General features: G+C 36.8%; 3 protein-coding genes across 4 annotated transcripts; 2 read left to right on the plus strand and 1 right to left on the minus strand.

The window, feature by feature from the left end:
• Nucleotides 1-4,202: 4,202 nt before the first annotated feature.
• On the plus strand, nucleotides 4,203-12,195 carry psmg2 (proteasome (prosome, macropain) assembly chaperone 2). Its single transcript, XM_007254674.4, has 7 exons — nucleotides 4,203-4,394; nucleotides 4,517-4,697; nucleotides 7,259-7,317; nucleotides 7,641-7,759; nucleotides 8,472-8,642; nucleotides 9,232-9,352; nucleotides 11,245-12,195. The coding sequence occupies exons 1-7, from the start codon at nucleotides 4,338-4,340 to the stop codon at nucleotides 11,323-11,325; spliced, it is 789 nt and encodes a 262-aa protein (XP_007254736.1). The 5' UTR covers nucleotides 4,203-4,337; the 3' UTR covers nucleotides 11,326-12,195.
• Nucleotides 12,196-14,146: 1,951 nt separating this feature from the next.
• ptpn2b (protein tyrosine phosphatase non-receptor type 2b) lies at nucleotides 14,147-43,357 on the minus strand. Its single transcript, XM_007254675.4, has 10 exons — nucleotides 43,116-43,357; nucleotides 38,910-39,000; nucleotides 35,018-35,118; nucleotides 32,994-33,092; nucleotides 29,082-29,216; nucleotides 27,007-27,216; nucleotides 25,713-25,874; nucleotides 23,038-23,234; nucleotides 19,869-19,973; nucleotides 14,147-14,837 (listed from the first exon to the last, which is right to left on the minus strand). The coding sequence occupies exons 1-10, from the start codon at nucleotides 43,170-43,172 to the stop codon at nucleotides 14,813-14,815; spliced, it is 1,182 nt and encodes a 393-aa protein (XP_007254737.1). The 5' UTR covers nucleotides 43,173-43,357; the 3' UTR covers nucleotides 14,147-14,812.
• A 1,341-nt stretch (nucleotides 43,358-44,698) lies between these two features.
• On the plus strand, nucleotides 44,699-56,579 carry seh1l (SEH1-like (S. cerevisiae)). 2 transcript variants are annotated; one of them, XM_015607239.3, is made up of 9 exons: nucleotides 44,699-45,000; nucleotides 46,409-46,459; nucleotides 46,592-46,738; nucleotides 47,685-47,896; nucleotides 48,141-48,239; nucleotides 48,597-48,737; nucleotides 49,332-49,489; nucleotides 51,523-51,676; nucleotides 56,159-56,579. In XM_015607239.3, the coding sequence occupies exons 1-9, from the start codon at nucleotides 44,890-44,892 to the stop codon at nucleotides 56,334-56,336; spliced, it is 1,251 nt and encodes a 416-aa protein (XP_015462725.3). In that variant the 5' UTR covers nucleotides 44,699-44,889; the 3' UTR covers nucleotides 56,337-56,579. The 2 variants fall into 2 exon arrangements, with proteins under 2 accessions (XP_015462725.3, XP_007254738.2); XM_007254676.4 differs by lacking the exon at nucleotides 56,159-56,579 and adding an exon at nucleotides 52,833-54,941 and having other exon boundaries at nucleotides 44,704-45,000.
• Nucleotides 56,580-72,089: the final 15,510 nt, after the last annotated feature.

Here is a 72,089-nt window from a genome sequence, read left to right on the forward strand (position 1 = left end):
GCAAGTACGTATTACTCCGCGAGGCTCCTGACAACGGTAGCCGCAACGCTCCGACAGACCATAATATTATGTTGAAGCACAGCAAGTACGTATTACTCCGCGACGCTCCTGACAACGGTAGCCGCAACGCTCCGACAGACCATAATATTATGTTGAAGCACAGCAAGTACGTATTACTCCGCGAGGCTCCTGACAACGGTAGCCGCAACGCTCCGACAGACCATAATATTATGTTGAAGCACAGCAAGTACGTATTACTCCGCGAGGCTCCTGACAACGGTAGCCGCAACGCTCCGACAGACCATAATACTACTTGAGGCACAGCAAGTACCGCATTACTCCGCGAGGCTTCTGACTATAATAGCGTGTTGTGCCGAATTCGGTGAATAAAACGGTTTTAAAACAGAGATAAAGATTGGATAAGTTTCATTTCTGGATGAAGTGATTTCCAGCGCTGTTTGGATATAACTGTGGATTACAGGAGACTGGATTGATGGATTCTCTTTAGTCTGGACGCGTTTTGAAGGTAGGACCTGTGGCTGAGCGCGGGTGTGTGTTCGGGGGGTGGCGGCAGTGACCGGAGGTTACCCCGGGACAAAAGGAGAGCCTTTTATTACTGGAAACATGCGCTCTGACGCAGCTCTAATTCATGAAACATACATCCTACAGTAAAAGCACAGTTCTGGAATCCGGAGAGCCAGACGGTTCGAATGGTGTATGACATGACCGCATTCGATGAAATATGGACGAACGATAAACGCAAATATGAGAGTTATGAATTATTAAAATCATAACCAAGGCATATTTCGCCCTAAATGTTTATTTTCTGAAAGGATATTCCGCTAAATAGGCTAAATAGCTCAAAAGCAGAGATTCTAAGCTTTAAAATGGTATATTGGATGTCTATATTGAACCTGTAACTGTTCATAACTATTCAGAAACACAGCCAGTTATGAAATATTAAATATTTCTGGCCCGCCGGTGGGCCAGCGCGTGTTAAGAGGTTAACTTTACTTAGAAGTGGGCGCTAAAAAGAAACAGTTTGTGCTATTACCCCAGAACGGGTGGAAAGGAAAGTTTACCGGCACCTTGTTCTGGCCACGGAGCTACAGTGGAAACTAGCTACCTTGAGCCACAGCCGAGAGGCAGTACGGCAGTCAAAGGTAACCGCGCGCTAGCCCAAGAGGGGGATCTTTTTCTGGCGTGGGTGAGGAATTCTGCACAACAGAGCGCCGTGTACCACATAAAAATCGAGGTCAGTAAACACAAGCAAAATCCATACACAAGGCGCACTGCATTATAAGGCGCAATGACGATTTTTGGGAAAAAATAAGTATTTTAAGTGCGCCTTATAGCCCGAAAAATACGGTATATTAAAGAAGCTTAGTTGAGACATTTCACTTGAGTTCTCTTGAGTCTCTGCCAACGATCATCCTTATATTAGCCTACATATGTCTGCTTTGTTCTTGCTGGAGTGTGACATAATGTGCAGGTGTGATGGACCCTGTATAAACCAATAGTGTGCCACAATGTTATATGTTTATACTTCTCATTCAACCACAATCAAATTCACTCTATTCGGATGGAGAGATTTATCTGGACATGCACATGAGACAGGACAACTGCACTGTATTAAGGAGAGGATGAGTGGGGCCATTTATTGTGAGATTTTGGGTCTTCCAACATGACAATGACCCAAAGCACACAGCCAGAATAACCAAGGAGTGGCTCCATAAGAAGCATATCAAGGTTCTGGACTGGCCTAGCCACTCTCCAGACCTAAACCCTATAGAAAATCTTTGGAGGGAGCTCAAACTCTGTTTCTCGGTGACAGCCCAGAAACCTGGCTGATCTGGAGAAAATCTAAATGCTGCAGTGTGTGCAAACCTGTGACAAACTACAGGAAATGTTTGACCTCTGTAATTGCAAACAAAGGCTACTGTACCAAATATTAACATTGATTTTCACAGGTGTTCAAATACTTATTTGCAGCAGTAACACACAAATATTTTATTAAAAAATCATACATTGCGATTTCCGGATTCTTTTTTCATTATGTCTCTCACAGTGGGCATGGACCTAAGATGAAAATTTTACACCCCTGCATGATCCACGATTTCTACGTGGGAGAACTTGGTAAGTCGCAGGGTGTTCAAATACTTATTTTCCTCACTGTAGCTCTGTCATACACACTTGTTTTTAGTTTTATGTGTAATATAGTTTAAATTCTATTGATTTTTACATACAATAGAATAATACAGTATAATTGGCTTGTATTGTAAATATAAAGTGTGTGTGTGTGTTTATATATAAAGTATAATATATAACAGAGTTGTACGCATTTTGTATAATATTAATAGGTGTGCAATTGTCCCCATGACTCAAAGAAAACATCCCTGTTGTTTTGATGTGTATAAATCCTGAGGATATGGAGCTATTGGTGTTTTTTTTTTCTTCTATTCTTATCTGGGAACATTAATAGGCATTTTTATGCACTGAAGTGATTTGGAGGTAAATAAATGAGTGTGTACAGATGTAGAGGTGGTCTAGAAGTACATGCATTTTATTCTGACTGGAAAAGGGCTCTCAGTTTTTCGGTATTAACGCTAAAAGGCCGTTGCGCAAATTTTACCCAAACAGTAAAAGGAAGGTTGTGCGTCACTCTCTGTGGTCGTACTGTCCTGATTATGTAAATATCTGTTGGCTACCATCCTTCTCCTTTCAAAATGTATTAGTGCTGAAAAGTCAAATATCAAAAATAAACTAACTTTACTGCGGTTGAAGCTTCATTAATTAAACACCATAAATGTTCATCTAAACGACAAAACAAAAAAAACCAACTATATACTCTTTACTTAAATCATTCCTCACAGTTGGCAAAACAATGGGTATTGGCTTTTTAACTTAACCTATCTAGCGTAATGCTAGTTACCGCAGACTCAGTCGAGCAGTAGAACCAATCCTAATTTAAAATTTAAATTCTGATAAAAATTGATTGAAAAGACAAAAAACAGTTAACATTTTAACAAACACAAATTGTAAAGCATTTCTAGTTGACTAAAAATCTCATTACTTACCGATTGAAGACGAGCTATAACTCATGGAAATTAGTTCACTGGAGGTAGTCGCCATCTTGGAAAGCTTTAATGTTATATTATAGTAGTTATAAAAAAATTAGTTTAGGTCACACTTTTGACACAGGCCATATGATCCAATGATCTGGTCAACTAAGGATCACGAGGAGATGAATTAGGCAAAAAAAAAAAAAAAAAAATTTTGCAAAAGTACCAAAAAATACTTAGGCCGATTATTTTAGAATTGTTTATTTATACTTTTTTATATTGATATAACCAGTAATTGTTTTAAAACACTTTTAACTTGTTTAAAAACATGTTTTAATCATTTTAAATGTAATTTATTATTAGTTTACTTTATATCATTAATAAAATCAAAACACTGACCAGAGACATAGACCCATTGACCTTCCTGTAGTAATGACTGGCTTTGAGCGACCTCTAGCGCATTTAGCGGGTTTGTGTATAATGGAAGACGCTGAAAAAGCCGTTTCTGGCCAGACTCATTTTAAATTGAAGCTTTTACAGAAATATTTCCCTTTTTCTAAAAATAGTGCCTTATATGATAAGCCATATTGTAGAGCTGTTTGAAATCTCAACAGTACATTTTATAACGTATATATTTCAGCCACACTGCATCATAAACTGTAGTGCACAGAGGATGTACGATAGAATTTCAAGTGTGCACCATAGTGCAATTCGGAGGTGTTGTGTCAGATGTCCTCAGAGCAGCAAAAACACTGAAAGTTTGTTGTTTGGTCTTTCCATATTTCCTTGTTCACTATCGAAAAAAAAGCGTGAATAGTGTGAATAGTAAATGAATTAATAATGAGTAAATCACCCCGAACACACTTTACTCTTAAAATCATGAACTTTTATTTTGCCAAAAGTGTCAATGTTAATCGCCTGTTCTGAACTCTTACAGAAATATAAGTGTAGAGCTACATATATTTTGTAGTAACGTGTCTTTGATAATATATACGCCGATGAAATAGATATGAAGTGTACGAGCATGTTCTAAAATTATATAATTTATTTATTAGAATGATTTGTGATCAGGCATACGCGTCACCAACACCATATCAGATCTACAAAGTATTGACGTTCACCGATTTCCGTAGTGCGCAGTGTGTGGATCAGCGATTCTGCGCCGTGAATGTGAAACTAACAGTGCTGCACGTTCATTCAGATTTCCTGTGCAGATTTCCCCTCAGTTTATCAGTAAACAGTAACTACTCAATAGTTTATGAGATAAAGCTAACTATGTTTGTGTCTAGTGAAGACTCGACTCCCTCTTTTAAGGGATTTACTTTAATCCTGGTAAGTTTAATGATTTTTTTTGTATAACTATTTTGCTTCATCATGACTGATGTTGTTGACTACTCTTAACTATCTTTAAGTCAGGTTTAACTGCTGTTTTACCCGCTGTTTAAACTCTCCAGCCCGCTGTTTCTGTGGGAAATGTGGGTCAGCTGGCGGCAGACCTGATCATCTCCACGCTGAACATGCCGAGGGTGGGACACTTTCACACCGACTGCCTGGTCCCCATGGCGGGCAACAACCCGTACAGCGGCGGCGGCGGCTCGGGGGGAGGAGCGGAGCAGCTCAGCACTAATGCAGAAGGTCAGTCAGCATCTTTAAACCAGGATTATGGCTATCACCTAAAACTGTCAGCTACATTCTCGTAACTTTATTAACTTAATGACCAAAAGTGTTGGACAGCCCCATCCTCATAAATCATCAGACAGACAGTCTCTTACACTCATGTGCTCGGCAAGTCTGAATTAGGGCTGAAACTAATGCCTATTGTATTAGTCGACTAATCTACTTTCTACTGTTTTACTGCACATTGACTGCTAACCACATTTTTATCCCTCTAGACCGATTTTGCAGTACATTTTTATATTTTGACGTACCTGTATTAATCTTAACATTACAAACATTGCCTGATGTTTTTCTTAAGATTCTAGGGTATTAATATGTCTTCAGTTGAAATGTAAATGTTAACAGAATTTATATATACGTTATATAAAAATGTAATATATTGCATCTATTTTGATGTAATGTCTTAAGGAAAAATCTTATACTGGTATACCATATCCCACTCTATAAACAGCCAGCTCTAAAAACGTGATTACATACAACAAGGCTGGTGGCTTAATTATGGCTGGTGGATTTTGGTTATATCCAGCACTATTAGAACCTTTTTAAGGTAACGTTTGGCAACGTCACTCGTGTCAGTGTTTTAATCTTTAGTTTTGTAATGCAAACCATTATTTTGCCATATGTTTCCAGAACATTTCTAGAACATTACAGGGCTAACCTTTCTGAAACCTTTTTGAAAACGTTGGTAAATGTTCTTAAAACATTCTTTGTGAGCTGGGTTGCCATGAAAAACAAACATATTTCCAAAATCTTTACAGGGGAAGGTAACAAAATAAAAGGAAATGTAAGTGTACGTGCAAATGTGATTCCAAGTAATTTGGAAGTATTTCCACACACATAATTTTGCATGATGACAAAGAGGGGCCGTGTTTGTTTAATTTGTGTTGAAATGTCAGGTGCAGCAGCGGACCATTGACACACTATAACCACAGTTAAAATAAACATACAGCAGAATAATATAGTAGCGTAGTGTAGTATAATATACTCAGCTAGTTACAGGAGTCACAGTAATTATAAGAAGAGGAGACGTTTGCTTGAACATTTTGAAACAAAATACAGAAAGGTGTTTTGTGGCCGTCTTAAAGAACTTAGTTTAGTTTCCATCCACCGCCTTCTACAGAGGAGGAGCTGCTTCTGTGATTAAAGGAGCTACAATTTAAGGGCCCAGCAAACATCCATACATTTTCTCTTACCATTTAGTGCAGGGGAAACAAACACCAGACCATCCTGACTTAGAGGCACATTGGGCATGACATGTCAGGTTTACCCGGTACACACACCTATACTTCCACAGTTTTAGATTAGCTCTTAAGCTAGCGTCTTCTACAACATCCTCACTGCACCGCTGTGTCTGTTTCACAGGAGCTTCATAACAGGGTTTCCCTCCACAGAATAGTAGAAGCAGACATATGAATGTTTGGATGGATGTTTTAAATTTAACTCCTTTAACCACAGACACAGCTCCTGTTTGAAAGGCAGTGGATATGTTTGCTAACTAGCTTAGCCTTTTTATGTTCCCTGCTCAAACACACCTGACTCATGTTTGTTTGTGGCCTGAGGTTTTGAAGCAGGTGTGAGATAGATTTGGGGTGTAGTGAAACATAATAATGAGTACAGACATTTGTCGAATAGCCCACCTCAAGTCACCCCCCAGCATTCTGAAATACAAGGCTGATGCTCTCAACAGGCTTATGATGCTAGCAATAGGGGCATATCGTTACCCATGTAAAGAAATCAATATTTTTACACCATTAACAAGCTCAAAGTAGCTCCACACTTCATTAGTAGAATTCCTATGGTCCTGATATTAAAAACGAGGCACTGAGAACTTTAAAAGTGCACACATAGTTTATTAAAAAACACTGTTTAGTGATTTTCTTTGCATGGGCAAAGCAATACCCCATATTGCTAGCATTGTAAGCCTGTTGTGAGAATCTGCTAAAAGTGAATGAATGAAGGTGGGCTATTCAACAAGTGGTTTAACAAGTTTGTACTCGTTATCATGTTATCATGTTTCACTGCATCGAGGGTTTGTACGCTCATGAAAAACCTTTGAAAATAGCAATTTTCAGGCCTGGATAAGTTTTGGGATAATAGAAATACCCAAAAAGTTTTGGAAAGATCAGGGAAGTTTGGCCTAGAAATCTTAGTGTTTCAGTTTATCGATGGAGAAAATCTATTTAGAGGTAACAGATATGTCAGCTCAGAGTAAATTCAGTGATTTAGCCTTACACAATGGAGCTCTCAGGAACTGACACACATTTATTATTAAAGATTGTGTGTCAACATTTCATCTGAATTATTTTAGACCCCCTATAATCAATTTTGATTATAGTTTTAGTTAGTTTTTGGTTTTATTGTCCATGTCTGCACTGATGTTTAAAAATCATATGTTAAAGAAAATTTGCCTTGAAGGCATGGAAAAGTCATGGAAAAAAGAATGGAAATTTACTGAAATTTATTGTAAGGGATTGAAAGTTGCTTTCAACTACTGATCCTGTTGATGTGTTTGTGTGCAGTATACTCACACAGTGATCTGAGGTTAGCTGTACTTCAGATTCGGACCCCAGTCCTACAGGTACGTGTGAAACTGTTCTATTGTATGCAGTGTTATTTTAAATACTTTAAATCTTATATATATCCCTTAAAAAAGCTAAAAAAAAAAAGCTACTGACCTTAATACTTATGTGTTGGATACTTACACATTTATTTTACACCACAAAGTAGAACAGCAAACTCTTTACTTTAGGGGCAAAAAAATAATTTAGTTTTTTTCAATAAAGCAATGTTCAATAAAGCAATTAATTTTGCATTTCTAATAAATAATGTGTTTATTATATAGCACATATGATTATACAGCCATGATGTATTTGTGAATGTGTGTATGTTTTCATTGAAAAGACAAAAGTAAAATCATTCCGGAAGCTGTTGGTGTCCTGGATTAAAAGCAGTGGATTCTCGAGAACTGTGCTGCTATCTAGCAGCCATGCTCACCACAGAGACGATCAGCAGCTCCATGGGTAACTAGCACTTCCTTCATCAACGATGTTAATGTTGTTTACCAACGACTGTTGTTTATTAATGACTCCAGCTTTGACAAGTTGAGGATGTGTGTTATTATTGTTAGTATTCTTGTTATAATTCTTATTATTCAGCATCCACTATGAATTCTACCAAAAGTGTCTACTATTACTTGCTCTGCACCACCTATTATGAATTAATAATAACCCATAGAGGAGTAACAGTTGCTCAATCAATTGCCCATCTCTCATTGCGCTTCTGTCACCAGCACTTTGTGTAGTGTAATACTGTTACAAATTAACGATTAGTCAACATTAATATTTGTAGTCGACACATTTTAATAATCGACATTGTTGATTATATCGACTAATCGTTGTAGCCCTATTGTACAACCCTTACGACCATTATGAATTGAAGAAAAAAAAAACTACTTATTGACTTATTGACTTATTCAGCATCCCCTTTGGATCATTCAGTATGTACTATGAATTATATTTATCATCCGCTACTGATTTTTCAGCAATTATCTATGAATTATTAAGTAATTATCAAACTACATTGTCTGTTCTGAATATGTGAGTGTGAAGAATTGAAACATGGAAAGTTATTGCAGACCATTAGAGAGTTTAAGGGTTTAATAATATATTTTGAGAGCCTTTTTTTTTTTAGTGTTTTGATCGTTTTTGTGCTGTCTGTGGTGTTTTTAATCAGAACCGCCCTGCGGTACCTGCTGAGTCCAGCACTGCAGGATGCAGAGAAGAGTCTAAAGGAACTGGGCTGGACTGAGCTGGAGAGAGTGTGTGCTTTTCCTGGCATAAATGACTCTGAAAAGCGACTGTACATCCCCGGAGGAGGAGTGACCAAAGGCCTATACACTGACTGGTACTGATACTAATACAGAGAATAACTGAGATTGTTCAGTGAGAGCCGCATTAAAGCACCACTGAAACTTTGTTTTGTTTTGCTGGTTATGTGATTTTTTTTTTTTTCACAAATGACCCCAAGCACAGTACACAGTGTAGATTCATACTGGATTAGAATGTCTCTATGAAGTGCAGTTTTCACAGTTTAAAAGTAAAATAACTTAATGAAAACTGTTAAAAATATGTAAAAAATAATTTTTGCCATAGATTTGATTCAGGAAAACTGTGCATATTACTCTGCCTGCTGTGTTGTGCCACTGATGGTAGCGTTGTGAAGAAAATCAATTGAGCAAGCTGCATTAAAATCTAGTTTAATTATCAATCCTCTTCCAGATTTGGCCTAATGAATGTCACCTGTGTTGGGCACTCTCATATCTTTGGTGCCAGAACTCCACAATCACTGCAAGCTATTTCCATCAGTCAGCTCGTTGCTTTATCATTATGATTTCAGAAATCAGTCACCTAGATTCATGTATCTAAATAACAGATATGATAGAGGAGCGTGTGTTTGAGAATATGTGTTTAATCATGTTTCTTATCTTGCTCAGTTGTACAGAGTGTGTCCCACTGGCTGTGGTACTTCTGTTCTGCTCAGAGGGAGATAACGTCCCAGACACTTTCACACTGACTAACCATCTAAACGACTGGCTCCACCTGCTGGAAAAAACTGTGAGTGGGCAAGCATAAGTGTCTGAGCCACTCTGACATGAGCCACATTGTGATGGCTCTGTTATGGCACAAGGGGGACCTACCTCCTCGTTATTAGGCTTTATGGTGTTCATTTTATGGTTAACACAGTAGATATTCAAGAATTTGTGTTTTTCCATGTGCATATACAGCTCTCAAAAAAACAATAAGATGCCTCTTCAGTTTCTGAATCAGATTTTACTATTTATAGGTATATGTTTGAGTAAAATGAACATTGATGTTTTACTCTATAAACTACAGACAACATTTTTCCCAAATTCCAAATAAAATTTTGTCATTTAGAGCATTTATTTGCAGAAAATGAGAAATGGCAGAGCTTTTAGACCTCAAATAATGCAAAGAAAACAAGTTAATATTCATAACGTTTAAAGAGTTCAGAAATCAATGTTTGGTGGAATAACCCTGGTTTTTAATCACAGATTTTTTATGCATCACCCTGTTCATTAATGGTTAGGACCCTTACAGAGCTATTACAGAGGTATTATTTGGGTGGTGGGTCATTCTCAGCACTGCACTGACATGGTGATGGTGAGTTAGTGTTTGTTGTGCTTGTATGAGTGGATTAGACACACCAGTGCTGCTGGAGTTTTTAAACACTGTGTTCACTCATTGTCCTCCACTCTATTAGATACTCCTACCTAGCTTGTCCACCATGTAGATGTAAATTTAAAAACAGATGCTCATCTGTTGATGCACAGTTTGTGTTGGTCGTCCTCTAGTCCTTCATCAGTGCTCACAGGACGCAGTTGAAGGACTATTCTCAATCCAGCAATAAGAATGAGGTGTTTAAAAGCTCCTGTGCACGCCTAACCATTTAAAGAACAGGGTGATCAGTGTATATACACACATATGACATATCAAAAGTCCTGGGACAGGAACTGGTATCTGTTCTACTGTCCTGGTCCTGGTGCCCCCTGCCCTGTAAGTATATAGCTTTCTCTTCTCCCAACACACCTGACTCAAGTAATCTGCTCATTAACAAGCATGTGTGATGCCAGGGAGGGGCTTGGGGGTGCTGTTGCTACCCCTAGGATAGCCATAGTTCCCCACAGCACCCCCAGGAAACTTCTGTGATTTATTTATGGGAGTGACTATTTGCAAACGGGTACAAATAGCATTTAGAACACAGGGAGGCTAATTTCAATTTCATTTAAAACATGCAGTGCACTATGCCCCAGCGATTGGAAACATCTTATTTGTTGGTAGAATATAGATAACTATAGATAACTAACATTAATGTGGTAGCTAAGCAATGTCCAAACTTTTTTATTCTGTGAACTTTAAAATAAAGATTAATCATACTGATAAATACATTTTAAAATGGTCATTGGATTAAAACAAATCTAATATTTAAATGTAAGCGAGTAAAAAGAGATTCTAATTGATAAATTCTTAAAACGAAATGCAGTTTAAAGAACTTTAAAATGCCTTAAAATTTTTTTACATCATTTAAATCTGGCAGTTGTTCTTTAAATGGTGTTAAAATGTTGAGTGGACCAAAAAACATTACGAAACTTGGAACAAATTATTTTTACAAAATTATTTTTAGTAATAGTACACACTGCTACTTAGACCAGGGTGCAATCAGTACTAAAATCACATGGGTGCAAAGCTTGTGCCTTTATATATTTTGTATTTGTTTTGTGTGTGTGTAAACTATAACGTGTAATTTGAAAGATTAAATAAATGCATTTATAAAATAAATATATTTAATAGTATCTTAGGATAAATTATAGAGCACCTTTGCTGAAATGTCAAGCTACCCCATAGCTCCAGCAAAAGAAAATTTGCAGTATTATTTGTGTAAACACTTTGCAAAAATTCTAAATTCATTAATGGGTTCTCTCTCTCAGCCTCAGGGTTCCACACCATGGAGGGTTCCTTCATCCTGGAGGCTGCTGTTTGGAAGCGGCATCCCACCCCTGCTCTTCTGAAGACCATGAAAACAGGAAACTGGACTGTTAGAAATGTCAGCAGCATGTTGGAGTTCAAGATTTTGCCCCCCTACAAAATAAAATTAAGATTATAAACATCCAGTTCTTATAAATGAGGGACCGGGGGCAGGCAGATTGCCACTGCAAGAAATCTGGTTTCTCTTTGTAAGAGAAGCAAACTAAATTTAACAGATTTAAAAGATTTTGGACTATTTTTGTTGGTACATTTATCATGAAATGCTTTCACGCTTTAAAGCATTTTTAGATAAATAAAAATGTAATACAGAAATTAAATACAGAAACAGTTTGAGGTTTTAATATGACGATAACATAAATACATGGAGTGGAATATCTGCCAAATGTTAAATGATGGAGGTATTTGTACTGTATAATGGTTTAATATGATTAAATATTATGTTGGTTTTGACTTTCTGGCAGTGGTTTGAGATCTCAGTTCCGCTGCCAGCACATGCTGTTCCAAAGATATACTGATTTTTTTTTTCTATTTTGCTTTTCTTTCTCTTCCCATTTGGCTCTGTGCCCCTGTTTCCCAGCAGAGGCATGGTTATGGTTGTTGTGTGTCACAGCCTGACCTGCTGCAACAAGAACAAATCCAATTGACGCAAATGCGGTAGGAAACAGAAAACAAAAACTGTAGTTTCTTCCTTCTTAAGGATGAAGCAGTGGTCTTGTTTTCGATGCTAAACCTCAGAATTGTGCGTCAGAGGCCGAAGGAAGCGCTAAAAATATAACCCTAACCCATTTCACATAAAAAATAATAGACACAACATGAAAAACTTTGCATTGTCTACTTCTACATTGTCTAATATGTAGTGCATCTTTTGCTATTAAACCCCATTCAACACAGAACCTCTGTTGATACTCTTTGGGGCTGTGCCGTGACCATCGTAGAGTGTAAGACACATAGTTTAGAAGGTAACACTCATTACTGTCATTGCTAGATTCAAATCAAAGTGGGTCCACCATCCATAAAACATGCAGCCAAGAGTGATGCTTTGGTCAGAAACTGACCATGTCCAGGTTCGGGGGTACCTCCCTGAAATTAATTTTTGCAACTTGGGATGTCTGAAAATCTGAAACCCAATGAGGTTGGGCAAGAGGCTTGCATGGAATCATAATTGAACTCTCTATGAGTGAGTGAGGTAGATAGAATGCTGCACAGTGGTAAAGCAGTGTAAAAGGGGGTGAAATTTGCCCAGAACTGTTAAATACTCTAAACATTGAGTATCTCACTTGCTCTCTCTGGCTGGCACAACTCTTTAGTGTCGCATGAATATTTCAAACAGTTTTTAAGAAAGGGGCTCAGAAAGTGAGCAAATTTCTGAGGAATAACATTACATAGAAAATGTGATATTGCTGTTAGATAACCCAAAAGATATCCAGATATGTCTTCAAAGGTTTCCTGGCACTTGGCCTGGCTGCACTAATTTGTCCCAGAATAAAAAGTAGTTTGGTATGTGTTCATCATGGATATCTGCCTCGCTCTACCTCCAAACTAATTACACTATACTGCCAAAGGTATTCACTCTTCTACATTTGCACATTTTATCACTGTCCAGTGAAAAACATGGATCTCCAAACAGCAACTTTACAGGAGAGATATTAAATCCTCCTAACTTTTAATGGAAGTCAGTGTAAAAAAGTGTGGTTCAGGTCATTTAGGAGAATTACTTTTGGTCCATTAATCAATACATTTTGTAACAGTGCAAGGAACAGTTTGTGTGTTCATATTATGTAGCAAACTAAAAATTGTCAAAAATATAGATAATTGTTTTTTTATTGAAAAGTGACTATATGAACTTGAGTGACATCCCATTTCTAACATGATGTTAGACCTTCTTTAATGAATATTCTTTCAGAAGCTCATTTGTGAGGTCTGACACTGATGAGAAGGTCTGGCTGGCAGTTACTGCTCTATCTAATTCATCCCAAAGGGGTTCTATTGGGTTGATGCGCAGGCAAGTCAAGTTCTTTTACACCAAACTTGCTCATCCATGTCTTTATGGACCTTGATTTATAAACTTGTTCACAATCATGTTGAAACAGGAAGAGGCTGATCCCAAAATGTTCCTGCGAAGTTGATTTGGAGATGGGTGAGTAAATACTAGTGTAGTTCATGTGACCACACCCTGCTGCATGAAGAGCTCCCACAGTTGCTGCACACAGGGAATGCAATGCAACAGTTTTTTTTTATTGCAGTATCAGAATTATTACCTTCTGGAACGAGAATTCACCTTTGTGTTAGAATTTTAGTTGGAGGCACTAAAATTAAAACATCCCCCAAAATATCCATACCAGTTTGTGGATAAGAAACTCTGTTATTAAGCTCCATTAAAGCAGATGTCAGATGCTAGTGAGTGTGTAATGTAAATGCAAGCCCAGATATTAACCTAAAAATTTCAAAAGCACCCAAATGTGAACATTCTTCACGCATGGACATACTCCCTGTAATCTGATCTTTTTTGTGATATTAAAAACACTGTTGTTTAGGTGAATTCTTATCTTTCTCTAATTATTGCAACACCCTCTAACATCAACATATGAGCATGTTATACTAGTTCTTTTGCATGTTTATTATTACTATATGTGTATATAATTACTCTGTCAATGAATCTGCTGTCGCAACGGAAGTTCTAAAACAAATAAACAATGACTGGGTGAATATCCAGTTTTTCAAGCATCGCATTCTAAGCACAAATTATGCAACCCAACCTCTTACTGTAAGTCACTTAACACAGTGTAATGAAGGTCACAGTTCCGCTCAGTGTGTGTGTGAAGCACAAAGCAGTACAGATTGCTGTTACAGAAACTAAACCAACAATGCCAGTTTTGTTTTATTCAAAGAAGGAAATGTAAGACTTGCGTTCTTTTCATAAGCAAATACATTGTCTGTAATCACTATCATACAGTCAAAATACACGTTTGCTTCATTACACAGCTTAAAAATACTATACACACATGATGGAACTGCTCCACAGCATAAGACATGTTCCGCCATCTCTGAAAAGTGAAGTACCTTCAATCTCGGCGTCTGCGCGTACATGATAGGAAATGTTCAAGTAACTTTATATAAAAAATAGAGCATTTTCATTTCACCTCTGAAAAAAGGTTGTCTAAAAATACTATGTGGGGAACAAGGTTATAAATTGGCAATGCATACGCCTACCCATCAGATCCTGCTGCCTTCTTTTACCAGAAACACAAGCAAACATAAAATTTATAATAATAAAAAGGGGCACAAAAAAAAAACCTGTAAAAATAAACGAGACCAATCAAAACCATGGCAATGCACTCTAGTAATGAGTAGTCCACCACTGTTGTGCTGGTGTGTGTGTGGGTGTGTGTGTGTGTGTGAAGATGCATTTGCTCTTCGGCCTCTCAGAGTCCATGCTGTAAACAGTGTTAAGGATGCAGGGTAGAGAAGGAGTATTATGGGCTGGAGGCCCCTGCTAGTCTTGCCATGAAGTTAAGTGTCACTGGTTGTTCTTGGTCTGCAGAAAAAAAACACAACAAAAATACGGGTTAGATAAAGTTCTCAACAGTGACACAATTCAGTCGTACAGTTGTGATGAATCCATGCAGCTCACACTTCAGTGTTCTCCCTGCTCTAATGTACTCGATTTAAAGTGATAATTTCTACTAATATTTACTCAGTTTCACACTCCTAGCCCAAATTCATTTATCAGCCAAGACATGTTTGTTGTCTGAAGTTGCATTTCTTTAGTTTGACACTGAAGTCACAGCACTTTATATTGCTTTCTATTTTTTTTTTATCTGTAAAAAAAAAAATTGCCTATTAAAATAATCATGGTGATTATTTGTGTTCTAAATAAAGGACAAACAATTGAAACCGGTTTTAGAAAGCAATGTTATGAGTAATGCAGTAATGCAGACTCGGATGGGAGTAGATACTCGATTTATGCACAGCCATTGCCCCCAAAAACGTTACGATAATCTTTGTTACACTATTGTATAATCAAACTAAAATGAGCAGCCACACATCTGTAGACTATAGGCTACTCTACACAACGACTTGCCGAAAGCTGCAATAATATCATGTTGTGTGTGCACACAGCAGGCAACAAAAGCTAATGCGAATAAACAAAGCCCTATATATTGCTTATATTGTGTTTTTATTTTTTTCCGGCAACACGTTCGTCTGCGACTTCTCGTTACACGGGAGGCAGAGAGTGATTTTAACACTTGCAGTGTGCACACAGGGCAGGGAGTCCTTTAATTTGTCTTTAAGATTTGCCACAGACATGATACTCCCAAAGTATCTGTGCAGTGCTAGACCAAACTAAACGTCTCTTCAAGTGCCTCAATACTTGATATAAAATGGATGGCAAAGATTATTTACACACATAGGCGTATATTTACACAGGATTAATATAACCTCAGGTTATTTTTATGTTTTTTTTTTCCCCAGAAGGTAAGAGGCAGCAGAAACTGTGCTGAAGCAGTAGAGCACAATCATGGTGCATTTGGACAGAATAAAAGCACTGAGAAACTGATAATAATAATTAACCAACCTGCCAGTGTAAAAGTAATCCCATCCACACAGGGTTTTAGTCAGTTCACCGAGAGTTCAGTGAGAACTACATTTGTGTTTCTGACACTGTATGACCCTGTATCTGTATCTGTAAACACTGACTGTAAGTTAACACAGAGCAGAGCTACACAAAGTATCAGCATCTGGAAGTCTGAATTTTGTCCATATATTTATATATTTTTTATACAGAACAGGGAGTCATACACAGTGTCAGAAACCACATATACAAGTATATTAGAGTAGTGCTGGGTGGTATGACCAAAAATGCATATCATGGTATTTTTGCAAAAGTTTCACTGTATATTACAGTGGTATTTATACCATATTTATACATAGGCGTGTGACTTAATCTACTGTTAGGAGTATACATAATATAAAACACTAAAATCTTTAAACTAACGCTTTAATTACTATTGGGTTAACTTTTTTCTTCAAAATTACACAATGTATGAAGAAATCAGACTTCATTATCATAAAAACAGCTGGAGAATGTAAACAATAGCCACAAAAAAAGAAATACGCCACAACTTTAAAATGGCTTCCTTTTTTAAATTAGCTAAATATTTTATTTCCATAAACACTTTAAATGGACCTAAAATACTTCATGTTCATTCAAAATATTATTTTTCAAAGGTTCTTTTGCACAAGTTAGACCCATATATATTATTATTAAAGTCATTAGAGGCATTAAAAGTATTTAAATACCGAGCTGTTTATCAGTTTATCACAATTCTCTTGGTTCTCCATTTAACAAATACATTCAGTTAGTGTGAATTAATATTATACTTCACTCTACAGTATTAATATATTTAAACAGGGTTCTAAATTCCCCTTTGGTATAGCGCATGAACCGCCCAGCACTATATTAGATTATATTAGAGATTACTGGACCACTTTACACAGTTTAAGGAGAGTGAGTGATGGTTCAAGTGTGCAGCACACTAGCACTATGCTAACTGATTAGCATTAGTATTAGTTTCCATTACATGTTAGCTTTGTTAGCCTTGTAGCTCCAGTGTAAAACTACATAAGCAGACTTCAGAAAGTAAAGATGCCTTAGGTGACTGACTACATTTTGATGGATGGAGTGGGAAACAAGTAAATGTGCTAAAATAAAAAAGGTGCATTAAAGCAGGGAAAAGAGTAAAAGGAGCAGAGCAGATATGTTTCAGAACCTAAACTGCTATTAGAGCAGAAGCTTTCTCTCAAAATAGTCCAGCCATTTCAAACAAGTCTCTCCCCCAGCTGTTTGCCTGGATGGCAGCTATTTAAAGCAATACTTTAACAAACAAGAAATGAACACAGTCCCCTCCGCACCCATACACCCACACACCCACTCACCCATCCTAACTGTGCAGCCAAGCTTCTAAACTGATCCAAACACTACCAGTTTACAGGCCAAACATAACAATACTATTATTGGCTGAGTAACTAAAAGCTGTTGCTAAAATTATTTATTGTAGCAGACCAGATTAGTGAATTTGATGTTATTTTGATTATAATTTTCCATTATTTTTTTTTTTAACAGGGGTAGTGATGGTCCAGTTTTTGGCTGTGATGGAAAACAGGCAGAGGGATTTAGGTACACTCTCTCACACACACACACACACACACACACACACATGCACACATCTTGTGGAGTCAGTAGTGTGAAAAAACAAAACAGCAAATGGCAGCAACTGTAGCATCCTAGAGTTAGATACACACCTCTCTCCCTGTTCTATTCATACACACACACACACACTAGTCACTAGACTAGATTTGAGTCTAATAAAAGGGATGCGCTGATGCAGATATCTGATACTGTTGACGACCAGTTCAGAAGATGGTGATATAAAACATTTTTACATTTGCAGGAATTGGGGCAAAACCCACCTGCATTTAATATTCATTTATTTTATATAGTGCACCGTCACCTTAACATTATGTAGAGTGCAATACACACATACCCATATAACAGCTTCAAACATTGGTCAAATTTCCATTTTTCTCTGGAGAGCAACACCCAAACTGCAACAATTCCAAACGGAGCCACACCATGCTGCACAGCACTCCTAACGCTTTAAAGAAAAAGTCTGCTGAAAAATCAACTATACACAAGTTTCCCTCTTTACCCACAAACACCAATCAACCAAGACCACATTTGGTGTCTATAAAAAGGGACAGAAATATGGCATACAGCTTTTATGTTAAAAAACAAAAAAACAAAAAAAGCTGCACCAAAATCATACCAGAATTTAGTTCCCACATTTTTTAAGGCATGCAGTCAGTTAGCACCATGCTAATTGTAGGGGTACATATGTTTCCAGTTCTGGTTAGCAACATTAGCCCTGTAGCTCCATAGCTAAACTTTCAGACACCAAACATGTCTCAGCTGATCAATAATATTTGGCATAAGGGGGAGGGAAAATTGCGTACATGCAATTTTTTGCTGATCTATTCCCCGTTCCTTCCAACTTATTAAGCCGTGGCCAGCAGCAGCAGCAGCAACTCTCTCACACATACAGCCTGCGGGATGAGCTCAGGGGCCCGGAAAAGCCCGTCTACTAAAATCCTGCGCCCGTGTCGCTGCTGCCTCATTGGGGACGGAGCCCAACGGGACAGTAATCGCTCTGTCACGTGCAGCAGATGCAGCCCAGGCTGTGTGAAAGAGGCACAACAGAGGGCACAGGGTCAGGACATCAGCGAGGTGATCGGCAATGTACCTGCAGCCAGAGGTGAACCTTCTACTTTTCATTCCTGTTACTTTGAGAGAAGTGTGTGTGTGTGGGTGTGTGTGTGTGTGTGTGAGAGAGAGAGAGAGACACATGGACTAGTACACTGTGGTTAGACTCTACCCATGTTCATGACTATGCCATACAAACATTTTGTGATGTGATGATTACACTACACGAATTGTTCCTCTATACACATGTCCATGGATAATGTGCAATTTCCCCCTCATAGTTAAACTACACACATTTTAACAGCTACAGTTATTTTCATGGTTATGCTGTACCCATTTAGGTGGTTACACTACACTCATATTCAATGCACAAGCTTCCATGGTTACACTAGATGAAATACTGAGTAATCACACACCATAACTAGCTAAAGTTATTTTGTTACAGATTAAGAAACAAAGACATTTAAACTATGGTTCAGTAAGGGGATACAGGTCAGTCAATTACATGCATCCTCTCAAAAATATGAAGCAGCTTTAGGTGAAAAAATATAAAATCATATTGCCCTCTGTGAAAAAGACAATGCATGATATGAACATAATTTTGTTTTTTTATTAAATTCCACTTTTCCCCCTAATTTTTAGCTATTCTGATTATCCTACAGACTGCACACACCCCCATCATTAATAATGCCCTAAGACTAGATGTAGCATTTCTGAGTAGCCAGCGCACTCGGAGGAAAGAGCAGCGACTCGGTTCCGATGCATCAGCTTACAGACCCCTTGTGCTGACCGACATCACCTTGACATCTGCCCACTTTTTAAATAAAATATTAGAAGCCATATTGCCCCCTATGCTTCTGTCAGAATGAATGTGTGGATCTTATAAATCAGAAGAACATTACAGAGCTCTGTTGTACTTTATATATGAAATATTATAGAGCACTTACATTAAAATAAACATAGATTGTTAACAGTTGCAACTTGGTGGACAAATCTTTTCTCAAGTCTTAAATATTGACAAACATATTTACGGATGGTCTATCAAAATATCACTCATTGCAAAAAAAGAAAAGTTGGGAAATTTAATAACAGAAAATGCATTTACCCAACTGTTATACTGTTATACAACTGGTATAGTGAAATAAATTGTAATGCTGAAGTGCAAACAAACACTACTAGTAGATTTTAAAAAATCATTTAGCTCTCCGTGGAGAAAGACGGCAATATTACCAAACAAATTACAACTTCAGAATAGACCAATGGAGATAAAGTACATGAACATATCCTTCCAGTAGACTTTTTCACCTTTTCCTCTTCTTTTCCGAGTCGTTTATCCTAGGCTTTGATTGTTTCTGGGGAGTCTTCTGCGTAGACATGGACATCTTCTCCTCCCTTTGCCTCTTCCGAGCACTGGAAGAACAGATAAACAAATGTTACACCAGTGGATGGTCAACATGAGCCCAATCATCCTCCAAAGAAATGTGAACCTTTTACTTTTTAAATTTGTATATCTGCTTGACAACAGCAGTAACAATTTACTTACATCATATATTATAGGTTTACTTAATTTAAAGTGACAGTCCATACATTTTTGGTGAGAATGTATAATTGCACCCAGCATGCCTAAAAAGTACTTTTAAATTGTGCATTAGGTGCAGTTCCTTTTTAAATTACATAAATCTGTTGATTTTTACAACTACTATGTTGCTCAGATAATTAGCAAAAGCTGTTATAGCCCAAAAATGGTCCAAGGACCTACCAGACTCCCCTGTTTTTAGAATGAATATACAGTATATGGTTTTGCAGGAATGGTAGCAGAAGCACACTGGTGTCATTTACTATAATACTTTGCCTTCTCACCCCCTTAGGAACACTACTACTTTTTAGTTAAAATAAAAATATCTTAGGCATTGCCACTTTAAAAAAAATATACAAATCATGATAGTTTCATTATGACCGCCAAATACATAAATTAGTCCTAAAGGTAGAGTGAAAAAAACAGTCTGTTTAATTCTACAGACCAAAGAGGGAATTGAGGTGGAAGGGAAGGGAGTCTTCTAACTTGTTTTCGGGTGCATGAAACCAAACAAATGTTTGAATTAGACATGATTGGAAAAATACATTAATAAACTCGTATAAGTATAAAATGTAAAATACATGTTTGAATTATGATGCTGAGTCATGCTGATACAACTAGTGTATCTACATTTGAATGACAGTAAACAATGGGGTGTTCTGTATTGTAAAATATTGGGCTAAGCACTTTTATTGTACACTATAGAGTTGTATGCAAAAGCTGGGTAATCCTAAACCTTTCCATTTATTTACTGAGTTTAACTTTTTTAGTAATGTTAAATATAGTAAATTACTGAGAAGTGACTGTAACTTTGCATAAAAATTTGCATTAAAAATGTATCTTTTTACAAAAGGTGCTCACAATTTCCCATATGTATACCAAATAAAAAAATGCTTATTAATATTTTAATAATAATATATTTAAAATACCATTTTGTTATGCTGTTCACTTTTACCTGAAAGGAACAATAAAGAAACTTGAATTGTTGATCTTAAAGGTCACAAACAGATTAGGGTCAGGGTCATTCGAGTTAAATGTGTCTCTTACAGTGAAGTTACATGTAGGTGTGCATAGCAGCCCAAACAAAGACCTGCTAACCACTGAGCACCACTTTTACTTGCCCCATTTCCTGGCAGCTGGCTGCATTTATGACAGGGCAGGTTATTGATAGCATTCGTAATTGAATGCTTACCGTCACAGCACATCTTCCTTTTACTGGTTTGTCCAAAACATTTTTTAACAGTAAAAGCAGGAGACATATGAGCACAGCTCAGCAGGTCGGCTATCACTTCAGTAAACCTGCCATGTGCTCTTCTCATTTTTAAAAGCTACTCAGTTCTCTTTAGCACACAATACTTTGAACACTGCTCTGAAAGAGCCTGAAATAGAGCCCCACACTTGAGTGTTGATGCCATTTCACCTGGAAGTGTGACTCAAAAAAATCTAAGTAACACTGAGCTCTCTCTCAAACGAAACGTGAAATAAAACCTAAAGGTCAGGACAACACACTGACCTTTTCTTATTTGCTGGTGACCAATTATTACCCACCTTACCAAAATAATCATTAATGAGTCATCAATTAGTGTGACCTCCATCTAACCAATGGGTGTAAAAATGACTGAACACATAGAGCTCAAGCTGACAACTTCACTTGGCCCCTACAGATTTCTTTTGTTTTTGCATACGAATATTTTTCAAACTATCAAACAAACTTTAATTTGAGACAAAGATAACCTGAGCAAATATAAAAAGCATTTTTAGATAATACTTTTATTTATTACAGGAAAAAAAACATACCAAACCAATCTAGCTCCAGCCCCAGACCATCACACTACCACCCCCATGTTTTACGTTCAGTATGATATTCTGTTTCTGAGATGTTTTCTTCAGATGTAACAGGCACACACCTTCCAAAAAAGTTCCACTTTTGTCACTTCAGTCCGAAGAATATGTGAGATTGGCCATTGTGTTCTTTTTGTTCAGCAGTGTTTTTTGCCTTTAATCTCTACCGTGGTTTCCTTTTTTACCCAGTCTTTTTCTTATTATTGTATTATTAACATTGACCTTAACTGAGACAAGTGAGACGTGCAGTTCTTTACATGTTGTTTTGGGTTCTTTTTTTGACCTCCTGGATAAGTTACCTATACCCTTTTGGATTAATCTCGGTCGACTGGCCACTCCTAGAAGGGTTCACCAGGGTTTCATGTTTTCTCTATTTGTGAATAATAGCTCTCACTGTGGTCCACTGGAGTCCCAAAGCTTTAAAATTACTTGTAACTTTTTCTAGACTGACAAATGTCTCATCTGCTTTTGAATTTCTTCTGATTGCAGAATAATATGTAGCTTTTACATTTTTTTTTAGCTGCTTATGTTGCCAGACTTCTATTTAAGTTTTTACTCGATTCTACAGGTCCCGCAGAAATCAGGCCTGGTTGCAGCTAAAGAAATAGAAATTGAGCTTTCCAAAACGTGTGATTAATCACCACTAATTGGGCTAGATTGGTTTGGATATTTTTTTCCCCTAATAAACAAAAACATCATTTTAAAAATAGATTTTTATATTTAATCAGGTTATATTTGTCTGATGTTAAAGTTTGTTTGATAATCTGAAAAATATCACTATGACAAAAATGCAAAAACAAAACAAAGCTGTAAGGGGGCTATACGTTGTATGTTTTTTTTTTTTTATTTCCACACTGGAGTTTAGCATTTCCTCCTCTAGCAATATGTAATTCAATGTATTTTTAAACTGAATTTTAAACTGAGGTAATTTAAAACTGAATTTTAAACTGAGGTAAAATACCACAGTAATGGAATCTATTTGTAGTTAAATTTCATTCAATCATTTCCTGAGGAACTGCAATTGAAACCACTGTAGCACCCCCTCCCCCTGCTTACTTTGCTGTGCACCCATCTCCATCAGCCTCCTTTGCATCTGAGGGTGTTTTCCTCTGTGCTGCCTCCGTGTCCCCAGGTTCTTCGGGCCGGATCAGCCTGCTGCCGTTGTAGTGCTCTGATGGGCATTTGGGGGGCTGAGGGGGTGGAGACTCGCAGACACGCTCCTGGTCCTCTTTGGAAAGCTCCTGCCACTGTTTCTGTGCACGCACAAACATACAACAGAACAGTTTATAGTCTGCAGTGTGGAACTGTGTTACAGTGGAATGGGAAACACAACATAATATCTGAAACCATATAAAACTTGCTGAAACTTCCACTGCTGTTTTACCGGTGGAACTACCGGCATTTTTTAAAGCTTGAAGTCAAAAACAGAACATCACTTTTAAAGCAGAGAAAAGGCGAACACAGGTTTCAGAAAACCAAAATCACAGCACATTCATAAAACTATAAGCTAGTTATTTCATATCAACAACAATCAACAACACAAACAACATAGCAGCTCTGTGTGCATCACTATACACATCACACAAAAATGCAAATTTCCTGCAGTGTTTTAAAGAAACTTGGAGCAGATTGTAAAGATATAAGAACACTATGAAATCATGATTTAAAATAAATCTTACAAATCTTGCTAGAACAAAAGATAAAGATAAACAGAGTTTACACTACTATTATTTAGCAGCTCATCTTACATGTTACGTATTACTACATCTTATGTCTTACTATCAGTACCTCCAAACAAGAATGGTATTTCATAAATATGACATGCTTGACATGCTAAATTCTGCTCTGTGTCTAACCGACACAGGTCAAGATAGCACATTCATTTATGTGCATTTAAGAGGGACACACTTGGCGTTGCTCTCTGCAAATAGGTTGAAAAAAAAAACAGGGCCACTGAAGTTGTAAGTTAAAAAATGTGCTCTGTTCAAATCAAAGGCAAAGGCAAAATCACAAATCAGGAAAAAATATGTCTGCAAGGTGTACCTCAATTGTGTGTGCAGGATTGAAGCTTTGTCTTCTAAATGTGTATAATTTGAGCTTTATTTACCCGGAACACAGTTTGTGTTGTGGTGTAGCGTTATGCTAGATGTTAGTCTGTTAGCTAACATTATCTTTTTCACTGTCAGACATGAGTTTTTATCATTAGTATTTTGGTTAGTTTAATAAAAACAGCTGTACTGCGCTGTCTGATACTCTGTGTTTCTGTACTAGAGGCTAGCTTAGCAAGTGAGCTTTAGAACTCACTTTAGTCAGACAGACCTGAGTGTGTCCTGTAGTGAACAGAATGTGAATTTTGTGCTAAACATTTTTAAAATCATCAGACTAGTGGTAAAACATTTACTGTATGACTGACTTAAACGTGTGCATTGTTCATTCAGTCAGTAAAAAAACTGAATTATTTTCCAGTTTAAAAACAACCCAGAATTCAATGGTACTGTAGCCACATAAACACAGAAGTTGCGCCGTTTATGCAAATCCCATTCCTTGGTAATTCTGTATACCAAAGTAATGTTTTCACACGGTATGACGGTATGAAAAAGTGGATACCACCCAAGCCTAGTGCCACATTTACAATTTAGCTGTGCCAGTGAAGTGGAATTAAAAATTCCTACACCTGTATGAGTTGTGAGGCGTTATCTTGTATATGAGGTTGAACATTTGCGTGTGATCGTGATGGAGGCGCAAACAGACAAGTGACTACAAAAGTAACTGGCAGGAATTTCATCCACATTCGATACAGGAAGCCCCACACACATATTCCACTTGTCAGTGCAGTGTTCTTTAGCTTCCATGGAGCTAGTGTTAGAAAGTGAGTCAGTGGAGTAATCCATGTAGTCACATGCTAAACCCAGCTTAAATCAATCTGGATCACATAATCAGTCTGGAATGCACGTTTTAACCAGACTGATCTCTTGTCGAATTAACATTAGTCAGACTTGCCTGTGAGAAATGAGCCACATTGTTTACATGGCCAAAGATTCGTTAGTCTTAGTCAGACCATGACTTTGTCACTAAAATAAGCATAGAACTTGTGCAAAGCTGGAAAACAGAAGGTTATGTTTTGGGCAACTAGGGGTGTAACAGTACAGAAAATTCACCGTTCGGTTCACATCTTGGTATAAACCCCACGGTTTAAAATAAAGAGAGAGAATAAAGAGAGGGAAAGAGAGAGAGAGAGAGAGACAGAAATGGCACGAGAGAGAGAGAGACGGCACGAGAGAGACAGACGGTGCAAGAGAGAAAGAGAAGGAGAGAGACAGAGAGAGAGAGAGAGAGAAACGGCGCAAGTGAGAGAAAGAAGGAAGAACAGCACAAATGAAAGTGAGAGAGAAAGAGAGACAGTACGAGCGCCTAACCCTGCGTTCAAACTGGAAAACAACAGGTGACCATTCAATTCCTATGGCAGAGTGCAATTTCAGCTCAGCGACGGGTGCAACACTCATGTAAACATTAGTTCCACATTAAGTTCATTGGTTCTACAGATCTCCGATAGACTGACTGCCTGTACCCTTGTATTCTGCGTGCGTTTGTGTGAACCAAACTGTGACCCCCGAACTGTGACCCCCCTGTACCATGACGGTTTGCAAAGAATACACAAACATTACACCCCATACATGGTACTGTCCTTTTCATTGTCTCTTCAAAATGACGCAATACAATCTGTGGTTTACCTGCACTGATGAATCTCCCATGATGTACTTGGCCCCCTCCAGCACGGCCATGTAGGAGAAGCGCAGTTGGTCAGGTGTTTGGATCAGACCCATTCTGTATTTCCTCATGTCCAGGAGGACCTTCTTAATGTCCACTGATGACGGGTCTTTTCGTTTGTCCATCTGTGTGACAAACAGAAGAAGGAAAGCTTTCTGACTAAAGACTAAAGTCTAAAGTCTAAAGCATGAACACTGCACATATGGAAAAGACATGAAAGTGTTTATTTTTGCACTGTATTATAAAAACTGCCCCATAAGCACTTTTTTTTCTCTGCATACTTTATCCTCCTTACCTTCTGTTCTTTCTCACCAATCAAGAGCATTATTTGGGTGAAAGGGTATTATTTGGGTGGTGGGTCATCCTCAGCACTGCAGTGACACTGACACGGTAGTGTTAATGTGCGTAGACTAGGTATATGTGGGTCAGACACAGCAGTGTTGCTGGAGTTTTTAAAAATACTGTGTCCACTTGATATCCTCTTTATAAGACACAACTACCTAGCTGCTCCACCTCTGCTTCACAGTGGCCACAGGATTTTTTTGTTTGTTGGTAAACTCTTCTCAGGTGCTTAAAAACTCTAGCAGCACTGCTGTGTTGCTCCCATTGTACCATAAATACACAGAATAACACACCAACACCATGTCAGCGCAGTTACTGCAGTGCTGAGAATGACCCACCTCCCAAATAATAGCTGATCTGTGGTAAACCTGTAGAGCCCTGACCGTTGAAGAACAGGGTGGATAAGGAACAGGAACAGGAACAGGAAAGATAATGAAGTTTGCAAACAAACAGAAGGACTAGAGTCTGTAATTATAGAACTACAATATGCTCCTGTATGCTCAGTGGAGCTAAAAATAAATAGACAATTGGTGTAGATACAAAGAGGTGGTCTTTAAAGGACACTGACTAGAAAAAAAAACAATGTAAAGACCACCAGTACAGCTTTTGTTTCTCATATAGAGTTAACAAATAACAACATACAGCTAAACTAAACATTATTTGAGAATCTCATACAGAGGTTGAACTTGAACCTCCAACCATGTAATGTGCTGTGACTCTTTGTGGTCTCATTCTAGGTTTAACACAGTAATGGCAAAACACAGAATGACGCAATGTGGCCAGATATCAGTGCCAGTGTACATACAGTGCACCCTCATTGTAAACAGTGATTTGGAGTTTTTGGACGCAGTGTGACGCAGATACAGTGTTTCCTTTCAACTGTGCTGTGTGCATTTCAGACCCAGTGGGCCTCACCAGTACGAGGCAAGTGTCGACCAGAGAGAACGTTCCTGATCGCCCGATCCCCGCGCTGCAGTGGACGACTGCCGGCCCGTTGTCCGCCCCCAAAGAGCCGGACTCCCGCACCTTAAAGAGGAAGTTCAGGAAGGATGCCGGGGATTCTGGGACACCAAAGTCCGGCCACGTTGTGTAATGAAAGTGGTAGACATCTCGTGTCTCACCCGTCTGGGAAAGAGAGAAACAAACAAACAAACAAACAAAAAAGTCAGTTAAGCTTGTAAGCTAGTGAGAGATGCAATATAAGTGATGTTGAATACTTTTTTAAAATATTATAATTAAACAGTTTTTGAACAAAAAAGAAAAGAAAATGGAGAAGGAAAAATCCCCCATGAAGTCTTAAGCCTTAAACCCCCTTTCTACACTGTACCAAACTTTTCTGCGCTAAAGAGTTTCTAAATAAACAAATGGTATGTAAATATGACTCAAGGTATATAAGCACATACATTTATATATAGAACAGGCAAAGGGTGAAAAAATAAATAAATGTAAATGACAGCAAATTTTTAGACCTTAAAAAAGACCTTAGCTTCCAAACTGGGTGGTTATCGGCCGACTTATCAACAAAGTCTATATAAGTAAAAATTTGTCAAAAAAAAAAGTAAAAAAAAAAAAAATAAATAAATAAATAAAAAATAAGTCAAATTACAGAGCTCCTGACCAATCAGGGCTGAGCTCCTGATTTTAGTTTTTACAGCAGTCATACATTTAAAATTACATGCAATAAAGCCAACAGCCACAACAGTGCTCCCACATTATTTACATTTTCAGTTCTCACAGAGGATTAAGTAGAGTTTAAAGGGCAACACAGAAGATGTAGAATCAGGGTGTTTACAAGTCCTCATTTTTGCACACAAATGTAATAGCTGATGACCTGGTCATCGGTTGTCATATTAAAGCATGTTGATCTGTGTACCTGCTTGTACAAAAATGACAAAATGACAATGACAAATTTAATTCTACAGTTGCTCAAGTGCTTTGTAACCCTCTACACCAAGCTACACCTCCAAGAAACAAAACAACGCAAGGCAACTAAATTTCTTCCTCTCTGCATAAAGGTCTTGAACCCTGCCTTGAGAAACTAAATACTCTGCTTAATTATTTTTCCCCCATCACCTCATTAGCTAAATATCAGATGAATCACAAAAGCTTTCCAAAGATAATGAGATAAGAACAACGATTTTTTTTCTTCAGATCATTATCTAGATTTCTTATAACACACTGTTGTTGTTTTAATGTTTTTTGTTTGCCATTTGCCATCATGCTGTTTCTAACACATTTATTCAGAAATAAGTCCTTGACACTGTGATTCAGGCTTTTCCTGAGTTTCAATGGTGAGGATGTGAACTTTCCCTTTCTGAGCAAGCAAAACACAGAAACCTGCAGAGTATGTGGGTTTAAAACCACTGTGGCCAAAAAACCCAACTGAACTGTCAGAGAATGAAAGTAATTCTGACCTGGTCTTTCAGTTGTACCAGTTACAGCATTCTATACAGTGTCAATAATGTAACATTAAGAGGAAAGAAAGGCAACAGTGACATATTTGCTCATTTATAAATAAGGAACACTGGCCTGTTCTACCATTTGAATAAAAATGGTGCTATTGTTTTTTGCACACTTATTTGAATTTTTCTCCAAAAATATCTGGACTTATTTAAAAACACATACACTCACTAATTTGATTATCCCACATATTTAAATGCCCTGTCTTTAGGAATAAGGCTCAAATACTCCTTAATACGTCTTAATACTCTGACCCGATAAGTCTTTAAATCACGGACAATTATACATATTTTACATGTACAAATTAAAAATGAAGTCCCTAAAATAAATTTTTTAAGAGCTTTTACTTTTTCGTACAATTTTATACTTTTTCAGTCATGCAATTTTCTTCTTATTCATGTTCTGTTTAATATGTATGATTCAATGTGAATTACTACCAGTGCCATGATAAGCTCAGTTTAAGTACTTCCAATGAAGAAACCTTTCTAATTTTGAATCAGTTCCCTGAATGCAGTATGTTAGAAACTCACGTTTGCGTTCTGCAGCTCCAGCAGCCGAATGGTGTAGTAAGATTTAACATCTTCCGACAGCAGCCTTACGACAAAGCGCGTGTCACGAAATGACATCTGTTCTTCTTGCGTTGGCCAATACTGCGCACACTTTTCCTGCAATAGAAAGAAAAGGAACAAAATGAAGACTAATTATAATAAAAACTAGCTTAATCTATACTTGGTATGCTATTGAAAAACACCGAACCCTAGTTTGCCCACTGCAGCCTCAGCTTTCTGTTCTCGGCTGACAAAAGTAAAACCTGACATGACCTTCTACTGCTGTAGCTCAGCAAATTTTCTTGGCAAGATTTTTTTTTAACATTTAAGCAATATTAAAATCCCAAAACAAGTAAAGTAAGACTTAAATCAAGCAAAACAAACAAACTGACAATTCATACAGAAATATCTGCTAGTTAACGTCTGTAATTGTCCTGCTTTCTGGAAGATTAGTTCAGATGAAACTTACATTTTACCCTTACGTATTCAAGTTATACCTTTCACAGCATTACTGGAAGATGATGAAAGGTGATATTTGCTATGCAGATTTTTCAGTTTCAGTTTTTCTTATCTTTCTCATATAATTCAGCTTTAAATATTACAAATAATCTCACATTTAAAACAACAAACCCAGTAAAATGGACACCTTTCTGATGAGAAATATGCATTTCTTTTTTTGTGTACTGAAAATACCATCCACCCACTGAAACCACACAGACTCACATTGACATTCAGCTTTATCTCAAATCTCCAGAGAAACCGAGTAGCACTGCGAGAGAGAAAACATGACTTATCTGACCCCCTCAAAAGTCAACGAGGGCATTTCAGATTTCATATTTGATTCTTCATTTTTCACAGTAATTACATGTGTGATCACACTAAATTATCTTTCAGTCTGAACAGAATACCTTATTGAATCTACATAGTCTTGACAATGATCCAAGCTGCTAAGCACTGTCCATTACTATCAGCACACTAGTAAAGTATTTTTACAATACCGGTGGGGAATCACTCCACACTGTGGAGTGTTTTGTATAGTTTATAATTTGGTGTTTTATATTGTCTAATAATGTATCATACAGCGTTGTGTAATATCCAGACCTCAAATGATCAAAATAAGCACTACCATTTTAGATAGTTGTGTACACGCTCTTGGAAATGATCCAGGTGCTAAGCACTGTTCCTCACACTTGTGTACTAATTAACTACATGTACAATGGTATTCCCCAACACCCATTGTACTCTGTCTATACTGTCTAGTCTCCATCCTGTGCTAAATTTTAAATGTCCGATGATTTATTTTTTCTAATTTACTAATTCACGTTTTCTTATTATTTTTCCTACTTAGATTTTAAGTTTTGAACAAAGTTTTTATTTAGTCCTGCTGTTGAGATGTGTTTTGGATTTAAATAAGTTGTTGCAATTTAATTTTCTATCGATTGCTGAAAAATTCATAGAAATAATCATATTCAATTGTCTGAGTTTTTCAAAGCTATTTATAGTACATAAAGATAAGCTGTTGAACAATATCCCTGAGCAATATACCATGATGTACAGTCATATGAAAAAGTTTGGGCACCCCTAATAATCTTAAGTTTTAGTTCTACATATTTGGGCGTTTGCAACAGCCATTTCAGTTTGATATGTCTAATAACTGATGGACACAGTAATATTTCAGGATTGAAATGAGGTTTATTGTACTAACAGAAAATGTGCAATATGTATTAAACCAAAATTTAACTGGTGCAAAAGTATGGGCACCCTTATCATTTTATTGATTTGAATACTACTAACTACTTTTTACTGACTTACTGAAGCACAAAATTGGTTTGGTAACCTCATTGAGCTTTGAACTTCATAGCCAGGTGTATCCAATCATGAGAAAAGGTATTTAAGGTGGCCAATTGCAAGTTGTTCTCCTATTTGAAACGCCTCTGAAGAGTGGCATCATTTGGAGTTTTGTATAGTCTATAATTAGGAGTTTGGTACAGCATACGTGATGTTATGTACAGTATAGGGGTGGGCAATATTATATCCTATACAATATATCGTGACACAGAAATATCATGATATTAAAAATCCATATCGTGATAATAGAGATGTTCTGTCTTAAAAGTAGTCTATTATTTACTGTGAAGCTTTAGGTGTATTTATTGTATAATTGTTTTAGTTTGCAGTTTATATGCATGCACTAAATATTCTGCAATATTTTTGCTGCATTATATTATTTTATGCTATATTATTTATTTTGCCACATTATGATTATATTGTTATACTATTATTCTATATTCCTGAAATTCATTAATTATTTTTCTGTTTTCCTATTTCGCCAAGTATATCGTTATCGCAAAAATACCCTGAAATATCGTGATATTATTTTAGAGCCATATCGCCCACCCCTAGTACAGTATATCGTTTAGTGTTTCGTATAGCATATCTGGTGTTTTGTACAGTATATTGTTTATATTTTATATATTGTTTAGTGTTTTGTATAGTCTACTGTTTGACGTGTTGTACAGTTTATTAGTTAGTGATTTGTATAGCATATCATTTAGTTTTTGTACAATATACTGCACAGTGGTTTGTATAGTATATCTGGGTTTTTTTTATAGATTATAGCTTGGTGTTTTAATAGTCTATTGCTCAGTGTTTAGTAGAGTATATATAGTGTTTTGTTCAATATATTGTCTTGTTTTTTTTTGTACAGTCTAATGTTGATGTTGTTTTTTTATTGTACAATTACATAGTCCATCCTTTTGTGTTTTGCATAGTCTATTGTACTATTGTAAGGGTTTTTATAGTCCGTCATTTAGTTTTTTTTGTGGAAATCAGAATAATAATAAGAAAAAATTCTCTCAATTCTGTAAAATTATGGAAGCTGAACTTTTCTTTTCTCAAGATTTTCAAGTGTAGGATGCAGACTAGTTTGTTATTTAAGATTTGTATTATTTATTATTAACATTAAGGGAAAATCAGAAATATTCAACCAAAAAATGCACAGTAACCATATCCATACTGTACCTTTTTCTATGTGTAATCTCTACTATGCCAGTAGTAGTAGTAGTGGATGACTTACTTATCCTGGTGTATTTTAAGGCCCTAAGTAAGTTCAAATGAAAGGTACCCGAGTAGATGTAAATATACGGAAAGAAAAGCTGAAATTCAATCTATGGTCTCATTAATCTTTTGACTTATACATGACTTCACACCGATTTTTGTGCATTGTACTGTTAAAAAACAGTCAGCGAGCCTGAACTGTTCCGCAACACTGATCAAAACTCACATGAGTCATGTTGATGAAACAAAGACTATTTTCTGTCCACATGTTTTTCAAGCAGTGAACACGTTCTCATGCAGTCACAGACTGTAATTTTTTTTTTTTTGCATTATAAGTTAATTGTATGAATAATTATCTTAGTAAGTAATTTTGAGACTGTAAAAATTGAGGGATGGTAATTCTTAAACACTTAATTTAATACTTCTGGATTGCTTTATTCTTAAATGTCATGGTTATTAAAACCTCTTTATCAAAAACACATTTCTGATTTGTGTCTGTTATCACCGATCTCGAATCTGAACTGAGCTCCTTTAACTTTCTCATTATACAAAATGAATCCAATAAGAACTGTCTGTAAGGGCTGGGCAAAACTAACATATCAATATTTTATCTCAATAAATTATCCTTTAAGGTAATAAATAAAAAAAAAATACACTTCAGAGACAAATGTTCCAATTTTTTTGTACAGGCACTTTTATCATTCAGTAATATTCTGTATATTAGAGTAGCCTAGTAGTTTTAGCCAAAATTAATAAAATAAACAACTGAAAAGCTGTTCGCCTTATACTAATTATAAACAACAGATTCTTCAAATTAAATGTTTTAATTGTACTTACTGAGCCTTTCTCAATCACTCTGTTTAGCATGATCACTGCTTTGGTGTTCTGTTCCCAGATCATGAGCCAGAAATGACCGCAGGTATTCCTCAGAGGGCCCTGAGAACAAAACACACAAACCTTTTTAACTCAGTGTCAGGATGTTCGGTTATGTGACACCTCATATAAGTATTGCATATATAAAAAACAACGTCCCATAATTGCAAAAATGTGCAAAATATATAATTGTGAAGAGGTATACACAGCCTGGGTAGCTAATTATCAGCAAATCCTAATGCATAGTAACTAGCATTTTCATAACATATAAAATATTTTTTTTCTTTGCATATTGCAGTATATATGTAAACAAAAAACATAGGAAATGAGTGTTCTATATGCATTATCTATACAAACAAATCTTTATACATTATGTCTCTTATGTATTATATACTTATTAAACACTTAGTTAAGAGCACACATTCACTTACTCATGCATGCAATTAACAAATCTGCCAATTGTGTTGCAGCAGTGCAATGCACATAATCATACAGATACAGGAAATGGATTGTTTTTTTTTACTTTGTTTACCCACTGGCTGTGGGCTTTTCCTAGGTTAAAAACACTGTGTTTTCAAAGATCTCCTTATGAGAGTAAACGTTTAACAAATTCTTGTACTTTATAGTATTAATGTGATACTTTTCACAATAATGTGATATGGTGTCTTACCAGAAAAAAAAAAACTTTTGAAACTCTAATTAGGTACCTTGTACTGTACTGTATGTTTCTGGATCTAGTTTCATACATACTTGGGACAAAACTCAGGTCAGCTACTCGATACACATGAGAAGGCTGATTTAGCAAGCCATACTAAAATGCTGTCATAGGTATTTAGACTGTGAGTAAAGATGAGTGTTTTTGGTGTGCTCTCCTACACACAGGTCTGACTGAAGCAATTTCAACTGTTGTGACCTTATAGGCACGTTTCATATCTAACCACAGGTTTAAGTGGGCAGTAGCTGTTAACCAAACTTTAACTGCAAACACCATCTTAACACAAACACCATCTCAACGCACCTCCCATAGATTATGACCTTAGCAAAGGTTGTGTTAGCAAAATGACAAACAGAAACTTTGGCTTTCTTACACAATGTACTGTAGCCTTAGTGAGGATCTCCAGACATAAAACATAACCATGAAAGTACAATTTCTACTTCTATTTCAGATATTGTGGGCAATAAATTGTGGGCAATATAGGATCCACTACAACAACATTTTTTTCAGCCACCATTATTAGTACCCCCTACATTGCGCTTCCACTCACAGGCCACTTCATTAGAAACTAGGGCTGCAACTAACGATTATTTTGGTAGTCGACTAATCTGACAAATATTTTTCCAATTAGTCAACAATTATTTCTGCCATGTCCTCCAGCTATAATAAAAAATGATAGAAACAGCTAAACATGAGATTTAAAAGGCATGTAAACGATCAGATGTTGTTTAAACATGGAAAGTACTGATTATTTAGTGAGTAAATATGTAATTTGTTGCGTTTTGGCACTTTTGGAGACACAGACTAAGTAGAGTGTAAACTGTGTGAGTGAGTCATTTACCCATCTCCCATTGCGCTTCTGTCTCCAGCACTTTGTGTAATGCGGTACTGTTAGAAATGATTGATTAGTTGACAATGAAATTTTTAATCGACAAATTTAAGTAATCAACATTGTCGACTATATCGACTAATCATTGCAGCCCTGTTAGAAATGCATACATTGTGCTTCTACTCACTGGCCACATTATTAGAAACACATACAATGTGCTTCTACTCAGGGCCACATTATTAGAAACCCACACATTGTGCTTCTACTCACTGGCCACATTATTAGAAACCCCTACCTTGTGCGTCCACTCACTGGATACTTTATTAGAAACACATACATTGGATTTCTACTCACTGGCCACTTTATTAGAAACACCTACCTTGTGCTTCCACTCACTGGCCACCTTATTAGAAAACCCCAGACTGATCTACAGACTGATCTCACCTGAGTTAGGATGTAACTTCTTTGAGCTTCTTCCATCTCCACCAGGCTAGCGTTGATGTAGTCATTCTCTGAGCTTCCCAGCTTCACCCGACTGTGATCAACTGCAAGCAAACAGGAGGTCGAAAATCTTAAAACAGAGGTACTACTAAATTAATAAGCGTATATGTTTACAAAGCAGAGTAAAATATAGACATGAACTAGCATTCAAAGTCTTGGAATCACTTGTTATATTAATAATTTCATTTTCCATACAATATGGATTTAAATGTTTCAAACAACACAAGAAAAGGGACGTTTAGAGATGTATTTCTAGTATCTAACATTTTAAGGATTCTGACAACAACCAAGTTCTTAGAGGATAAACAATATGATGTAATGTTTCATGTCACAGGTGATGGTCACTTTTAAAGCATCATGCATTATGGATCTGTTAATGTTAAAATATTAATTATTACAGCTATTCATATAAACTGTGTGTGTGCATGTGTGTCATCCAGTGAGTCAAAACAGTTAGAGCAATTTCCTAATATTCTATTGGTCACCTGTGTGCCACCAAAACAGCTGTGAAAATTCTTTGTGGTATCTAGCACCAAAATGTAACATCATACAATATATCCTTTGACACCAAGCAGTTTTCATCCATTGCATCCCACAGATAAGCATTGCATTGGTATCATCCAAATAAAAGATGTAAAACAATTTAACAAACATTAGGCCAGGTGACCACCTTTTATCGCTCCATGCCCCAGCCCATAAACGTGTATGTGTATGTGTATTGTAGCCACTTTTGTAGTCAATACGTTTAGTAGTCAAGTAGGAGCCAAGAATACGACCAGGACATCTCAAGCCTGAATCAAGACCAAGACAGGAACATGTCGAGTCCGAGTCAAGACCAAGACTTTTAGTAGCCGAGTCAGAGTCAAAACCAAGACTTACAGTAGCAGAGTCCGAGTCGAGACCAGGATTTTTAGTAGCCGAGTCCGAGTCAAGACCAAGACTTACAGTAGCAGAGTCCGAGTCAAGACCAAGACTTGTAGTAGCCGAGTCAGAGTCAAAACCAAGACTTTTAGTAGCCATGTCCGAGTCAAGACCAAGACTTTTAGTAGGCGAGTCCGAGTCAAGACCAGGACTTTTAGTAGCCATGTCCGAGTCAAGACCAATTCTTTTAGTAGCCGACTCCAAGTCAAGACCAGGACTTTTAGTAGCTGAGTCCGAGTCAAGACCAGGACTTTTAGTAGCCATGTCCGAGTCAAGACCAATTCTTTTAGTAGCCAACTCCGAGTCAAGACCAGGACTTTTAGTAGCTGAGTCCGAGTCGAGACCAAGAACAGACTAAAAAGATTTTTTTAATTATATAAAAATAAAAAGAATACTTTCATCCATAATACAGCATGTAGGTATATTTTATAATGATTGTAATTCATTATAATTATATTGTAATTTTAGTCTAACTAAGGCAATGATATTTATTATTCTGTGTCCCTACTGCTCTAAAACCAGAAAATCATAAATATAAACCAACACCTTAGATTCCATCCAGTTCTATTGATAACCATGAAAATATAATACATTAGTCTGCCCTAAATTCAAAACTAATCCGTTAAGTAATCATTAAAAAAGTCATCATGGACACTACTGATATGCTGGATTAGGACTGGGTGATAAGCTTTGTATCCCCAAAGCTGAACTAAAACTACTACTCACTACTGAAGAGAAACATTTAGATCCACTAACCAGTGAACATTCTGCCATTTACTACAGTAAATTAAAGTCATTCCGAGACCAAAGAAAGCTGTAGTACATGACTTTGATTTGCACACGCTTTAAACAGGCTAATGCTTATGATAATGTTTTGCCAGCTAATCTAACTTCAGTGCGTATTCTTTTTTCCCTTAAAATGAAACAAAAGGAACCTTAAAGAGTGCATAGGAGTGGGTGAGACAATCTATTATTATGTACAGGGAACAGGTATGTTACTTTCGTTTTAAACATCTTTCCATCAGATAAAAAGATAAACCTTTCAAACTGTTATCAAACATTCCACCTGCATTCTCCATTATCTGGTCTATGTAAAAGTGCGAAGCTACTTTACACTCGCTATGAATTGTTCAGTTCATCTGCTCACGCTGGGCAATAAATTGCATAATTTCATATTACTCTCTAACCTAAGCCTGCTTTTATTTGGGTAAACAATTCAACTTCCATATATCCAAGGCTGACTGAATGACTACACACAGCACACTATACATCACGTGTTTAATTGTATGTTTTATTTGTCTGTAACATTAATTATCTGATAACCATTCAGAAAGTACCAGTCTAGCGTCAATTTAGCGTCTTTAATATCAACCTCTTCCACTTCAGTTTAAACAGTGGACAGTGGCTGACAACAACATGAAGAGTGCTGTTTGAATGTGTGCATGCTTAGTGGAAAGTGAATCATACCATTCGCATGGTAGGGAAGACTGCTATTTTTCACTCTTAAAACCCCCAAAACTGCTTTACAGGATGTTGTTCTTTTAATACTGATTGCTGCAGCTTTAGTATGAGTTTTTTAATAAAAATTACCTCAGATAGACGCATTGGAATCAGATGGTTTTGACAATTTCCAAATACACATCTCCTTGAGACTGATTCCAAATGAGGTTGAGACTGAGATGACAGAGAGACCGCTCGTTTATGGTCTCAAGACTAGTCTCAAGTACTACAACACTAGAACAGGGTTCAGCATGGGCACTCCTGACAGATAAAGAGCTACACCTCTTGTAAAAGTAACAATTTTCTGAAACTTTTGACTCTTTTGCCCTTCTGTTAGTTCCCCCAGCCTATGCTGCTTTCTTACATCCATAAGTTTGGGCAGCAACTTAAACAGTCTCCAACAATTACTGTCCATCCTGCATCCCATACTTTCACATGCACATTAGGGTAATTAAAATATTTTAATATTTTATGAAATAAGTGTTTTGGCTCACTGGTGTATACATACAGATATTTATAGTGATTTTTTTTTTATGTTTAAAACTGCATATCTCAGCATTGTGAGTGTTTCTGTCTGTAAAATATTAAAACAAACTCACATAAGCATAATGCTAGTGGTATACCACATTTAGTTCCGACCCTGCAATGTGATTGGCTAAGAGGTGTTCTACAAGTGTCGTTATCAGCTGGTAATGCACTGTACCCGAAGCTCTCAATGTATTACTCAGTCACATACAGGTAACCTAGCAACAATGCAGCGCTTACGTGCCAAACAGCACAGCTACAAACAGAGCAGCAATGGAACTATTTTATTTTAAACAGATCATATTTTCTCCTCCTATTTAACTCAAAATCTTTCAATAAACAGCGAAAATGGAGCTGTGGTATAATCGCAATAAGGTTCATGCTATAACGTGTAGCGTTGGCATTGCTGTGCTGATCAACGGCACGTGGTTGCATCGACCACAGCACTGCAGTGCCAAATATTACATATTATAGCACTCCCTCTAGTGTATTATTAATTTAGAAATTAGTTAGAAAAACACAGTCAGGTAAACAGACAGCAAAATAAGACAAACAGACAAATACATGTATTGATTTGTTATGTTCCAGCAGCTCACTGGATAAACAAGTGTTAGATGGGAACTGAAAATACTGGTCTTCCTTTAGGGGAGTTTGGAAACAATTAAGCTTACACATTCACACAACTGATAAAAATATGTTTGCACAGAGCTGTATGAATTGCTTCAGTCTGAGCCTTTGACATTCAGTAGTGTGTGGGATACAAACAAAGAGTGTGAGTGTTCTGACAAATACAGCATATGAATCAACATGCTACACTGTGTGTGTGTGTGTGAGAAATGCATGAATGCTAAGGTCACCGTTCCAGCAAAAACAAAAGACGGTTACTCACATGGGCTGACATCTCTATATCTGTTGCGGTTGCGGTTCTCTGGATATTTTGCCACTTTGAATGGACATTCCTGAGACTGGTTGCGTATTTCCTAAAACCAGAAAAAATGTTTTAATTGTTTGACAAAACCAGTTGTTCATTACATTGTGAATGTTTCATTGTAAATTAAATCTATACAAACCCATTCAGAATGATTACTTTTGCAAATAAATAAAGGACAAGCTTATCTCAGGAGACCAATCCCAAAATATCTTTAAACATTTCTTTCTTAAAATATCTAATACATTAATAAATACCTTATTTAAACATTTAAGCCAAAATTGGCTTAAATCCCCTAGATTATATGCACTAATTTTCAACCTTCGAATACTATTGTACTTCCAAACTGGAGCACAGGGATAATACATACTAAAGTATAGGGCTGGACCCGAATATTCGGGTATTCGGATATTCGTTCGTTGAGTAGGTATTCGGTTTTTAATTTTGGTATTCGGATATTCGTTTTTTTTCTCCTTTCCAGAGTTCCACCTCAGTCTAACCACTTCTGTTCTCGCGGGTCCCGTCAGAATATCTTGCGCGCGGGACAGAACTGAACTGTTATTGGCTGGAGCGGGAGTTTAATCCAGACGATGCGGGAGCAAATTAATAAATAGTTAAGAAAACTGTAATAATTGTAAAAAAAAAAAAACCTAAAGAAAACTCTCAACGCGCAGGATGGACCGACACACACACGCACACACCGATGGTGCAGCGCTGCTGTTTCAATAAATATATAAGTAAATTTGAAGCATTAAATGTAGTTTATTTAATTTATATTAGGAACGTGGGGCGGGAGCGGCAGAAATGTGTATGTGGCGGGCGGGCGCGGGATTAAAAGAAGCAATTTTTTTGCGGAGCGGTAACGAGACAGAAACGCGGGAGCGTGGAAGAGTGGGTTTAAAAATCAGTCTCGCGCAGACCTCTATTATACATGATAAAAAAAAAACGAAACTGATTTATATAATAAAACGTAAGGGGTAATGTGGCAACAGTAGGGGCTAAATCGGTTACAAAAGCCTGGCCTACAAAAATGATGTCTGAACGAATTTCCTCTTATCTAATATAATTTAAAATGGTTTAAAAATATAAAATAATTTCTAAGCAAACGAAATATTTAATATTGAGCTTATAGCCCAAGTGCAAAAATACAAAATCAGTAATACGGCTATGCCCTGCACAATGCTTAAACCGAAATAGACCAAGTACAATAACGTCATTAACAATGACTTTCCTCTACTCTAATATAATTTAACATGGTTTAAAAATATAAAATAATTTCTAAACAAACGAAATATTTAATATTGAGCTTATAGCCCAAGTGCAAAAATACAAAATCAGTAATATGCCCTGCACAATCCTTTAACCGAAATAGACCAAGTACAGTTTACAATGACTGTCCTCTAATATAATTAACAATGTTTAAGAATATAAAATACTTCCTGAACAAACGTTTTTTTTGTTTGTTTTTTTAAGCAAATAGCCTAAGTGTGAAAACACAAACAGCAATTTACTGGGCTGGCTTGCGCAGCGGAGAAACCATGCAGCAGCAGCCTCCTAGCCTGCTTACGCAGCGGATAAGCCGCGGTGTAGGGCAGCAGAAATTCCGGGATGAAAACACAAAGAAATCTGGGGTGAAAACACAAAAATCCGGGATAAAAACACCCAAAATCCGGGGTGAATATGTCTTGTCGGTCAGAGCAAATTGAAAATTTTTCAGTGGATTAAAGGGGCCGTGATTTCCTTTTTTTTTTTTTTTTTTACCTCTTATTTTAAAAACGAATATTCGAATATTCGCTTCGAATCAGTGCCGAATATCCGGAGCTCAAAAAACGCTATTCGGGCCAGCCCTACTAAAGTAAAAGTATTTCTGGATACGCCACCATTCATCTCTGTAGAAAAGTTTATTTTTATGTTTATAAACTTGAGTATTGGGTGTCAGTGATCATTCATTTTTATTTGATTTTTTTGCTGAACTAGTCCTTTAATGTCATTTTCTCATGCCAGTACAGTTACAGTATAGAAGACACTGCACCTAAAACAGAAACCATCAAGTAAAGCTGATACAATTTATTAGAAAAAACACATTTATCCATATTTACTGTTAAAAAATATTATATAATATTAATAATTTTAATACACCTGTGGCCATAGATCACAAATTAAAAACATAAAACTGGCTGACTGTCCACTGCAGATGGATACTGAAAACACTGAAATATTATTTTGATTAGAGCCTTAAGAGAATGACAGGTGTTGCACCTTATGCTGTAATGAAATTCTGTAACTTGTATTAGTTTCACAGAGAACAATTCAGCAAATCATCTCCTAGTTTTGTAAAACAGTATTACACAGCCCTATGAAACATTATATTTTCTTTCTGACTACAATTTGCCCTGTTGTCTTATTAACATTACACTATAAATCATCTTGCACTTTAAATATTAGGAAGGTGTTGGTTATGAACAAGTTATCCACGTTTATTTAACTGCGTTTCAGAGCAGAGCAGTTTCTGCAAATAACTGCTCTAAATGACAATATTTTTATTAGAAATTTGGCACGAATTGTTGTCTGAGTAAAATAAACATTGTTTTATTCTATAAACTACAAACATATACCTATAAATTGCAAAGTCAGAGAAACTGATACAGAAGCTGAAGTGGTCTCGTATTTTTTTCAGAGATGTATCTTCTAGCGTTAGCTATCTTAGCTTAGCTTAGCTAATTCACTTTACACTAGCGCTACATACACTCCATGAACATAGTTTTAGCTTAGCGTAGCCAGGTAGCAAAAGTACCAGTCAGCATGAATTCAGGATTAATGACACTGAACACTAAATCAACTGGCGGTATCATTGGACATGTTCTTGCCTTAAAGTTTGTGTGGCGGCTGCTGTTGGGGGTAGGCTAAAGGCGCTAGCTTAGCTTAGTTTAGTCAGTTTCACTCCTTGAGAGATTTGGGAACTAGCTAAGCTAACGCTAGCTAAGTTAGCAAAGTTAGCTATGAGGCACATATTTAGGTTACGTTGCAGGTGTTTACAAAGGGAACTAATTTGGGTTAGTGCATTTCCAGTGGTATTTCATGCGACTGTAATGGTAAAATCCACACCGTTCACTATGGTTTTCGAGATGTTAGCGTTAGCTAGACAACATTGAAGGAGTTCAAAAAGGCAGAGGGGAAACGCTTTTTCATAAATTAATATTATACTGTGTCAGCAGGCAAACCGTGCAGTACCAAATATTTAGCTTGCTAGCCAGTATTGCTCATTATATTAAGGTTCACTGAGGATCCTCTGCTACCAGTGTGAGTAAATTACAAGTAGAACCTAGCTAGCGTTAAAGTTAACGTTAGGTGAACCTAGCTAGCTAGAGATAGCTAAGCTAACCTAGGTTAACCAGGTTAGATGTGTAAAATACAGTGTCCCGCTTTTCTCTTTCTTTCTCTAAAAACAGGAATTAACCTACATCTCAAACATGGATACATTCAATAAAACTAAACATTGTGTAACCTACTAAAGCTTAAAGCGATTTTTTACTATTTAGCTAGCTAGGCTAACGTTAGCTAACACATATCAGAATTTAGTTTGTTATGTACTGATATGTCTGGTTAATGCAGAGTTTACACTAAACAGTTTTAATAGTTAATAGCTAACCTAGTTAAAGTTTTAAATAAACAGTGCCCTGTCAATCATCTTAGTCTTCTTATAAACGTAGTTTGTAATAGAGAGCATGCACTTTGATGGCTGCAATTTGTTATTATGCCGATTCTCAGCATCTATATTACCTACCCCCTACCCTATCCCAGTCATCAAGTTTTTTATTTTATTTAGTCAGCCTTAATTGCGGTACACTGGAATGACACGCGTAAAAAACACATTCAGCTAGTACACAGCTGATAATGAAGATGTGGAAGTTGAGAGTAAGAAAGTAGCAGAATCAACAAAAACCCTTACATTTAGTTTTACACTGACATTAAGCTTAACTAAACTAAGTTAAATATCTCACTGTTCAGTAACTTAACTTACCTAGGTTAGCTCAGTACAGCTGACTATTTGAGAAAGTACTGCTAGTAGAGTAGAGTCACGCATGTGTATAATTTGCTAGTTTAATATTAAACTCAGCTATAAGGTTGGTTAATAAACAGAATTTTAATGCTCGAAAAAATATTTACCATGTAGAGGTTATGCCACCGGCCTTCTGAATCGATGTCCTGAAACTCGTGGTCCATTTCTCTGTTTATTCAGACTCTAGTCCGGTATAATAGAAAATAAACAGCCCTATCATAAAGGATCAGTCATTTCTACCGCCGACATTAAGCCACGAACATAAAAAAAATAAATAAAATAAAAACACACACGCACACACTCACTCACACACTCCACTCTCTCTCTCGGTCCGGGTTTCCCGTGTTTGACATCTAGCTGACTGAATTGCGCAGCAAATCGGCGCTCCATTTGCGCAGACCAGCGAGCAAAACAGAAAATAAAAGTACAACTCCAAAAAAAGAAAAAATACGTAGAATTATTTAGACACCAAACTCCAACTATCTGAAACTGCAATAGAAATATTAAAATGTGTATTTTTAAAATATATTTATTTTGACAAGAAAATACCTTTTAGCTTATACCGCTCCCAAAATATGTTAGCCAAAATATGCACTACAGCCGTTTGTTACGAATCAAATTATGTGTAAAAAGTTAACTAGAAGCACAAAGCAGGCACAAAACAAATTTAAACATTGAAATTTTTTTCATTTTAGTGTTTTTGCTCTTTTAATAACCATTACAAATAAAATAAATTATTTAAAATAGTAAGGGGATTAAATAAAAATATGTACTGTATATGAACTAATAATAAAAACAACTGATTAAAACATATTTTTTTTCTATATGCTTAAAGTAAACTCAATATGAAAGTTATTTACAGAGTCCAGAAACCAATCTTTTAAATATTACTGCGCCACTTTTCGCTTTGTGTAAAATCACCCCAGTCCAGCGGGTGGCGCCTAAACATTTCCAAAAGAATCTAAGTTGGAAAGTGATATAAAAATAAACATACATTTTACAAATGAAACTGTAAAAATAACGACAAAATACTCGTTAATAATAATCTTACACTTAAAATAAATGTTAAAGTAAAAATACAGTTCAATGTAATGTAACTAGTACAACCTGCACATAAAATGAAATGTACATGAAACAAAAAGTAAAAGTATAAATGAAAGTCCAAAATGTTGTGAAACAAAAACATAAACTAGGAAAAGTATCGAAATAGAGTAATCTATTTTTTTTTATTGGAAGACTTCTGATCTACAAAACTGTAGGGAATTACCAAATTGTAAGACAGCAATGTATTATGAAACAACACATTTACTCAATTAATATACAAAACATAACAATAACATAACAGAATGAATTATAAATTATAATATTTATAAAGCATTATTGAAAACAGGCAATAACAAACTGGCAATAAAAATAATTAGTTCACTTCATTAGTGTGGTTATCTTTATGTAAATTGTAAGGATCTTTAGCAATTTTAGATTTCATTGATTTTAGGGAGTTGAATTTCTTTATGGTAGCATATAAAGATGTGTGGTGTTTTTTTATACGTTAAATCAATAAAGCATTGATTAAAAGCTCCACCTTTGGATATTCTACTATGACAATTATTGTAATATTAGAGTCTAGATTGTGGAGTTCAGACCGAGGCGCTGTCGGGCTGCTGTTGCTCCTCCAGTCCTACTGCTCTGAGAGCGGCGCTGCTGAGTCTCTGACTGGCAGGAAACAGCAGTGAGCGGTAAAATGGCGCATTGCTGAGCGACCCGCCAGAAGTGAGCAGAAACATTAAAAAGTTTAAAGCGGTGTTCTGTATTTACTCTGTTTCTGAGAGCGAACAGGGATTCAGTGTTTTCACAGCGATCAGGAACGGAGAGTAGAGGAGCATGTTTGTGGCGCGAAGCATCGCTGCAGATCACAAAGATCTGATCCACGATGTTTCCTATGATTTCCACGGCAGGAGGATGGCGACCTGCTCCAGCGACCAGAGCGTGAAGGTAAACACACCCCTTCACTTTATTCACCTATATTCACCCCCCTTTTAACTTACCATATGTATGGAATGCAGCCAAATTTTACAGAGCATATAGGTACCTCAGAATGTATGTTGTTAATGCTAAAAGCAGAACAGAGAAGAGCGAAATTCATCGTTTCTAAAAATGAATAGCTATATTCGTTCTCACAATGTTTTTTGTTAAACAAAAAGGTGACAAGAGTCTTCACATTCATTTCTAAGGTAGAAGTATAGATACTGGGGTTTAAAGTACTTCTGTAACAGTTAGAAGTTTTAACTCAAGTGTAAAAGTAATGCTTTTAAAACTACTTAAAGTATAAAAGTAATGTAAGGGGGGAAATGCCATTAAGGACAAAAGTATAGGTTGTGTTATAGCAGCCTATAGTTAACTACTCCCTGCTCCCCAAAACACATTTTTGTAAAAGCCATAATGACTATAATGTAGGGGTGTGCCATATCGTATCGTACGTGATAATATCGCCAAACATTTTGCCCTGAAATATCGTGACATATCACCCACCCCTAATTATCACATTAGGGTGCTCCTTTTTGTGCTGTTTTTAGCAAAAGAAAAATTCACACTGTTCTCATTTCGTATTATATAGCTACTAGAGACAGATTAGATCTGTCCAGTATAATTTATTTTACTTTAATCCTGAATATTTGGAGTGCATTATTAGTATCATGACATTCTGGATCATTTACTTCTGTTATAAATCTGATAAAATAATATATATATATATATATTTTTATCTTAGTTAGCCATATCATATTGCATGCAGCTAAATATTTTTTCTAATTTAGTGTTTTGTCATATCGCCAAAAGTATCACTATCGTGAAAATACCATGAAATATTGTGATATTTTTTTAGAGCCATATCGCCCACCCCTACTATAATGTTATATTGAAATGTTAAAGTTAAAAATCTTGAGATACGCATATATGCCCATTAAAATAGTTGCATTTAAGTGCATTTTGAATATTTTCAAGTAGCTTAGGTAGGACAGTTTGGTCAAGTTTGTTTATTTATTTATTTTATATACAGATCATCTTCACACTAGATGGAGAGAGTTATAAGGATAGGGTTTTTTTTAATGATGAGAAGCCAGAGGGAAAAACAAGCTGAAATTAAATATGAATAATGAGGCTATTTTAAAAATGGAAGGAGTAGAAGTAAAAAGTTGTTTAAAAAATAATTACTCCAGTAATGTATAGATTAGAAATTTCTGCATAAGTAAGGCAACAAAGTATTTGTACTTCATTACTTGAAACCTGTTAGTTTATGGGTTTCTGAAGCATATTTCAGTAGATTTGTAAAGATAAATATTACTGTAAAATCGAGTAAGATCTTTTAAAATATGATTAACAGAAATGTTTGTCTTGCTTGAAGGTTTGGGACAAAAGTGACGATGGAGAATGGCATTGCACAGCCAGTTGGAAGGCAAGTTTTTAATTTTACTACCTTTTGTTCATATCTAAAAAAGTACACAAACCTACAGATTGGGTATTAAATTATGCACAAGTTATGCTTTAACAGTAACATTGGGTTTGGTTTCTGTTGGTTTCTTTTCAGACCCACAGTGGCTCAGTGTGGAGAGTGACGTGGGCTCACCCAGAGTTCGGACAGGTGCTGGCGTCCTGCTCTTTTGACCGCACCGCAGCAGTGTGGGAAGAAATAGTCGGCGAATCCAACGACAAACAGCGAGGACTTAGTCACTGGGTAACACATCTAATAATTTACTCATTTATAGTAGCAGTCATTTTGGAGCCTGAATTGTGTCTGCACTGGTGTTCACATTACAGTAACATTTGTAGTACAGTGTCATAAAACAAATAAGCAGGTCTGCTGGAGATTCCTTTCCAACAACTACACATGGTTTGAAGTACATTTCTAATGATTTGGGTATGATGCTGTATATTAGGATCTAAGCTTCCATTTTTTTTCTTAGATACATTAACCTCATAGTGTAAAGAACCGTCCAGCCTTCTCCCATGTTTTTAAAGCTGTGAATAGAGATAAGGTGTGTAAACTTCTTCTGCAATGCTTTACAAGTATAAATACGAAATTGGGGTGCTGAGTGGTCCAGCGGTCTAAAGCGCTGCCACTATGACCGGGAGGTCGCCGGTTCGAAACCCCGCTCATGCAGCTTTGCCATTAAGCTGTCGGCGCTTAGAGGGAGCACAATTGGCCCTGGCCCTGCTCCTTCTGGGTGGGTAGATGGCGCTCTCTCCCCACATCATTCCTACGGTGATGTCTGCAGCACAGGGCGTCTGTGAGCTGATGTATTGCCGAGCTGGCTGCTCGGCAATGCTGCATCAGCAGCAGCTCGAAAAGAAGCGGTGGCTGACTTCACATGTATCGGAGGAGGCATGTGTTAGTCTTCACCCTCCTGGTGTGTTGGGACATTACTAGTGATAGGGGGAGTCCTAATGAGTGGGTTGGGAAATTGGCCATGTAAATTGGGGAGAAAATGGGGAAAAATTTGAAATAAAATTATATTAAAAAAAAAAAAAAAAAAATTGTACAGTAGAGCTCTCTGTGATGTTTGAGATTTGTCACCAGTAGTAAAATACAGCGGTCTGTGATGAATGCCATTTGCTGGTTTTAGTATTGAAATATTGATTTCATGTCCGTAATCAGTACTGATTAGAATCTCATCATGCAGATCAAGAGAACAACTTTGGTGGACAGCAGGACTTCAGTAACAGATGTGAAGTTTGCACCAAAGCACATGGGCCTGGTGCTGGCCACTTGCTCTGCAGATGGAGTGGTGCGCATTTATGAAGCTCCAGACGTGATGAACCTTAGTCAGTGGAGTCTGCAGCACGAGATATCCTGCAAGCTCTCCTGCTCCTGCATCTCCTGGAACCCCTCCAGGTGTGTGTTTATGTATTTTGTGTGTTACCATGGTAAACCAAGGGGTTGATCCAGTATTTGCATGTGTTTTACAGTTTGTTGCAGATGTAACTCGGCTTCGGCTTGATAATCAGCCGAAAAAAACGTTTTTCAAACATTCTGACAATATTATTTACAGTAGTTTGGAAAACTATGTAATTAGCAGGAGATAAATATTCTGTATTTCATTTTTTAAATCAAAGCTTGTGTGTGTTCTGTCATTCAGCTCCCGTGCTCATCCTCCTATGATCGCTGTGGGTAGTGATGACAACAATGTGACCTACAGTGGAAAAGTACAGATCTATGAATACAATGAAAATACCAGGTAAATTCACGCTTCCTGTTTTCTGTTTGTTTTTGATATCTGCCATTCTGTCCAAGTTTCTGATGATACTTATGTTGAGTTTTTTTAATTAGTTAATTTAGAAGTAATTAATACGTTAAATGTGCTTGCCATATAGTTTTACTTATATAGCCAGTGTTTACTGTGCTCTCCAACTGTGGTCAGATGTGTCTTGTTTTCTGACAGACTGAGTCTATATCAGGTCAGGATTATTAATGTATTTGCCTTTAGCAGAGCTTACATATCTATTGAACAAAACCTAAGAATTTGGCGAGGTCATATTATAAGTAGCATTTAAAAGGGGTTTTGTACTTTTTGGGGTTGTTTTTTCTCCAACAGGAAGTACACCAAAGCAGAGACGTTAATGACCGTTACAGATCCTGTTCATGACATTGCTTTCGCTCCTAATCTCGGGAGGTCTTTCCATGTGCTTGCCATAGCAACCAAAGATGTCCGCATTTTCAAGCTTATACCTCTCCGGTGAGTTACATCACTCAAAAATGTGTTTGGTCATTTGGCCCTTGATATGGAAACTGAATTGTCTTTTTTTGTCTGTTCTTTTCAATGTGCCCTTCTCATCTATATATTTCATATACAGTATGTTAACTATGCAAATCCATCCATTCATGTTAGTTTTGTTTAGTATGTTCAGACTTATCCCCAACCATAAATGTGTGGGCTTGAACTCTCTATCAAAATTCTTCTCTTCCACAAAATTTGCAAGTTGCATGGGATGGAACATGACATCCATGCCTAGATGTCTGGCATGTTGTGTTACACCCTACTTCTGTGTAGCTCAATAAATATCATCCATATCAGTCTAAAGTTTGAATTATTTATTGTTTGTGGTAACCTTTATCTTCATTCTAAACAGCATTGATATTAGTCACTTCCCTCTGGGTGCAACCAGTTTTGCAGCTTTTTATTTAACAATGCATGTAAGCCTTGAAAATGGTTGTGAATTTAGTTTTTAGTTTAAATGTGAATCAAATTTAAAAGCAAAGGTCAAAAAGACATTTAAGTGTGAACTAAAAATACGAATTTGTTTTTATTTATTTATTGTATTTCATCCAGGAGAGAAAGTACCACAAGCTCTGGACCAACTAAGTTTGAGGTGCAGGTGATGGCTCAGTTCGACAGCCATAACTCTCAGGTGTGGCGCGTCAGCTGGAACATTACCAGTACCCTACTGGCCTCCTCCGGGGATGATGGCTGTGTTCGCCTATGGAAGGGTCAGATTATTTACAGATCTGTGCATTTTAAGATGTTGAGCTAAACTATATAAACTGTATTACTTTTTTTTTTTTTTCCCTTATTTGGTAATTTTTTGGAGACAAGATATGGGGCCGTCCTGATTTACTTAAATATATAAATGATAAATGGTTTAAACTTGCTGTTGTGCTCGGTTGTACTAATATCAGGTATTATGATTAAAGTGATGATAAAAGTAGTAGGGGTGTCACGATCTCGATATTTTATCGAAATCGAATCGAAATGAGGTCACGATCTCGAGTATCGAAGTCAAAAAGAGGATCGACGATCCCTCCCGCGCGCGCTACGCAAATAGCGCAGCGCGCTACGCAAATGGCGCGGCACCAACACAGCGCATCCTATTCATTTAAATAGAGATAGCCACTGCATGAGCGCAGTCGGCGGGAGTGTGATCACTGTTTTTATCTGTCCAACGGGGGAGGGGGGGGGCGGGGGTTGGGCGCGCAGGTTTTGTATCTGTATCTAACGGAGGGGTGGGTGCGCGCAGGTGAGAGCGTGTGAACTCGCTGAAATGCGTGTGTCAGTGTGACTTGAGAACACTGACTATAGATCACAGTGAGGTGGATTAAAAATCTTAAACTTATAATTGACTACACCTGTTGCTTTCCATTGAATTAAAAAAACATCTTTCTCTCAGATAAAGTAAACACAAGCGTGTTTCTGACTAAAATAAAAGCTTTTCAGGAGAGATATAAGTTATGTGTAAATATTTATAAGACAATACCCACATCACTTATCTAACCAGCCTGTACTGATTTCTGCCCCCCAATAATGCTTTCAATAACCTCTTGTAACCCCTGGGAGCCAGGGGTTACACTCTAATAGCCTTTAATAGTCTTCAGTAGCCTTTAAAAGACTTACCTGGCGGCCGTGGTGTGTCCACTAAACTCCGTAGTTATAAACATCCTGAGGTTAGCAGCGCGCTAACTGACCTGTTTATAATGTAATCCGAGCAGTGCCTCCGTGTCGGCTGTTCTAACCTGCTGCTGTTAGCTGCTTGGGCTGAAAGATGAACTGTAGTGAGCTGTATTATCCGGTTAGTGGGGTTAAAACCTTTATTTGTTTACAGAAACAGTAAAAAACGGACTGGCTGAGCTCTGTAGCCCGTGGCTGGGCTGTACTGAAGTAGTGACTGAGTGAAGAGAGCGGGGCTTGTGCTGCTGCTGCTAGTGGTTGGATGAAGAACTGCAGCTTCATGTAATGAGCAGTTTCACCAGCCATCCACACACAGCTCTGATAAACTGCTTGTTTTAATAGTGCACACTGTTGCTACCAAAAAAGGTCACTAGATGGCATTACCATATATATCTTAATAAATAATAATAATAATATTTATAATATTTATAATAATAATAATAATAATAATAATAAATATATTATTTAAATTTTATGAGGCATAAAATAATAACAAGAAAAAAAAACAAGAAAATCGAGAATCGAATCGAATCGTGACCCTCAAATCGAAAATGAAATCGAATCGAGGATTTAGAGAATCGTGACACCCCTAAAAAGTAGTAATAATAGTTTCAATATTATTAGCAGGTATTATTTTAACCAAAGTTGTATTAAAATGTGTTAAAGACTGCGAGAATGATTTGATTATGTAGATCATGAGAATATTACCTTTTTGTTTTTTTTTTCTCCCAAATTAAATAGAAACCATATTGCTCCACATACTTTCTACTCTGTATTACATTTTGTAAGAATGATCATAAAAATATTACAAAGCACTTTTTAATCGAAACAATAGAAGCCATATCGCTCCCTATGTATCCTGATGTCCATTATAAGTTTATATATTTACTCATTAATATATACATTTGTAAAGTAATCAACAGTCAGCCGTCTCACTTGTTTTATTGCCTTTTCCATTTAAAAAATAGAATGAAACCATATTTTGTATAGTAACTGTACTTGCTTGGTGTGGTGATGTTGACTTACCATATCTAGTGCAGGTGATGAATTTGTTATCTGTCTCTCCTGTTTTCTGCAGCTAATTACATGGATAACTGGAAGTGTACAGGGATCCTGCGGGGTGATGGCAGCCCAGTGAATGGCTCCTCAGTTCAGGGTGCGGCTCTCGGTGCTGTGGGGTCTGGTGGAGCACAGACACAGAATAGTGTGGTGGGAGCAGCTTCTGCCGGCAGGTATGTGTGACGAGTAAGAGTGATAAAGCCACAGCTTTTAGTGTTTCTAAATGACTAAATTTCATGAACAGTCTCATTAACGTAACTTTAAATGTGTCAACATATAACACACTAAGTGGCAAATTAACAAGTGTGTTTATTTAACAAAAATGAATAAAAAAAAAAACAACGTAAAGTTGCAGCTTGAACTTAATTTTTAATAAAAATGTCCATTAGAATAATGAGAAAATACTTTGTATATTCTTTTATATGTATTTTACATGATCTGTCAACAGGATTAACATATTAATTATATATTACATAATTATTAACACAGAATAATTATTAATCACAGAACTCCTTACTTAATTACATTCACTTGACATTTTGTATTGATTGATATTTTTCTGATATCAATTATAGTTAAAAGAAGATTAAACAGCATCTCTTGATTGCATTTTTAAGAGTGAATGTTGTCCAGATTCACAAGGTTTTGTCTTGGGAATCTGGGCTGGTTTGAAGAGGCTTGCTCACTTTTTGTTGTTGCCATGGCAATTACGTCCTAGGCAACAAGTACTTCTCTACAGAGGAGAATGAGTTCGCCTCACAGATACCAAAATAATCTGACAAGGATATTTTCATGTGAAACTAAAATGAAAAGAGTTGGCTCATTAGAACTTCACTCTATTTTTTTAAAGGTTTTTGACATCAAAGTTTAGACCAATAGGCCTTGCGGTCAAGTAGTTTTTAGGCCCTGCCCACAAATGTTTTTGTAGGAGTTTTGGTTGAGGGTGGACAAGCTTTACAGAATACTGGTAAACAATAACATTAACTGCTAATAGGACACTGTAGTTCACCCTGCGGCTGCACGATATGGGCAAGATTTTATATCGCAATAGATTTCTTTATATCAGTCTATGTGATAATACTGATATCAGTATTTACATTTATTTAATTTTTTTCAATCTTCTAAATTAGCTAGACCAATTAATAAAGCATATTGTTGATATGACAAGAAAATCTATTGCGATAAAATTATGTGCTTGATCAGTTTAAGTGGGTGTGTTGGGTGTAATTTGCAGGACTGTAGATCTCTAGGAATGTTGTTGTTGTTGTGTTTTTTTTTTTTAAGTGCATGTATTTTCCTGAGCTGAAATGTTTGTCTTGTTTTTAACAGAAAGAAAGCTCAACTGATGCCAGGCTAACAGTGACCGGGTGCTTGCTGCATGTACATACACCCCTTACACACACACACAGTTGTGATTGCATACAGGATTTGAAAAGAACTTCCTTCTGATGCCTACACAGACAATCCACACACTCCTCCAGCTACTAATCCAAGGGTGTGTGGCAGTATGCGTTTGGTGTGTGAAAACTGCAACTGAAATAACTTCAGAAGTACTGATTGTGTGTTGTGTTTGGTGGCACTTACTTTTTTTTTGTGAAACAGTTTTTGATGTTATACTGGTGGTCTTTGGATCTGCTGAGTGTGATGTATATTGTTATGTTCTATTCCTCTCATGTCAGAATAGTTGAGAAATGAATTAAAGGTGAATTAAGCACAGGTATTTTTTCTAAGCCTAATGCCATTAGTAAATGGCTGTTCCATTTGATTCCATTTCAAACTAAATCATGATTGTTTGACCAATAGAAATGATCCAAAATGAATAAAAGCCCTCATTTTTCTCTATTCTCAAGAAGTTACCGTTTTAGTGGTTGAAGGTTTTGTCACAGGACTGTATAAGTTTTATTTTTAGGACTGAAGACACTCCGAATAGTCTAAAACACACTAAACACAAAAATACATGCCTCATTTTGTACCTGTTCAAGGTGTTAATGGTGTTAATGTAATATGTTCCACTCCAGATTTATACACTTGCAAAGCCAGCTGTATTCTAATAATATTAAATTGCTGATATGGTGCTGCTGTGGAACAGTTTTATGTTCAAATAAAAACTGCTAATGCTGCTAATAAAAATAAAAGAAGGAAGGAAAACAAATAGTCACCAGTTATCCACACTTAGCATTGCATTCCATTAATTGTTAGCCACGTTAGCATGTTTTTGTTTAGTTTATTGCTTAATTCTTTGATGGGGAAACTGGGAATTAGATGGTCTGATATGAAGCAACTAATGCCTTACTTAAACTGTACTAATTCTGTGTGAGTGTGAGAATATAACCTGCATTCCTCAAAGAGTGTGTTCTGCTGTTCCACAGTGTTAACAGCAGAGGGGGCAGTTAGCTGAACTGGTATGCTAGTGCTCAGCAAGAGAGACATTATAAATTCAGTAGTCTAGATGGGTTTTAGCTTTACTGCTAAAACGTTTCTCTGGATTATGTGAAGGTTCACTAGAAATACAGTTTACAATTTTCCAATTTTTACAGTTTTACAAGTGTCGTCAGTCACCCGAAATATGTTTGTTGTTTAAAGTTCACTTTTTCTGTTTTTAGCATTGAAGCTACAAGGCTAATTGCTATAATGAGCCTTTCCAACAAATCACTTTAGCAGCAGCTTTTTTATACATAAAAAAATAAAATATACAATGTAAGAACTTTCAATATTCAAGAAAATAAGCAGTTACTTCCAAAAGGAAGAATAGGTTGATTTATGTTTATTTGTTGGAAGGGCTCAAATATCATTTTACCTTTAGTATTCTCTGAGATATTAATGGTAAAATATTGTACTATCCTTCTAGTTCCTGCGATTCCTTTTTTTTTTTTTTTTTTTTTTTTTTGCTTAAACACATATTGTGCTGTGATTGGAAAATACGCATTATGAGCTACAACTGCCTTATAGCTCCACTATAGATGTACAGACTGTAGACCAACTGTAGTTCAACTGTTGATGCACAATGTATTCATCATTGGCGAGTCTCTGGTGACCGCTGTTGTCCAAATATTATTGAGGTGGTGAATCATTTTCAGAACATTAGTGATAAAATAGCCAGTAAAGGTAGAAACTGACCACTGATGAAGAAATAGGAAATTGGTGTGCAGCTAACACAAACTGAATCAAGTTAGGCTACATGTCGGCAAACTAATGCTACTAGAGAAGTGTTTCTCATGAGGTGACCAGTGCTGGTACCTCACACCTCATTAGAAGTTAGAGTTGAATGTAATCTGCAGGTTAACATCTATGATGGCCCAAGGCGGAGCTAAAAATTCTTATGGACATTTATTTTGTCTTGGTTTCATCAAGTTTAAAAACAACACAGTGTTTCTGTACATTTACGTTTCAGCACGTCTGGGTGATTTGTATGTGTGAAATAAAGTTTATTACACAGCATGATGTGGGTTTTGTGATTGTTGTTTCCTTAACTGTCTAACACCCCTTACATCAGGTCGATCAGCCAAATATTCAGGATAACAGTTTTCAGTTCCTCATTTGATTCAGTATTTTTTATTGCTGATCATTATTATTAAAATAAATTATTTTTAAATTATTAATGATGTTAGACATGTTTGGTGTCAGAAGATTTCTTTGAACAGTTGAACACTGACATTTAATATACACAACAATGTAGAACAGTAAACATTGGAGCCCCATCAAACTTAACTAAATGTTTTTCTTTTATATACAGAATACGTACCCAAAAGGTTCAATATATGCTTTCTTCCCAGGAGAAATTAGAGTTTCTGTACATTTTTAACAGCAAAGCTTTTAGATAAGTAGAGTTAATAGTTTAAAGTAAAAAGAAAGCTGCATAAGAAAATGGTTCGGCTATGCTGTGACCTAACAAATGGTACTGGATATGTACTTTATTTGATTTTTTGATTGCTCATAGTATTAACCCAATATATTTCAAGTTTGATATGCTCAACTTCATTTCATTTGTTAAAATACATCTATTTCTGCATTTCAGATCTTAACACATTCCAAGACAAAAAAAAATTGATTGTAATCATGATTTGGCACAAAGGCAATATCCATGAAAGGCTGAGTCTTTAAGGGGCAAAGATGGACAGAGGATCTCTAGTTTGTCAAAAATAAAAGAATTATTGAAAGTTTTTTGTACGTTTTTGTACTCATGTCATCATGAGAGAGTTAGAAAAAGTTCTTCTTGTTCCAAGAACAAACAAGACCATTGGTCACAAGACTGGACATGGTTGCCACAACTAATAAAACACGTTTACAAATTTACAATAATATATTAAATTGGTGTAAATAACAGTGTTCATATTCGTTATCTATTTTAAAGACCAAAACAGCAGCTTTACAGGAGGGAAAAAAACATTCTTGGCTTTTAATAAAAATCAATGTAAAAAACTGTATTTCAGTTTCAGTTTCTATTGGTTCATTCATTGAAAATGTTTGTCACAGTGTAAGGGACAGTTTGTGTTCCATTTATGTATTAACTAAAATTCAACAAAAATGGAGGTACTGACCATTTAAACCTGTGTTTATGTTTATAACAGTGTTTCTAGAACTGTATTGTAAAGAATAGTTTTTTATAGAATCTTTAACAGTATTAATGTATGTCTTCTGTGTTTGTGTGTGTGTAGATATTTTTTCCCACATCTGGATCCCCCTCGAGCTGGATCCAGACTGGCCCTCCTACTGCCCCCTCCCTCACTGATTGAGCAGATCTGTGAAACTGATCACACACACCAACACCAACCACCACAGATACGCCGCCGATACACACCCACTCAACCCATACAGCCTGCAGAGCACGACTGACCACACACACACACTCTTTATCCTCAAGTCGTTTTTTGTTTTCTTAAATCAGCATTTTGCTGAATTTCTCTCCTAATTGAAAATTTCCTTCTGCCATAAATGTCATGGATTTTGGAATATCAGGTAAAATCAGACAGAAATGTTACAGTTCTGGAATGATAAAGGCATTTTTTGTACTAGATTTTATGTAACAAAGTAAAGTTTCAGTTCCTCTGTATTAATAAAAACACTGCTGGAAGTGTATGTGTATGTTTTGTTGTATGTTCAGTCTTTTACACTGATTTTACAATGAACTTACAATAAACAGGCCTATTTTATTAGTTAAAATAAAAAAATAAAAAATCTACTTACTGAATTTGAGGAAAATACTCAAAGGGACCTAAAAACTAAGCAGTTCAATAGATCAAATGCTTTTAGAAAATGCACAGCTTCTCTCAGAATATTGTTGCATTTGTAAATGCTTTGGTATTGACATGAGTGAAAGCTAAATCTGATATGATTCCACGGTGTTCCAGAAATGGACTGGACAAAATCACTGTTTTTCAACTTCATACAGTCATATGAAAAAGTTTGGGCACCCCTATTAATCTTAATCATTTTTAGTTATATTTGGGTGTTTGCAACAGCATTAAACCAAAATTTGACCAGTGCAAAAGTATGAGTACCCTTATCATTTTATTGATTTGAATACTCCTAACTACTTTTTACTGACTTACTGAAGCACAAAATTGGTTTGTTAACCTCATTGAGCTTTGAACATCATAGCCAGGTGTATCTAATCATGAGAAAAGGTATTTAAGGTGGCCAATTGTGCTTTTGCATACCTCAGACGACTCTGTTTGTGGCGTGCTTGCAGAAATGGCTTCTTTCGCATCACTCTCCCATACAGCTTCTCCTTGTGCAAAGTGCGCTGTATTGTTGACCGATGCACAGTGACACCATCTGCAGCAAGAGAGATGCTGCAGCTCTTTGGAGGTGGTCTGTGGATTGTCCTTGACTGTTCTCACCATCCTTCTTCTCTGCCTTTCTGATATTTTTCTTGGCCTGCCACTTCTGGGCTTAACAAGAACTGTCCCTGTGGTCTTCCATTTTCTTACTATGTTCCTCACAGTGGAAACTGACAGGTTAAATCTCTGAGACAACTTTTTGTATCCTTCCCCTGAACAACTATGTTGAACAATCTTTGTTTTTAGATCATTTGAGAGTTGTTTTGATGAGCCCATGATGCCACTCTTCAGAGGAGATTTAAATATGAGAACAACTTGCAATTGGCCACCTTAAATACCTTTTCTCATGATTGGATACACATGGCTATGAAGTTCAAAGCTCAATGAGGTTACCAAACCAATTTTGTGCTTCAGTAAGTCAGTAAAAAGTAGTTAGGAGTATTCAAATCAATAAAATGATAAGGGTGCCCATACTTTTGCACCGGTCAAATTTTGGTTTAAAGCATATTGCACATTTTCTGTTAGTACAATACACCTCATTTCAATTCTGAAATATTACTGTGTCCATGAGTTATTAGATATATCAAACTGAAATGGCTGTTGCAAACACCCAAATATTTAGAACTAAAAATGATTAAGATTAATAGGGGAGCCCAAACTTTTTCATATGACTGTATATAGCAGGATATACTTTAAAAATAATATCTAAAATCCCCCAATTCCCCAGCAGATGGAGGGGAGGGGGGGGGGGGACTCTCCAGATGTAGAGTCATTCTACATCTGGATGATGGTTGGCCTATAATACATAAAAACACAATGTATAGTCACTCCAGGGGTGGGCCTTGGATATCTGAGCCACAATCTAAAGCCATTCTAGCCACAGGCCTGAAAAACATATAACCTAAACCATAATGTAAAGTCACCCCAGAAGCCAGCGCTGAAAGCCTAATATCTGTGATGTAGAAGCTAAACGTACGTGTTCTTAATCCTTACAAACATGCTGTTACACAGTAACACCAGCATTGGGTCTGAGAAGCATCCAAACTGTGATTCATTCCAGCCCCTCCAGAGTCACGCTGTCCTTTCTGCTCTTTTAGTTACTAGTCAATATAAAAAAATGAGAACTAGAAATATATTCATAACAGTAGAAGTACAAGATCGTACACATATAAGGCACAATGCAGAGTCAGCCAGCAGCAGGTCATGGAAGCATTTGTAAGGGAGGCGACAACAGGCCTATGCCTTGTCCTCCTAATGCGTATTCCGTCTATCCGGTACTTTTAGATGAGACTTAGGTGAGACACTAATTTAAACTAATCTGACTCCATTCATAATTACCAACTAGGTAAATTACCAGTTAACTATTATCAATAACAAACTTACTTGAGAAGTAGAATCAGTCTAATAAAACCAGGTCTGGTTAAATAGTTCAGTGATAGGAGATATGGGCATAAAAGCTAGACAACAATACTACATAACACGTGAGAACAGCCTGGTACTTGGGTTGAGATGTTCAGCGGTCCAGAACTTAGTCTATACTAGCGGTTACAGAACATAACACTCAATCTTATCTGTTTCCCTCAGAGGCTAAAATATGGCATATCCAACAAAACTACATAACATGTGAAAACAGCCCAGTACCTAGGTTGAGATGTTCAGCGGTTCAACTTAATCTAAATTAATAGTTACAGAACATAACACTCAGCGGTTAAGAGCTTGGTATGGCACCCAGTGAAACTCACTATATAACTATGAAAGTCTAGAAACTTAAAGAATCTCAGACTAGGAAAAAGACTCAACAAAGTAATTACTACAGATTAACAGTTAATGGTTTATTGTGACCTTAATTGACATATGTAACAATATAACAATATTCCTAAAGTAATCTAAAGAGAGATCTAAAGATAACAGTTAAGAATAGTGCACAGTACATTTGAAATACAATGTTGTATGGTATATTTGAAGTGGTGGTTACATGCAGAGCATGGGAGGTCTCATACTACCAGACAAAACTCAGAGAGTAGGTCTTTGTGCTTTCCTTAAATATCCAACCAGAACAATACACTTCATATTCACATGGAAATTAGAATTTGGCACTATTTACCGACTATCACGACCATTTCACGACCACGTTCATCATGGCCTTTGATCATCACGGGACAATCCTAAACTCATCAGGAGCAGGAAGGGGAGTGTCTCTTTAGAATGGAGACATTTCTCCCAAAGTTCAGAGATGTTCTATTAAGGCTATCTTTAACATTTCTTCACTGAGACCATTGTACTTCTCACACTGAGACCATTAAAATGATACCAAACATGAAGACATTCACATTTCATATTAACAAGATGCATTTCAGATCCAGCATTTAAAAGATTCTTCAGCTCAGTAGACATCTTCAAGCAAGAGATGTCAACTGCCTTTTGGTCAGGCTTCAGACTTAATTAGATTAACAATGGTACTTTTAACACAATGCTCAAGGTGAAGAGCGGAGGTGTGCAAAGACAATTAGGGTACCCCATGGAATAGCCTTACACATTCAAGCTGTGATAAAGAGGCACTCCAGAGCAGGAGGTCTTAAAGCTGTAATGTAGAAAGACAACAGAAATAAAATTACATTTATTTCACAAAGCAGCTTTACAGAAATCTGGTAACAGAAAAAATAACAACACAGATACAACCTAAAACCACCAAGTAAGTTTTCAGCCTAGATTTAAATACTGAGACTGCGTGTGAGTCCTGAACAATATCTAGAAGGTTATTCTAGAATAGGAGAAAAGACTCTTCTGAATCCTGCATACACAAAATTGTAACAATGATAATCATAATAATACATTTTATTTATTAGGGACCTTTCTGTCACTCAAGGACACTGTAGAAAGAAAATACACAAAAAAAGATTTAATAAAGATTTAAAACTAGTTTTAAAAGAAACACAATGCAACTGAGTGAGATGGAAAAGGCAATTCTTTAGTGCAATAGAAAATTATAAAGCTTGAAGGCTGATTTAGTAAATGAGCATACACTGCAACCCACAATTAGTCTCAACTCAAACAAATTGTCTGTTTTATGTAAAATTGTACAGTTCCAAACAATACTCAACTCTTTTAAATTAGGTGAACATTTAATGGCACATATAGATTCAAACAGAGATCTCTGATTAGACTTAAATCAATATTTTAATAACTTCTGGCTTCTGGCACAATCTGTTTTTCCATACTGGGTGTATCCAGTTTCTGCCACTCACCACTAGTACATACAAAATTACCTTAAACTAAACTTGTAGATCATATATTATAATTTTAATTTTATTTTTAATTTTAATTTTATTTTTAATTTTAATTTTAACTGCCTGATTTTTTTTTTTTTAGATTTTCAGAAAAAAAAAACAGTGTTAAAAATTGATTAGACATGCAACCATCATAATACTCGGTCCTCACAGTGGTAGTATTATAAGAAGATACACACAGCAGATGTAAGTGTTTGGGGGCTTTGCCCTGCAGGTTGCTTTGGCCACGTTTGTCAAAGCAGTGTACAGTGTGCCAGTATGGTGTCCTAATTACACACCTGGCAACCCTGTGGCCATGTCTGTACTGGGCTGTCCACGTGGGCTCTTAAACTCAGCCAGTGGGGGTCAGCACCCCTCTGTAAATGATGCTTTTAAGAGGGTAAATGATGCAACCCCTCGTCTACAGCATTAGTCTCTACTCCATCTTATACACACACTGGTGTCTTATCCCCCCCTCCTTCACACACACACACACACACACACACACACACACACACACACACACACACACACACACACTGGCAGCCAGCCTGTGTCCCCTGGGGCTGAGGATTCATTCAATTAAACTCACACCGGGGGTGTTGTCTGGGGTTCAGCACACACACCCCTGTACGAATGCTGAATATGTCTGGAAGCCTCAGACGACAAATGTGTGTGTGTGTGTGTGTGTGTGTGTGTGTGTGTGTGTGTTTTTTGTAACCTCAAGGTTGTCTGTGTCGTTTAGCTGTGTTAGTCTCATCACCATGACATCACTGTCTCAGACACTGACCACAAAACGAAGGAATAATAAAAAAAAAAAAACATCTTAAAGGTGGGATTAACAGTAACAGACTGAGGGGTGGGCTGTGACACTTACTTAAAGGTCTGGTAAATCCATACAAATATTTATACAATATAATTTTGTTTAAATCAGACGAGATTTCCAACCTACACACATTAAAAATATCTTCATCCAAATAAATGTATTGCGCAAAAAATGGTTTTGTGTTTAACACTTTATTTTACAACACAAAAATATAACTGCAATCACAGCTTTTTTCTATTACAGTCCATTTCTTATCAAGCAGTGTCTAAAACAAGAGCTGCACTGAATGTATATGTAGATAGCACATTGTGTAATTGGGGTATAAGCTAACTGTGTGTTAAACTAACCACCCAGTGTGGAGGCTGGCTGTAGTTTAGTCTGGCTTTATTCTGGCTCTTACTGTGATTTCTGTGAACTCATTCTAAACAGTGCTATATTACAGCCACCAAACAGGAGATTCAAACAACAGAGGAATTGTTTTATTGTTTGTAATAAAATTTATTTAAAATAATTAAAAAAATAATTTATTTAAATACATTTGCACTTAATTCATACTAAGTATACTAGTCATATGTTATTTTCACCACTATTTAATACAATTTAAGTATATTGTGTCAGCTGTGCAATCGAACATTAAAAACAAATAAAAATGTGCTTAAGGTATAGATATAACAACATTTTTATTTTGAGGAGTGTACATAAACTGGTAAAAAAAGCTACATTTCTCACTGCATTGCATTAGCTGTCAAAGTTCATTTACCTACAATAACCTAGCTAAAGTAACATTTTTAAGTGTAGTTTAACACATATACATTTTATCAACATAGTTTAATTAGTATGAGCAACTCAAAATGAACGTTTTGCTATTAAATTTGTCGCAAGTACAGTTTTATTGCAGAAATATAGGCTTCTATTGACACATTTACTAAAAGTATATTTTTGTCGTTAAAAAGCCCAGTTTTATCAAAAACAGGACAACCACATAAAGTATACTTTTCCAAAGTAAATTTAACGACTGCTTAATTAGGTAAAAATGTAAGCATAAAGAGAAGAAGTATACTTTAATTATTATCCATATAGTTCAAGTACACTATTATTATATTTTAATATATCGGGGTGTTTTTTTTTTTTTACAAGGGTACAGAAATAGAATTCATAGTGAATATTGTTTTGACTATTCAGTAAATTATGCTTGTATATAGATTTATTGGATTATTGCAGTACTATGCTTATTCTGTTATTACATTTTAGTGGCAACAAAAAGACTATTTTTGTAAAATTTGTTAAAGCAGCAGTTCCTAAGATTTTTTTAGAAGTATTCCATAGTTGGGACAAAATATTCAAATGAATCTCATCCAACATGTCCAGGTGGGCCCAACATTGGATTTATGCACCTTGATGTAATGTGCGTAAACTGGGCTTGGGCTCAAATTAGACAAATGTATGGGCTGTGACTGGGCATCACTTGGGCCTCCCTAGCTGGGTCTCTATCTGGGGTTTATATGAGTTTGCCCAGATGGGATTATTGTGGACTAACCAGTATGTTTTGTCTTGGTCCCACATGGGAAAACATTTAGCACAGTTGGGTTTCTATTGGCCAAGCCTAGCTGGGTCTCTAGTGGGCAATTGAATAGTTATATTTGGGCACTGCTTGGGTAAGCCATGAAACTAAATGGTTTTACCTGGGCTTGCCCAAATGGATTTATTGTAATCTATCTGATGGGATTGTTGCTGGGTTTGAATTCTGAAATCCCAAATGGATTCTGTAACTGCTATTTTTTCTTTTCCATGGACTGCTGTTGAGTATACATTGCTAACTATGTGGACCTGCTAGATTATTGTTTAAAAAAAAAACAAAAAAACACAACGTTATTAGTGCAGTCCACGCTATATAAATTGTATGAATAAAAATTAAAAATGGTATGTACTGAAAAATTAGAGCAAATCTTTTTTTTATGTTTAAATATAGTTTAGACTGTTTATTAGCGTTTAAGATGGGCAGACCAATGCAATTACTTTAGGCTCAGAGCTAAACGGCTGTAGAACAGACTTGGGCATTTTAAGGCCTGTGGGCCACATCCAGCCCTTAGGTTTTCGATAACCGGCCCTTGCAAATCCACCTCAAAAACTGAACCAGACCTCACTGCACTTTTATTCAAGATTTCTTTTACTGAACAAGAATAAAGTATTTACAAAAAGCGAAGGAGGTAATTAGACTACAAACCAAATAGACATTGTGTTTGTTGTACTTTGTGGTAAAGGGGACATATCATACATCTTTTTATGCAAGTTAGAATAGGTCTATGGGCAATACAAAACATGTTCATTAAGTTCTTTGCACAAAATCACTCTCAGATAAAGATATCTCTTCAGCTCTATTCTTGCCGGTTTCAGTTCCTTTCAGAATAAGCTGTTTAAGGGCTCTAATAACAGTAGCATATATATATATATATATATATATATATATGAAAAAAATGAAAAAAAAAAAAACCCTATATTTCCTGTTTTTTACGCAAAAAAGGAATTTAAAGTAAGAAAAAAAAACACAATAAGGAAAAGTTAAAAAAGTTAGGTATCTCTTATTGCAACATTAAGAATTATTGTTATATTATCAGGATTATAATCTTATTATTAATTAATTAACTTCATTTTGGAAATGGCTGTTATTAGAACTTTCCAACTGTTTTGGATATGAACGCTATTAACTAGAACTTCATTTAGCTTAATGTTATAAAAGCATTATTCTGAATAGTAATGTTATTAATTATAATGTAATTATAGAATTATTAGAATCTTATTGTGGATGTTTTTTTTAGTTTCTCAGTCAGTTTAGAATCACCTACAGCTCAGATCATATAATATTTCTACAGTCCTATTTATATTAGTGGAAAGCTGTGAACATTCAAAAGACTAGATTAATAGATAAGGACAAATTTCATACATTAATCTGCAGGTTATTGATTGTTGAAAATATCAATCAATATCACATTTTTCAACATCAGTGTATTTTTCACGTTTCTTAATTGTGTGAAATAAACTAAAATAGAGCTGTAAATAGTTTAAACTAGCTCTTTTCTCTGGGTCTGTATGTTATGAATGTTGGTAAAAAAAACAGCTTAATGCAAGTTTATTATAGTTAGTTTAGTACTCCTACTCTGCAGATGTCGCTACAGCGTTTTCTAAATTATTCACGTCGGGCTGGAGGAGGAGGGAGCGGGAGTTTTTATCCCACCTGAGTTCAGGTAAGTCCCTCCTCCGCTGCGCTGTGATTGGACACGCAGTTCGCTCTGGCGCTCACCAGGAGTCAGCCCGTTCTACGTGCCGAAGCCCCGCCCCCTTTTCCGCGCTTTACTTGCATTTTTCAGAACGCTCAGCACTGTCGCCTCACCGCGCGAGCCCATGATGCACTCAGCGATCTAGATTTTGTACGTTTTCAAAAACACACACACACACACACACACACACACATACTCACACACACACACACACACACACACACACACACACACACACACACACAGTCCGAGCAGCAGTACTGGAGCTGCTGGAGCAGTACTGGAGGCGGGGCCTGTCGCTTTCTAGGATACCATGCGATCTCTACATCTTTAAGCGTTCTTTAAATCTTCACATTCTAGAACGCTTTCTAGTACTAACGTTAACTAATTCACATAACTCCTTTCAAAACTACAACCAATCCCAGCACAGGATCCCACATTCTACCAGCCAATCACAGACACAGGGGGCGTGGCCTAGCGCAATACGGGTGGGTAAGAAAAAAAAAACAACACGGCGGAGTTTTGCGTGTGTGTCGAGTTTGGGCAGAGACCGTCTAGACATCCTTCACCCCCCCTCCGGGCAGGGAGCACCGTCTGGAGGCGAGACTTCTCGGTCAAAGAAGCGTAAGCAGCTCTATTTTTCAATCGATCGTGTTATATTTGACTAGTTCTGGTGGCTGTAGACGGCCTGGGGTAGAGACACAGAGACTGAGCAGCTGTAAAAAGGGGAAAGCGAGACATTTGTGTGAGAAATGGAAGTTGGAAGTGCAAAAAGAAAAAAACACAACAGCAGCAGCTCAGGGCTGTGGTTTCAGTCTCTTTAAAGGCACAACAGTTCATACTTCCAGAGTTATCTCCACTAGACATTCCAGTAACACACCAAGTTTATGTGGGAGAGACAGACAGTCAGAAACACTGTATTGAAAAAGAGATTGTGCAGAATTGATCATTATATACCTGGTTTTGCTACTTTTGTGCAGAATAAAGTTTAAACAATCAGAAAAAAACATCAAAAAGGAGAAAACATTTATAAAAGTAACAGATTTAAGTCAACCAAATATTATTTATGTTTTTGTGGGAGAGTCAGAAACACTGTTTTGAAACAAGATTATGCAGAAATGGTAACATAATTACACCAGGCTTAGCTAATTTTGTGCAGAAACAATTTCAGAATAAAGTAAAACAAATAGCAGAATAATATCAAATAGCTGAAATAAGTAACAAAAGTAAAATAATAAAGTCGAGCAAACATCAGAATAATATGAAGTTTTTGTTTGGAGACATAGGCTATCAGAAACACTGTATTAAAAAAAAAATATATATATACATGCAGAATTTGTTATTATAATAATAATATATAATAATAATAATAATAATATTAATAATAATAATAATAATAATAATAATAATAATAATAATAATATCAAACAGCAGAACAAAAGTAAGGAAATAAAGTCAAGAAAATAATAAAATAAAGTAAATGAAAAAAAATATATATTTTTTTTTGGCAGAAACAGGCTGTCAGAAACACGGTATTAAAAAAAAAAACAATTATGCAGAATTGGTCATTACACCAGGCTCGTCAAACAAAGTCACAGAATAATATCAAATAGCAGAATAAAGTTACAAAAGTAACAGAATAAAGTCGAGCAAAAAGCAGAAGTAAGTCAAGCAAATAACAGAACACAGTTAACCAAATCACAGTTTTTTAACTAAATAGCAGAATAAAGTTAACAAATATCATAGTTAATGAAATGGCTGAAAAAGAAAATGAAATCTCTGAATAAAGATAAACAAAATAGAACAGTATAGGTATATAGAGAGGCATTTCATGATAATTACATTGTCAACTTCTTGTGAAATGAATAGAAGTTACCTTAATAATATTTGATAATGGTGATATATGTTATATAACAGTAAGCAGTATTTTAGCCAGTCATGCAATACCAGACCTATGCTTTAATAACTGTGACTCCATACACACTCCATACACACACCCCTACAACTGCTATAGGTAAAGAAAAAAAGTATATATTTCCCAAACTATGATTAATTAAAATGCTGTTCTCTTTAAAAGAGTATAATAGCCTTGTTATGCTGTTTGATCATCGCACTAGAATTTAATGGTCTTAAATGATAATATGATAAAATGATAATATTGTTTATTAAAATAATTTCTGGGCTGTTATATTGTACACAAAGAATTCTTATCATGACAGGCTACTATTGTTAAATAACAGAATAATATAGAAGCAAATAGCATAATAATTTCAATTAAATAAAATAATTCAAAGTTTAAAGTTAATCAAATAGCAGACTTGCTACTTCTGTATTGAAACTATGCTAAAGCTGTGCCTTATCTGGGTAAGAAACATTTGCTTCAAAACCACTGATATAAATAAAACAGTAGCCTGATTGTTGTTGTGTGTGACTGTATTAGCTAAATTATACATTTCCAGAACCATTCAGGTAGAAGGCCAGTACGTGGCGTTCTCATCAGTGTCTAGTTTATTTAATCAGTTGTTCATTAAAGTAAATCAGGTGAAAAAAAACTGCTGGTGCTGGAACTGAACAAATCAATACAGTGTCTAAATTCACAGAGAACCACTAACCAATTCGGGGTTCTTCTACATTAATTCTTCTGTCATATAATCTTATTATTAAAATCAACATAGAAATAACTTTACCAACCAATAGCACGTTCTCTCCACTGCCAATTTGGCTTTATATTAATATTTATTCCAATGATAAAATATATGTTTAACTGGTAAAACGCTGACATTTATTGGGCTGCGTAACATTGCATATACATTAAACTATATATGTCATGAATTTAAGTATATATACTTGTCATATACAGTCAACATATACAGTTGTTGGCTTAACTTAAAACTGAAAGAAGGACACACCCCTCTTGATATTCAAATAAGTCACCTAGACCCAACACCCCTAGCTCCATAAAATAACTAATGTCAAATATGATTTATTGTCTTTAATTTAGCAAAATGCACTTTTGTGCATTTTTTACCACTGCATGCTGCAAATCTTACGAAGTACAACACCTATAATAAATATTTGTTTTTGAAAATATTTTTTTTATTTTAAAGATTCACTTTATGTTCTGAGTAGAATGGCATTAGAGGCAATCATTTAACAGTCATCATTTTGACACACAAATAATGTCAGTTTCAATTTCAAATTGGCACATCTGGACGTGAAAACCCCAGAAACCTGTCTGTGTTAAAGTGTAGATTAATAATATAATTTATAAGAATGCAAAGTCAAACTGCAGTACAGATTTTTTTGTTTTTATCTCTTAATCTAATCCAAGTAACGTTGTATCAGCCGATACTAATACTGTCTCATACAAACAGACTAACCAATTTTATGAGTTTGTTAGGTGTTACTAAATATATTATGTATATTTAATAAGACATTCTAGATATTCTCATCAATTAAAATATGCAAAACTGAAGAACAAAAAATTTAATAAGCAAAACTGAAGAACTAAATATATCATATTAAGTTCTTAAGTGTGCATATTTAAATTAACTGTTTAATCAGGGCTACAGAGGAACACCATGCAACTTTTGCGGAGTCAGTAAAAACAGCACATGGGCGGTAATAAAAGCTCTTTTTGGATGTTACAGGATAGAGAAACTGTGCATGGTAAAACTGTTTATAAGCAGTTTTTATGATGACCATCGTATGGTTGAAATATAACTGGGAGTTTTTCTTAATGCTTAGCATATAGTCTGTTTACAGATAAATTCCCATTGCTTGTAACGTGGCAAGAGGAAGACCGTCAGTGTGGGGAACTTTAAAAGTGCCAAAAGTAATCAGGGAAACTGTGCAACTTGCAGGCTAACTGCGATAGAAGTGGGCGATAAAATAAGATATAAAACTATGACATTTAAAAATATATATATATTAAAGATAAACAATATTTATTGTGATATAATGACAGCAAGATGGAATTCACCAGTAGTGGCAAATTCTTAAAAAATGTAATATTAATATTATGCATGTTTAAAATCCACTGCTCAAAGTCAAGTCAAAGTCAAAGTGTTTTTTATTGTCATTTCAGCTATATACAGAGTACACAGTGAAACGAAACAACGTTCCTCCAAGGACCATGGTGCACATAAACACAGTGTAGACAGAACAATAGTGCAACAGTACAAACGTGCAGACAGACAATACAACACAATACAGACAAAGAATAATAAATAACAAGACAGTGTGCAAATTATGCAGTGTGCAAAAAGTGTGCAAAAAAGACCAGTGAGGTAGTAATTACCTCTATTACACAGTGTGCAATAGAGTCCAGTGAGGTAGTAGGGTTTTTAGTGCTTTCCATTTTCTGGGGTAAGTGGGGTAAGAGTGTGTGTGCATGTACAGAAAAAACATCAGTTCAGTCTGTGCAGTTGAGGAGTCTGATGGCTTGGGGGTAGAAGCTGTTGCAGAATCTGGTCGTGCTGGACCGGATGCTGCGGTACCTCCTTCCCGAAGGCAGGAGGGAGAACAGTTTGTGTGAGGGATGGGTGGGGTCATTCACAATGCTGGTTGCTTTGCGGATGCTGCGGGTGGTGTAGATGTCCGTGATGGAGGGGAGAGAGACGCCAATGATCCTCTCAGCTGTCCTCACAATACGCTGGAGGGTCTTGCGGTCAGAGACGGTGCAGGTCCCAAACCAGGCAGTGATGCAGCTGCTCAGGATGCTCTCAATGGTCCCTCTATAGAAGAGTGTGAGGATGGGTGGAGGGAGACGGGCCTTTCTCAGCTTCCGGAGGAAGTAGAGATGCTGCTGGGCTTTCTTGGCTGTAGAGCTGGTGTTCAGGGTCCAGGTGAGGTTATCTGCTAAGTGGACACCAAGGAACTTGGTGCTCTTAACAATCTCCACAGAGGACCCGTCGATGTTGAGTGGAGAGTGGGTGTGTTGTGCTCTCCTGAAGTCAACAACCATTTCCTTTGTCTTGTCCACATTCAGGTGAAGGTTGTTGACTGTACACCAGTCTGTCAGCCGCTGCACCTCCTCTCTGTATGCTGACTCGTCGCCTTTGGTGATGAGACCCAGCACGGTTGTATCATCGGCGAACTTGATAAAGCTGTTAGAACTGTGTTTTGCAGCACAGTCATGAGTCAGCAGGGTGAACAGCAGAGGACTCAGGACACTGCCCTGGGGGGCCCCAGTGTTCAGTGTGATGGTGCTGGAGGTGCTGCCCCCGAACCGGACTGACTGGGGCCTCCCCGTCAGGAAGTCCAGGATCCAGTTGCAGAGGGTGGTGTTGAGGCCGAGCGAGCTTAGCTTCCTGATGAGGTTCTGTGGGATGATGGTGTTGAATGCTGAACTGAAGTCTATAAACAGCATTCTGACGTAAGTGTCCTTCTTCTCCAGGTGGGTGAGGGAAAGATGAAGGGTTGTGGTGATGGCATCGTCCGTGGAGCGATTGGGACGATACGCAAACTGCAGGGGGTCCAGTGAAGAGGGCAGTCATGTCTTGATGTTCCTCATGACTAGCCTCTCGAAGCACTTCATGATGATGGGTGTAAGTGCAACGGGACGGTAGTCATTGAGGCAGGACACTGTGGACTTCTTCGGCACGGGAACGATGGTGGTGGACTTGAGGCACGTTGGGACAGTGGCGCTGCACAGGGAGATGTTGAAGATGTCCGTGAGAACATCTGTCAGCTTGTCTGCGCACTCCCTGAGCACTCTGCCGGGGATGTTGTCTGGTCCTGCAGCTTTTCGTGGGTTGACTCTGCGCAGAGTGTTCCTCACATCCACTGCAGTCAGGCACAACACCTGCTCGTCCGGCTTGGGCATGATCTTTCTCGCCATCGTGTTGTTTTGTGCCTCAAACCGTGCATAAAAGTTGTTCAGGGCATCAGGGAGGGAGGCATCACGTTCACAGGAAGGTGGCATTGTCCTGTAGTTGGTGATTGCCTGGATGCCCTGCCACATACGCCGTGCGTCACCCGTGTCCTTGAAGTGGCTGTGGATTCTCTGGGCGTGTGCGCGCTTTGCCTCTCTGATGGCTCTTGACAGGTCGGCTCTCGCTTTCCTCAGGGCCACCTTGTCACCCACTCTGAAAGCGGAGTCGCGGGTCCTCAGCAGCGCACGTACCTCAGCAGTCATCCAAGGCTTCTGGTTTGGGCGTGTAGTGATGGTCTTGGAGACAGTGACATCATCAACACACTTGCTGATGTAGCCAGTGACTGATGCTGCATACTCCTCCAAATCAACAGAATCGCCTTCAGTAGCAGCCTCCCTAAACATGTCCCATGCAGTGCACTCAAAACAGTCCTGAAGGGCAGAGATGGAGCCTGCCGGCCAGGTTTTCACCTGCTTCTGAACTGGTCTGGAGCGTCTGATGAGTGGTGTGTATGTTGGAGTCAGCCAAACACACATGTGGTCCGAGAAAGCGAGGTAGGGGCGGGGCTCCGCCCGGTGCGCACTGGGGATGTTTGTGTAAACAAGATCCAGCGCGCTCGCTCCTCTCGTTGCAAAGTCCACATGTTGATGGAATTTAGGGAGCACTGACTTGAGATTTGCGTGGTTGAAATCTCCAGCGATAATAAACAGTCCGTCTGGGTGTTTGTTCTGCAGATCGCTGATAGACCGATAGAATTCACACAGAGCCTCTTTAGCATTAGCACCAATGCTAGCGCTGGGTGGGATGTAGACAGCAGCTATTAGCACGGCGGAGAACTCCCGTACTAAATAAAAAGGTCTGCACTTGACTATCAGAAACTCCACCAGCGGAGAGCAGTGTTTGGCGACAGTCACAGCGTTGTTACACCATTCCGTGTTGATGTAAACACACACGCCTCCACCGCGGGTCTTCCCGGATAGAGCCGCGCTCCTATCCGCTCTGAACGCGGTTAGCCCGTCTAGCTGAATGGCGCTGTCCGGAATGTTGTCGTTCAGCCACGATTCCACAAAAACCAAAGCAAAGCAAAGCACGCTGGGTTGTTCGCTGGAGTCGGAGTCGGAGTCCGACTCTTTTTTGCAGGAACAATTACACATTTTTGAACTAATAAAAACATGAGGTTAGTCAGGTAATCTTAAAGCCACGATGACATTCCCTATACCAAACAGTGACTGTTTTATTTTATGTTATATTGTGCTTTGTTGTTTTGTCAGCTGGGATGTTAAAACTGTATTCAATATATTTTTTTTAATTGTAGATTTGTAGTTGATTTTTATGTAAAAAAAACAAGACAAAAGCACATTAAATAGATTATTTAGTTTATGCAGTGGTGAAAAAAGTAGCAAAATGTATTCAAACCTTCAAAAAAATTGTGTTCTATGTTTTGTCACATGTTTTAATTTGGTTAATTGCTAATATCCCCAATATGCTCAAAATATTATGTTGTGTTTCTTGATTTATCTGTAAAATATTGTCATATTGCCCATCTTCTACATTTTCTGATGT

This window comes from Astyanax mexicanus, chromosome 3 (assembly GCF_023375975.1).
Source record: "Astyanax mexicanus isolate ESR-SI-001 chromosome 3, AstMex3_surface, whole genome shotgun sequence".
Taxonomy (NCBI): Eukaryota; Metazoa; Chordata; class Actinopteri; order Characiformes; family Acestrorhamphidae; genus Astyanax; species Astyanax mexicanus.

Bases quoted from the DNA above. Each gene is read 5' to 3' on its own strand.
- psmg2 (XM_007254674.4), top strand. From the start codon at position 4,338: ATGTTTGTGTCTAGTGAAGACTCGACTCCCTCTTTTAAGGGATTTACT. The intron at 7,760-8,471 runs GTAACTAGCACT...GTTTTTAATCAG, and splicing joins GACGATCAGCAGCTCCATGG to AACCGCCCTGCGGTACCTGC. The intron at 9,353-11,244 runs GTGAGTGGGCAA...TCTCTCTCTCAG, and splicing joins TCCACCTGCTGGAAAAAACT to CCTCAGGGTTCCACACCATG.
- ptpn2b (XM_007254675.4), bottom strand. From the start codon at position 43,172: ATGGACCACGAGTTTCAGGACATCGATTCAGAAGGCCGGTGGCATAAC. The intron at 35,119-38,909 runs GTGAGTAACCGT...GTTTGCTTGCAG, and splicing joins ATATAGAGATGTCAGCCCAT to TTGATCACAGTCGGGTGAAG. The intron at 27,217-29,081 runs GTGAGTTTCTAA...TCTCTTTCCCAG, and splicing joins TGGAGCTGCAGAACGCAAAC to ACGGGTGAGACACGAGATGT.
- seh1l (XM_015607239.3), top strand. From the start codon at position 44,890: ATGTTTGTGGCGCGAAGCATCGCTGCAGATCACAAAGATCTGATCCAC. The intron at 47,897-48,140 runs GTGTGTGTTTAT...TCTGTCATTCAG, and splicing joins ATCTCCTGGAACCCCTCCAG to CTCCCGTGCTCATCCTCCTA. The intron at 48,240-48,596 runs GTAAATTCACGC...TTTCTCCAACAG, and splicing joins GAATACAATGAAAATACCAG to GAAGTACACCAAAGCAGAGA.